Source organism: Arvicanthis niloticus, chromosome 4 (assembly GCF_011762505.2).
Source record: "Arvicanthis niloticus isolate mArvNil1 chromosome 4, mArvNil1.pat.X, whole genome shotgun sequence".
NCBI lineage: Eukaryota > Metazoa > Chordata > Mammalia > Rodentia > Muridae > Arvicanthis > Arvicanthis niloticus.
Genome location: NC_047661.1, coordinates 117,060,888 through 117,132,976, shown reverse-complemented (window position 1 = coordinate 117,132,976; position 72,089 = coordinate 117,060,888).

Here is a 72,089-nt window from a genome sequence, read left to right as displayed (position 1 = left end):
CCTGAGTTTTTGATCTTAGCCGTTGTGACTGGTGTGAGGTGGAATCTCAGGGTTGTTTTGATTTCATTTCCCTGATGACAAAGGATGTTGAACATTTTTTTAGGTGCTTTTCAAACATTCCAGTTTCCTCAGTTGAGAATTTTTTGTTTAGCTCTGTACCCCATTTTAAAATAGGGTTCTTTGATTGTAGGAGTCTAATTTCTTGAGTTCTTTGTATATATTGGATATTGGCTCTCTATCAGATGTAGGATTAGTAACATTATTTTTCAAATATGTTAGTTGCCATTTTGTCCTATTGACAGTTGCCTTTGCCTTACAGAGCTTTGCAATTTTATGAGGTCCCATTTGTCAATTCTTGATCTTAGAGCATCAGCCACTGTTCTGTTTAGGAACATTTCCCCTGTACTCATGTGTTCAATACTCTTCCTAACTTTCACTTCTGTTAGTTTCAGTGTATCTGGTTTTATGTGGAGGTCCTTAATCCACTTGGACTTGAGCTGTGTACAAGGAGATAAGAATGGATCAATTTGCATTCTTCTGCATGCTGACCTCTAGTTGAACCAGCATCATTTGCTGAAAATTTTGTCTTTTTTTCCCACTGAATGGTTTTAGCTCCTTTGTCAAAGATCAAGTGGCCATAGGTTTGTGGGTTCATTTCTAGGTCTTCAATTCTGTTCCATTGATCTACCTGCCTATTTCTGTACCAATACCATGTAGTTTTTTATCACTGTTGCTCTGTAGTACAGCTTGAGGTCAGGACTGGTGATTCCTCCAGAAGTTCTTTTATTGTTGAGAATAGTTTTTGCTATCCTGGGTTTTTGTTATTCAAAAAAAATTGACAATTGCTCTTTCTAACTCTATGAAGAATTGAGTTGGAATTTTGATGGAGATTGCATTGAATCTGTAGATTGCTTTTGGCAACATGGCCATTTTTACAATATTAATCCTGCCTATCCAGGAGCAATTTGTTTGGGTTAATTTTATATCCAGCCACTTTGCTGAAGTTGTTTATCAGGTTTAGGAGTTCTTTGGTGGAAGTTTTGGAGTCACTTTATTATACTATCATATCACTTGAAAATAGTGATATTTTGACTTCTTCCTTTCCAATTACCCTTTGACATCCTTTTGTTGTCTAATCGCTCTGTCTAGGACTATATTGAATAGGTAGGGAGAGAGTGGTCAGTCTTGTCTAGTCACTGATTTTAGTGGGATTGCTTCAAGTTTCTCTCCATTTATTTTGATATTAGCTACTTGTTTGTTGTATACTGCTTTTACTATGTTTTGGTATGGGCCTCAAATTCTTGATCTTTCCAGGAGTTTTACCATGAATGGGCATTGAATTTTGTCAAATGCTTTCTTAGCATCTAGTGAGATGTTCATGTGGTTTTTTTCTTTGAGTTTGCTTATATAGTGAATTACTTTGATGAATTTCCATATATTGAACCATCCCAGCATTTCTGGGATAAAGCCTACTAGATCATGAAGGATGATTGTTTTGATGTGTTCTTGGATTCATTTTGTGAGAATTTTATTGTATATTTTTGCATCGATATTCATAAGGGAGATTGGTTTGAAGTTCTCTTTTTTTGTTGGGTCTTTGTGTGGTTTAGGTATAAGCATAATTGTAGCTTCATAGAACAAATTGGGTAGTGCTACTTTTGTTACTATTTTGTGGGATAGTTTTAAGAGAATTGGTATTAGGTCTTCTCTGAAGGTCTGATAGAATTCTGTACTAAAACCAACTGGTCAGGGGCTTTTTTTGTTGTTGTTGTTGAGAAGACTTTTAATGACTGTTGATATATTTTTAGGAGTTATGGGACTGTTAAATGATTTATCTTCTCCCGATTTAACTTTGGTACCTGGTATCTGTCTAGAAAATTGTCGATTTCATCCAGATTTTGCAGTTTTGTTGAGTATAGGCTTTTGTAATAGGAACTAATGATTTTTTGAATTTCCTCAGTTTCTGCTGTTATGTCTCCCTTTTCAGTTCTGATTTTATTAATTTGCATACTGTCTCTGTGCCTTGGTTAGTCTGGCTAAGGGTTTACCTTGTTGATTTTCTCAAAGAACCAGCTCCTGGTTTTGTTGATTCTTTGTATAGTTCTTTTTGTTTCTACTTAGTTGATTTCAGCCCTGAGTCTGATTATTTCATGCAGTTTACTCCTCTTGGGTATATTTGCTTCTTTTTGTTCTAGAGCTTTCCAGTATGTTGTCAAGTTTCTAGTGTATGCTCTCTCCAGTTTCTTTTTGTAGACACTTAGAGCTATGAGTTTTCGTCTTAGCACTGCTTTCATGGAGTCCCACAAGTTTTGATATGATATACCTTCCTTTTTATTAAATTCTAAAAAGTCTTTAATTTCTTTATTTCTTCCCTGACCAAGTTATCTTTGAGTAGAGCATTGCTCAGCTTCCATGTGTATGTGGGATTTCCATTTATTTCATCATTATTCAAGACCAGCCTTAGTCTGTGGTGATCTTATAGGATGCATGGGATCATTTCAATTTTCTTGTATTTGTTGACGCCTATTTTGTGACCAATTATATGGTTGATTTTAAAGAAGGTACCATGAGGTGCTGAGAAGAAGGTATACTCTTATTTGGGGGGGATAAAATGCTTTATAGGTATCTGCTAAGTCAATTTTGTTTACAACATCTTAGTTTCACTGTGTCTCTGTTTAGTTTCTGTTTCCATAATCTTTCAATTGCTGAGAGTGGGGTGTTGAAGTCTCCCACTATTATTGTGTGAGGTATAATGTGTGCTTTGAGCTTTAGTAAAGTTTCTTTTATGAATGTGGGTGCCCTTGCATTAAAGCATAGATGTTTAGAATTGAGAGTTCATCCTTGTAGATTGTTCCATTGATGAGTATGAAGTGTCCTTAATTATCTATTTTAATAACTTTTGATTGCAATCATTTTTTTTTTTTTTTTTGATATTAGAATGGCTACTCCAGCTTGTTTCTCGGGACCATGAGCTTGGGAAATAGTTTTCCAGCCTTTTTCTCTGTGGTAGTTTCTGTGATTGTCACTGATGTGCATTTCCTGTATGCAGCAAAATTCTGGGTCCTGTTTACATATCCAGTCCATTAGTGTTAAAAAAAAATTAGGGAATTGAGTCCACTGATATTAAGAGATATTAAGAAAAAGTGATTGTTCCTTCCTGTTATTTTTGTTATTAGAGCTGTAATTATGTTTGTGTAGCTCTCGTCTTTGGGGTTTGTTGGAAGAGGATTACTTTCTTGCTCTTTCTAGGGTATAATTTCCCTCTGTATGTTGGAGGTTCCCATCTGTTATCCTTTGTAATGCTGGGTTTGTGGAAAGATATTGCGTAATTTTGGTTTTGTCATGGAATATCGTGGTTTCTCCATCTATGGTAATTGGGAGTTTTGCTGGGTAGAGTAGCCTGGGCTGACATTTGTGTTCTCTTAGGGTCTGTATGACATCTGTCCGGGATCTTCTGGCTTTTATAGTCTCTAGTGAGAAGTCTGAAGTAATTCTGATAGGTTTGACTTCATAATTTACTTGACCTTTTTCCTTTACTGCTTTTAACATTCTTTCTTTGTTTTGTGCATTGGGTGTTTTGATTATTATGTGACAGGAGGAATTTCTTTACTGGTCTAGTCTATTTGGCGTTCTGTAGGCTTCTTGTATGTTCATGGGCATCTCCTTCTTTAGGTTACGGAAGTTTTCTTCTATAATTTTGTTATAGATATTTACTGGCCCTTTAAGTTGGGAATCTTCACTCTTTTCTATACTTAACATCCTTAGGTTTGGTCTTCTCATTGTGTCCTGGATTTCCTGGATGTTCTGGGTTAGGAGCTTTTTGCATTTTGCATTTTCATTGACAGTTGTGTCAATGTTTTCTATGGTATCTTCTGCACCTGAGATTCTCTCTTCTATCTTTTGTTTTCTGTTGATGATGCTTACATCTATGACTCCTGATTTCTTTCCTAGGTTTTCTATCTCCAGGGTAGTCTTCCTTTGTGAGTTCTTTGATCCCGGATGGTTTTTTTCAATTCCTTTACATTTTTGGTTCTGTTTTCTTTTAATTTTTTAATTTTTTATGTTTTGCTTTAAGGGTTTCTACCTGTTTACCTGTGTTCTCCTGTATTTCTTTAAGGGAGTTATTTATGTCCTTCTTAAGATCCTTTATCATCATCATGAGAAGTGATTTTAAATTAGAATCTTGCCTTTATGGTTTGATGGAGTATCCAGGACTCACTATGTTGACAGAACTGGGTTCTGGTGTTGCCAAGTAACCTTGGTTTCTGTTGTTTATGGCCATGTGCTTGCCTTTTGCCATTTGGTTATTTCTAGTGTTACCTGCATTCACTGTCTCTGACTAGAGCCTGTCTCTCTTTTTATTTTGGTTGTATCAGAACTCTCCAAAGTCCAGATGTCTCTGTGGTTCTGTGATCCTGAGATCCTGAGATCCTGAGATCCTGAGATCCTGAGATCCTGAGTGTAAGAGCTCCTGAGAATTAAGCAGCCTCTGGGATCCTAAAATCCTGGTGTGACTCAACTCCTGCTATCCTTGTGTTCCTATGACCCTATGTTCCTGGGCATGTTAGAGCTCCTTGAAGTCCAGCTTCCTATGGGTGTTTGGGGATTGGGTGAATAGTTATGATCCTGGGTGTGTTAGAGCTCCTGGGATTCCAGCCTCCTCTGGGTATTGTGGGATTGGGTGCAGAGCTGGCACCCAAGGTCTGCTCAGGGGACTGGTGCAGACTGGAAAAAACCTGTGCCACTGGCCCGGAAGGGTTTCCTACATCCCTGGGTCCTAGGGGTTCCCAGTTACTCCCTGTTTGGGGAAGGTGTTTGTGACTAAGATGATCAACTCAGTGTGAATTTCCATAGCCTGACCTCCTGTGTGTGACATCCTCAGCAAAAGCCCCCTGATACCTTACAAGACAAAACAGTTTATGTTTAAACGCACACACACCATATGTACTATGTAATGAGTTTTCTTCAAAAATGTTTTTATATACTCCATCCCCTTTTAAAAACTTTTTTCTAGTTTGGAAATACATACTCAGAAAAAATGTGTGGACTATACTATTACTCTATAGAAAGAAAAACCAACATTCATACCCAAGTGAAGATACTTATAGTTTTAGAAGCTCTGTGAGGTTCTTCCTCTTAAGCTTATCCTTCACAAAACACCCACTACTGTAGTAATAATTTCACTTCAGTAATAATAAACACTAACACATAAAGTATTCTGACATGACTGTTTTGTCCTACCCTTTTACTCCTTATATTAAAACCAACTTGTCCTCAAAAAAATAAGTAAAAATAAATAAAATTTAGGGTATATGGTGGTATAAATAAGAATAGCACTATTAGGCTCATGTATTTGAGTGTTTAATCACCAATTCTGGCACTGTTTGAATGGATTGGAAGGATGATGGGGTGTGGTTTTGTTATAATAGATGTTACGTATTGGAGAAAGTAGATGTTGAGATTTCAAAAACCCAAGCCAGGCTCTCTCTCTCTCTCTCTCTCTCTCTCTCTCGTCCACTTGTCTCTATCTTTCTACAGATCATGATATAGTTCTTAGCTACTGCTCCAGCCCTAGCCTGCATACTAACATGCTCCCTACCCAGATGATAAACTGTAAGCAAGCCTCCAATTAATTGCTTTTTAAAATAATAGCTGCCTTCACAACACTAGAACAATGGCTAAGACAGTGTATACTCATTATACTGTATTTCCTTAATTTTTAATATACTTTTAATTATTTTAATTTTGAGATTATAACATAATTACATTATTTTCTTATTTGTTTCCTCCCTTCAAACTCTCCCATATACCTGTCTTTGACTGCTTTCAAATTATTGACCTCTATTTTTTCATTGTCAATGAATGCATATATGCTTGTGTATATACATATATATTTAAATATAACTTATTCAGTCTCTGCAATGCTACTAATATGCATATGATTTCCGGGATACCCTTTAGTATTCATGATAATTGTTGTGCTCTTCCTGGGGAAAGACTATTTCTCCTGCTCTCATAGTTGCATAGTTTTCTGTGTAGGGAAGAGGCCTTGTGGTCTTCCTCCTGTCCACTTCAGCAAGTCTATCTTTGTCCTTGTTCAGCCCATGTTTATATAGCTATGAGAATTTATACTTGTATTTCTGACATTGCTAGGAGATATATCCACACAGAAAAGTTCCTGATCCTCTGACCATTGCAAACTTTCTACCTCCTCTTCTTCAGACTTCCTAGAGTCTTAGATATAGGGTTTGATATGAGGGACTCATATATTGCTGTAATATTGCTGTTTGGAAGGATGTGGATTTATGTACTGTAATTTGGAAAGCAGTGGAATGCTTTAAATGAGGCTTAATAGGGCATGCTAACAGAAATATGGAAGACATTGGTGCTGAGGGTGATTTGAACTCTGGGATCATGGCTCAAGAGGTTTCAGAGAATAACGTTAATATGTGGCCTAGAGATGATTATGTCGTATTTTGGTGAAGACTGTGGCTGTCTTTTGTCCTTGTGCAAAAAATCTGCTGAGGTTAAGATGAAGAGCTTTAGATAAATTACATTGGCAAAAGAAATCTCAAAACCTAATTTAGGCTTTGTCCTGTGGTTCACTATTTCAAGTATCATTTTGATCAAGTATACAAATAGACAAAGAAAAATGCAAAATTATGGTTCAAGTAATAAAGGTATCAGGAAGTAGACTGGAGCTAAATCCTGTGTTAAAGGAGACAAACACACTAAGACATTGGTGACTTTGGGGCAAGATCCCACCTAGCTAAACTTTTATGCATTTGCAATCAAACAAGGGATAATTACATCATGTCACACATTATTAGAACCATTTGGACATAAGGAGATATGATTTTGTGTTCAGTTGACAAGGGGTGGGTTATGATGGCTATTCTCACTTGTCAATTTAACTATATTTGGAGTAAACTACGATCCAGAAATGGAGGGTACATTTTTGACTCAGATCCTGAGGCTGGAAGACATACTGGCCTTTAATCCAGATTTTGAGCTACACCTTTAATCTTGGCCATACTTTCTGCTGTAGGCTTTTAAGAGGATAATGGAAGGAGAAAGGTTCATTTTTCTTTGCCTGTTTGTACTTACTTGCCAGAACATCTACTGGAGCCTACTTCTTCAGGATTCTATCTTATGTAGAAAATCAGCTGAAACATCCACCATCATGGGTCTGAGCAACTACTAGATTCTTGATCTACCAAGTCACAGCTAGCCATTGAGTTTAGTCGGATTGCAGCCTTTAAGTCATTTCCATAAATTCCCTTTATACATATGTGTCTGTATGTATAAATGTGAATGAATATAGATATTTATCATAATTAATTATTCATATAATTATTAAATTTTATTATATATTTTATTATACATAATTTATGTTGTATTAGAATTATTACATAGTTATATAAATATTTATTGTTTTAAACAATATTTATATTTATATGCTATTTATTTCAAATAAAATATTCATCCATATATAATTCATATACATGTTATTATATACAGTAATAAATTATGTGATTAAACATACATATTTTCATTCCATAAGTTCTATGATTATAGAGAACCCTGACTAGTACAGGCTACTTATATAGTAATAGTTTTTATTCTTACATTTTAAAAATTATTACAATTACTTCTCCATTTCCTTCAATCTCTCCATCCCTTCCCATGTTCCCTTCTAACTACTCCCACTCAAAATAGCGGCTTCATTTTCTGTATAAAAAAGACAACCTGATGCAGGGTGAGATCTACACTTAGCTGTGCATATAAAAATACATTTGAGAATGTAGTTAGGAATTATGCTGGTATAGTAAAGTGGTTTTCCTAGGTTCTATAACCTCATAAGCTCTAGGAAGTTGTATTGGTTTCCAGTACTTGGTATGGTTTCTTTGCTATTGTGTAGGTTAACTCTAATTAGACAGTTGTGTGCTATCAGGGAATTGCAGGATACAGGTTACAGATGATATGAATGGATAAATATTTAAAATGGGGAGGGGTCTGTAATTGCAAAGGGGGCAGATAAGAAAATTCAGAATTAAAGAAGGGCACACCTAACACCAAGGATATATGGAAAAGCTTCAAGGCAATATATTATTTTATATTTACCTAAAATTATACATATATATTAATATAAATAACTTAAATATACATTAAATATTATTCCACTCTGATTGACAATACTTCCCAAAAGAGAAAGTAATGTCCTAATACATATATGCTTACTTGAACATATCGGAAAATTCCACTTTCCAAAAGTTTATCAAAGATCACCTGGTTTGGTTTACTCCTTAAAGGGAGAAGGTGGAATCTTATTATTTCAAGAGCAGGGTTTAAAAGGCAATACTTACATTTCACTATGCATGTTTTATTTCATAATATCATTTTAAGATATATTGATGATAGCTACATTATCCCAAGCTAACAACCACTATCTAGGGTTTATTATTCACCAAATTTAATTAGTCTCAATTATTCTTCATATCTAGAGGCGATGTCTTCACTTTCCTAGTAAAAAAAAGCTAAACACAGTCAATAGATAGTAGAAGAAGTGGTACTTGGATTCAGGCAGTCCACTTGTCTAGAACCTTCTCTTGGCATATATTAGAATAGCTTAAGTAATCTTGTGTACTTACGGGGCTACCAGAACTATGCTCATTGTAAAAAAAAAAAAATGGAATAATGTTCAATAACAATCTCTGCTACAGACTGAATATTCATTTCTTCCTAAATTGTATTCTGAAATTCTTTTTGTTCAATACAAATTGTTAATACCATTACAATATTAACAATAAATTGTTAATAACAATGGCAATTACATTATTACATTACAATGGCAATTACAATACAATGTTAATAACAATACAATATTAACAATACATTGTTAATAACAATGGCAATTAGGAAAAGATTATGGCTGAAGGATCATAATGGAATTTGTACCCGTACAAAAGACACAGCAGAGAGCCCATTATCTTCTCTGCCCTATGAGGATGTAGTAAGTAGATGGTCTTTTGTGGGATCGGTCTAACATTGATATTGAACTTTCTGCCTTCAGAAGACTGGGCAATACAATTCTTCTCCTTTTGTTTGGAGTATTGTATTGTTTTTCTGATTTCGTTTCCACTTCATTTTGGCTTATGACAAGTCTTACTATGTAGCTCAAACTGCCTGGTATATGGTATGGCATTGCTTGCAGTACTCTTAACTCAATCTGGTATCCACTAGGGTTACAGCTGTGTGCTGCCAAGCCCAGCCAGCTGCTGATCCTTGTAAGTTACTCTATCTATGATATTTTGTTTTATCAGCCTTAACATACTGGAATCAGATATTCTATCTCTCAGATACGGAATATGAATTTAATTTAAACATCATTTTAATGAAATTTGAAATATTATATATAAACATACATACTATTTTATACACAGGTTGTTATAACAAAGTCTTAGGAATCAGGTAGTGTTTTCTCTGGGAAGTGATGTTGCTTGAGATAGACAGTCTGTACTCAGACTCCATCTCCTTGGGACCACGTTTTCACATCTCAAGTGTAAGGTCTCCAAGGTTTAAATTTTGAAGGATCATAATTCAACCATGCACCATTGTATGATATTTTGTTTACTGATTTACTATCATTGTAATCATCATCAGTGTATCTGTATACAGATACATTGTACCTGTGGTATAGTGTGTATCATACCACACAACGAAACACACCACAGACACACATGCATACAAATAGATGATAGATAGATAGATAGATAGATAGATAGATAGATAGATAGATAGATTTTGCTTGTTCAATAAAGAACAATTTTGTGTGATTTTGTTTTATAGTTAGCAAAATAGAAAACCCTGACAACTAAAGAGAATTATAAGAATAATATTCTAGATGTACTTTACTAAGTAATAAAAATGTATTTAAACAGTCCACAGAAAGTATCAAAATGGATGACTAAAATGAAGTTAAGCCCAAATCTACAATAAATTGCTGTACTTTAAGCAAGTTGAACATTATAAAAATGAAGAAATAAAACAGTAGGAAAATTTTGTATGCATGTTGGGATTTTCTTAAAACATTAAAAAGGCAAATTTCTCACTGAAACTAAAATTTTAATGAGGCTCAATCTCCTGGTTATTCATTGCTCAGCTGGAAACGTGGTTCTTATAATTACCATTCTGAAGGAAAATTTAAGACATCAGTTTTAATGTTCTTCTCTTTTTGATGATTAGATGTATTAACATGAATTTGTTATGTTTATACTTCATTAAAAATAAATCTAAATCTAAGTAAAAATGTTCCTTTCCTTTTTGAAGTTTCTTAGGTTTGGTGATATCAGGGCTTTGAAGTTCTTTTCTTCTTGGTAATCTTTTGAGACAGAGCTTCTGTAGCTCAGGCTTCTGCAACTTTTACATAGTCCATAATGGCCTCACACTTGAGACTATCGTGTTTCTAGTCCCTTGCTGCCAGAGGTGGGAGCTACCATGTCTGTCTCTGAAATTTGATTAGTAGCAATGCCATCTCATGGGTACTTACACATCATAAGTCCTGCTAAATAACATGTTTTTCTAATTTTTACTAATATATATATATATATATATATATATATATAATCTTTCATCAGACTTTTAATTCATTAATTCAATAATATTTATTCAATATCTAATGTTTTCTAGGTAACTTTTTAGATAGTAGATGTGCATTCTGTATTCTGGGAAGCTGAATACACAAAAAAGGTTAATATTTTTGCCTTTGTCATTTTTAAACTATAACAGAGAAGACAAGAATTAAACAAACAGCTGAGTAAATTTAGTGATTGGAAGCAATGGATAAACTGGAATAAGGCAGAGGGAGGAATGGATTATAAATGTCTTTTCTGGTAGTTCTTGGGAAAATCCATGTTGAAGTATTTTAACAGAAACTTAAAAAAATAAAGTATGAGGAAAGTATAAAAAACAGAGTTGCTACAAAATACTGAGCCATGGAAGAACACTGAAGGCACTGTCATTTGACTAGAATACACAGAAACAAAAAGTACATAGTTAATGAGAATGAAGGGCTAGTGGGATGAATTAGAATAGTCATAAAAATGTAGATGTGTGAGGATGAAGGAATCTCTGATTGACACTAAGAAAATGTGTGTGGAGGTTCAATGCCCCAGAGTAGGGGAATGCTTGGGTGGTGAGGCGGGAGTTGGGGAATAAGTGGGGAATCATCCTCATAGAAACAGGTAGTGGGGGAATGGGATAGGGAGTTGGTGGAGGGGAAACTGGTAAGGGGGTAACATTTGAAATGTAAATAAAATAAAAATTAAAAAAAAAACTCTACTTCCCCCAAATATCAGCAAAGATTTCAGCATCCTTTATCTTCCACACAGGGCTAACGCTTTTGAAATATTTTCTATATTAGTTGGAGAGTTAGAAACTTTTACTTCTCAGAGCCTGAGCCACTGATGTTCAGGAAATTCTCTTTTACCAACGCATTCAAGGCTATTTCCTTAGTGTATCCAGATTATGTTGAAGTCCTTGATCCACCTGGACTCTAGTTTTGTGCAGGGCAATAACTATCTATCTCATTGCATTCTTCTACAGACATCCAGGTACCAGCTACACTGGCACCATTTGTTAAAGATGTCTTCTTTCTTCCATTGTATGGTTTTGGCTTCGTTGTCAAAAACTCAAGTGTCCATAGATATATGGGTCTATTTCTGGGTCTCCAATTCGATTCCATTGATAAACCTGTCTGTTTCTAGACTAATACTTGGAAGTTTTTGTTTCTATTTCTCTGTAGTACATCTTGAGTTTAGGGATGGTGGTTCCTCTAGAAGATCTTTTAATGTACAGTAGTCTTTTAGCTTTTCTGGGTATTTTTATTTTCATATAAAATTGTAAATTGCTCTTTTAAGGACTGTAAAAAATTGTGTTGAAATTTTGATGGGCATTTCATTAATCTGTAGATTGCTTTTGTTAAGATGGACATTTTTATTATGTTAATCCTACTTATCCATGAGCATGGGAAATCTTTCCATCTTCTGAGGTCTTCCTCAATTTCTTTCTTCATGGACTTGAAGTTCTTGACATATACGACTTTCAGTTGCTTAGTTACAGTCACATCAAGATACTTTGTATTATTTATGGTTATTGTAAGGGTGTTGTTTCCCTAATTTCTTTCTTAGTCCATTTATCATTCGTATAAAGGAGGGCTACTGATTTTTTAGTTGATTTTGTGTATATCTAGACACTTTTCTGAAGTTGTTTATCAGCTGTAGAAGTTTTCTGTAGAATTTTTTTGGGGTCACTTATGTGTACTATCATATCATATGTGAATACACAGGAGCTGACTGAACCAAATCCATATACCCACAGCCAAACATTGGATGGAGGTCAGGAACTCTTATGGAAGAGTTAGGGATGGATTGAAAACCCTGAAGGAGTTAGAAACTAAACAGGAAGACTAGCAGAATTAACTAACCTGGATCCCTAGGAGCTCTCAGAGACTGGGCTACAACCAAAGAGCCTATGTGAGCTGGACCAAGGTCTGAGGACGTATGCATCCAGGTCTCCATGTGGGTTCTCAATAAAAGGAGTGGGGTTATCCTTAAACCTGTTGTCTGACAGTGGAAACTTTTCCTTACAGTGGCTGATTTGTCTGCCCTCAGTGGGAGAGGATGTACCTAACTCTGCAGAGACTTGATGTGCCAGAGTGGGAATCCTCTCAGAGGAGAAGGTGAGGACTGTTGAGAAGGGGATTTTGGAGGGGCAATTGGTGGGGGTAGTGTTTTGAATGGAAGAAAAGAAAAAAGGAAAGGAAAGGAAAGGAAAGGAAAGGAAAGGAAAGGAAAGGAAAGGAAAGGAAAAAAAAGACGGAATCTTGACTGCCTCTTAGGTTTTATCATGGAATTGATCATCTCAGTGTAAGTAATCAATTTGTCTTTACCACCATGACCACCAGGAGGGAAAAAAATGTGTCTGAATTCTGAGATTTGAATCTTTGGGCAAATGCAAACTGTCATGTAGCAGATTGTGGTACACTGAAGTGCTCAGAAGCACATTTAAGAAAAAATGAAGCCTAGAAAATTGTTATGATAGATTATCCTTGTTATATACAAATGAGAGTGCCCCCTTGAAAATTGTAATATATTACATCATGTGTATGTGGAGTGGGTGAGTTTGTGTGTGTGTTTATGAAGTGTGGTGCCTGATAATCAAATATGCAGTTTTGTATTTCCAAGGTTTATCACCAAACTGTACCCTAGTGATTGTAATTGTTGATACTATATAGAAGTCAACTAGCCAGGCAGTAGTGGTGCATGCCTTTAATCCCAGCACTTGGGAGGCAGAGGCAGGTGGATTTCTGAGTTCGAGGCCAGCCTGGTCTGCAGAGTGAATTCCAGGACAGCCAGGGCTACACAGAGAAACCCTGTCTTGAAAAACAAAACAAAACAACCCCACCCCCCAAAAAGAAACCCCCACTACTTACAGATTTATTAAGCTTAATTGTTATCTATATTACCTATAGTTTATTTCACAGAATTGATGTTTTATATTTAAATATGTATTCTCTCCAGATCTCTTGTAAAATTTTAGAGTCAGGATAAAACTTTCAGCTACTGTTTAGGAATATCTCCACAGTTTTTGCCTATCTGATGATTTCCATCAAAGGGCAGAGTCTGCATCAATTTTGTAATATTGCTGCTACATCAGAGCAGCTACATGTTTACCTGTTGGGAAGTACCAAGACAAAACAAACAAAAAAACAAACAAAGGGAAAAACTCTCACAATAGAATAGGTAAAATATTAGAAAATTATGTTTCCTATTTCAAAAACTTCTGAGCATGAAAATTCAAAGCTATAAAGCTTGAGATAATTTTCATCATCCGAAGTCATCTTCTTTGGGGAAGTTATTAATTTCGAAGGTTTTGAATTATAAAGAGCCTTTCTCCTTTTTGCAGTACTTGGTGAAGCAATAAATCGACGTAGGATGGTTTTTATTGCGTGGGTATTATGCTAGTAATGAGAGCAAATTACATTCCCCAAATTGAGAAATAGGTCTGTATTGAGTGCTTGAGCCAATTAAAATAGATAGGATAGACCATGTGTAATACCTTATTATATTGCATATGTACCACTTACTAAAAGCAGTTTCTTCTAATCTTGTAAGTGGAAAAGATCCTGCCATTAGGCAAATTATCTGCTGTATCTAGTCAACATTTTTTTTTATTGAAACACAAGTAAATGCAAAGATATTGCCTATACAGCAAAGTTTTGATATATACTTGCTAAAGAGGAATAAAAACCACACATTTTATTGTCTGTTTAATACAATTAAAGTATAATTATAACCTAATGGATTTGCTAAGGCCTTTATTGAAGAATAACACTGTGTTCTGTATACAGTGAAAGGTATCAGACTTACACTTGATTTGAGTGGTCAAATGAATAAAGTTATAGATATCATTTCAAGATCATCATGAAAGCCAAAATGCAATTTGAGAGTCTCAAGACTGGTATCTACACAATCTATTTTCTTATTCTTCTGCCCTTTAGAATTCAATCCCTATTCCTAGAATAAAACTATAGTATCATCTTTCAGAGTATTCCTCTAGTTTTATTGCAAAAGCCTTCCTAATGCTGGAGTGAAATGTTTATTAAAATCATTTAACATCTTCTTTACAGGGAGCCTAAAGTTATTAACAATTTTCATTATATTTTTAGCTAGATATGTGAAAGTCATTAAATTACTACAGCTAACTGAAACTACATACAGAATGCACATAAACTAGACTCTGAAGAGTCTTAACTTCATAATGTATGATATTAAAATACCAAGACTTTTATGGATATGTTCCACCTGGTAATAAATTGAAAGGGCTAACGTTTAATGTGAATGAGCATGGACTGTGCAACAGAGTGGAGGGATCAAATTATCAGGGTGTGTATGCCTTCAATTTGATTCTTTAGTTATGTTGTAAGCTCTCTCTCTCTCTCTCTCTCTCTCTCTCTCTCTCTCTCTCTCTCTCTCTCTCGTGTATGAAGTGACTTAGGTGGAAATTAGTTCCATATGAGGGAATCTACTTTGATTAATATTTAGAGAAGAAATGGATCAAGTTAATAAAAGTATGAAAATTGTGGTAAACAAGAACTATAGTCTTTACAAGGTCTGAAAAAAAAACCTCAGGAAGGGTGAAACTAGGTGATGAGAGAGAGAAAGAGAGAGAAAGAGGGGGGGGCATGGAGGCATATGTTCACATGTCTCCACCAGTCAAAGATAGTTGATATATCTAGGTTGGGTATTGGGTTACACTTCTGAATAAGCATTACCAAACTTCTAAAGCCTTTGATTAACATTTTTAAAAAAATGTATAAAAGCAAAAAGGAAAAGGGGGCATGGGATAGGGGTTTTCTAGGGAGGGGAAATGGGGAAAGGGGATGGCATCTGAAATGTAAATAAAATATAAAAAAAAAGAAAGAAAAAAATAGCCAGGGAAGTTGAGCTTAGTGTATTTTTAATTTATAAGCATAGCGATTATCATAACCCCCATTATCCATGGAGAGCAAATTCTAAGACCAACATTGATGCCTGAAATAAAAAATAACATAGAATATTTTATTGTACAATATTTTCCTATACCTGAATACATATAAATTTGATGTATTTTTTAACTTAACCAAGCACTTAAAACAGAGCATGACTCTCACATTGTGTTCTAAAGCATGACAGCCAAACTCATGTAAGCTTTAGAATTTTTCTGATAACAGCTCTATTCCTCTATTCTGACAGTAGGTTTTAGCATCAGCGTACAGTCTCTTTATCAAGTCAGGAACTTTCAATACTACACAGAAAGGGAGGTCTTTATGGCCTTTTAATGGCACAATCTATTTATCAGCATTACTTAGCTCGCTCTTTACCCGCTACTATTAGGTAAAATAAGGGTTACTTAAATGAGAACAGTGGGATGCTCTGACAGTTGATTCAGTAATTGAGACAGCTTCTAACTGACTAATAAGTATATAGCATAAACATCCTGTTGAATGGAACTGTGGCAAGCCAAACTGGCTAAGCAGGAACTCCTGTAGCAAAACAAACGTTGACAATCTTTAGAAGCTCTTAAGGCATGTTTACAGTTCAGCATCCACAAGTTACTGTGGGTTTATGTATTTGTTTGCATCCTGCTAAGTGTTGGGTTTTATTGTGCACAGGTGTTATGGTCGTTTCCAAAACTAGGCTAGAGGTTTGACTCAGCAGATGTGCCCTAAATAGGATTTCCTCTGCCCCTTCTCATGAAATAGAAACATAAGCATTAGGAACAATGTAAGCCTGAACCAAATGAGATTTTTGAGAGGGACAAAAAAGAAAGAAGGTATGCCTGGGGAGCCTGGATGCGAATGAGGACAAAGTTGCAAGTGCCTCTCAATGCAGTGAGGACAGTACTCTAGACAAGACTTTATTTCAATCAACAAAGACAAGGCAACACAGATCAGCCTCACCCTAGCTTAGATCTAATCAGTGTACTGTCAATCATACTATGTGAGCCTGGCAAGGAGCATTGCCTGGGAGAGCTGCTGATTGTAGCAATCAGGGAAAGAACTGTCTTCTCTTGCCACAACTGGTAATTATTTTTCAAAGGCAGGTACCCAGGCTACACTAGGCAGAGGAATTTTTAGCATGAGGAGCCCATTTGAAGAATTCATTAAACAAACTAACAAGTATAAAACAAACAAAAACATTCCAAGAGCAACATTATGATTGAACTTCTAAAAAAGGAAAGACAAGGAAAAATCATCTAGACATGAAAAAGATGAAAATAAACAATGTCTTTTAGACTGTCATAGATGGTGACTGAAAAATAATAGTATAATACATGCCCTCTTTGTCTCTGTCTCTGTCTCTGTCTCTCTCTCTCTCTCTCTCTCTCTCTCTCTCTCTCTCTCTCTCTCTCTCTCTCTCTCTGTGTGTGTGTGTGTGTGTGTGTGTGTGTGTATTTGTAAAGGTGTGTACTTGTTTCCTGCAGAAATCAGAAGTGGCATCAACAAATCCCCTGGTACTGGAGATATTGGGTACAGGGAACATAACACGGGTTATTTGCCAGAGCTACAAGTGTTCTTAACTGCAAATCCATCTTTCCTGTCCGTTTTAAAATTTTTTGTAGTGGAAGTACAAAATACGTTCCTAATAATAAACTATCTAATAAGCACCACTGACCACAGTTAAGCTTTTAAAAATAAAAATATAACTCAATTAAAACATTATTAAGTAAAATTAATGTTTTGAATTATGTTAAAGTGAGTACTCGTATTTAAAAACAAATCCTACATTTGTGAACATGTTTTAAAGAGGAAAAGAAACCAAACTTCGCTCTTAGCTCATAGGGCCCTGTTAGTCTATGGAGCCATAGCCTTCATGCTTAGAGATGGTTTCCGTGTCAAGGCTGTTTCAGATTAAAAGCTCCCTTTAGAATTGTGTGCTTTTAATTAGTGTATCTCTCCCAGCTCTTAGGAGTCATAAAATACAGAGATCTTGAACATTATTTACAGATGATATCTATCTCTTTACATGCAACTCCAAGATTCTGAAGCACGGGGCTTTCTTTTTAATAAATCCTGGAATCCATTGTTGTTCATGTTGTTTCTCATCACATATAAATATATTGTCCTTTGTGGGCACTACACCGTTAGTCAATGCTAGTAAATGTCACTAATGATTCATTCAGTATGCCCTAAACATTTACTGAGTGTGCTTACAATTTTGTGTTTGCCTATTTTACTTCTATTTCTTCAGGACACCTTGATGTTTATCATTGGAGAAGTTATCATGACTTATTCACAAATAATATACCACTCCACAGAAAAGCTCATGGTAAAATTTCATTCAGTCATAAATGAACATATTAATAGCTGCTATTGGGTATCATAAACTGCCTCGAGTTCACTAAACAAAGAATGTCTATAAATGATATTTTCCAGTAGATTAGATTATAAACGTTAAGTAATCTTTTATATAAGGCTAGCAGCATTCAATGGTAGTACATTATTAAATTATTTTTGAACTGCAACAAAGTGTGTGTGTGTGTGTGTGTGTGTGTGTGTGTGTGTGTTAATGGCAGTTGAAATGTTTTATTGAGTTTGTATGTTCTTGAATTGAACCCTCAAAAAATTGTTCAGTTAACCTTAGCTGATATTATCATTATCATTACCACGATTATCAATGTAACTTATGTTGCTAACTACTGACAGTACATCAAATCTTACTGGTAGAAGTGGAATATTTTATGTAATAGCTCTGTGTGTGTGTGTGTGTGTGTGTGTGTGTGTGTGTGTGTGTGTGTGACTGTATGCACACACACATCTGTGTCTATGTTACTCTATGTATATTTTGACATGTGTTTGGTACATATTATGTGTTTGTATGTGGAAGTTAGGAAATAATCTTGGTTTCCATTATCGGGTTCCATCTTCCTCTCTTTTGTTTATTTACTTTTGCCTGTCTGGATGACTCCGAAAGGAGACTAGATTGGATGGTCAGGGCCTTAAGGCCCTGCTTCTGCTTCACACCCAAAGGACTAGGAGTAAAGGTAAACAACACATTTAGTCTAACTTGTTTTTCTCACATGGGTTTTGAACTTAGACCTCATGGTCCAGGCAAGAGCGTTTATAACTAAGCTATCTTCCAAGCCCTGCAGCATATTTAAAACTCCAGCCACTCAAAAGTAAAGAAAAAATGATATCAATTCTATAGACTGACTTCAACTTTCCAATCTACAAGAATATGATCCCCGCCACGCATTTCACTGCAAAAGCACAAACATCATCTCAGGCACATTGATACCTAAACATAAAGTTAGTTTAAAATGCTCTATTTTGTCATTTACTGAAGTACTGAGAGATTCGTGGTGAAGATGTTCATTTAGGCAACACAAGTAAACTATTCAGTGGTAAAAGTAGGGAAATTAAGAAACTCATTACCACATAATGTAGACATCAGCATGTCTGTTGTTTCAGAGTTCCTGATCTACAGCACCTGGAAATTATGGGGCCTACCTATTTTTATAGTCCCGGCTTCAGGCTCTGTCAGAACTGCATTTTGACTTTTGCAGCTTTCATATTACTTTATTTGCAGCTTCATATTTATATCTATAAACACATATTTCAAGCAGTGGGTGGGAATTAAGGCAGCCAGATGGCAACATGAACTATGTGACAGGAAAGAATCTCAGATACAACTTCCCTGCTTTGCCTCACTTCTTTACATGCAGGGAGCTAGAAGACAGTTCACATGTGTTGGCTAGGCAATGTTCAAGTTCAGGGTTTATCCTTGACACAATTCTAATTACTTAAGAGGAACTTTAAGATGGATTCTATCTAGTCACATCATAATGAAGAAGGCATTATTCCCATAGGTCTACATGTAGGTGGGCAAGCATCATCATCACCATCATTTTAATATCTCTAGCAATGTTTCTAATGTGCAACTGTATTCAGGAAAAAAATTATGTAAACAGGCACAGGTGCAAAAACAGTGGGTAGCACAACACTGACAAATTAGCAGGCAGAAGAAGGTAGGACTAAAAATGTGTAAGCATGACTTTCTTGAAAGCAATAATCATCAGAAATTAATGAAAGCAGTAAAGAAAGATGCAGCCTTTATATGTGAGTTCATGGGAAGCTGAGAAGGTCTCTCATTACCCTTGAGACACATGGAAGGTCTTACCCAGAAGAGCTAGGACTCTAACTGCACTTCAGTGCAGGGTCACGGGCAAGTTGTACATTTTCTGGGCTTCTGCTTTCTCTTCTCCAAAGCAGTTGGAAGACTGCATGAGTCAGAGGATCAGCATGAGGCGTGGAATGAGATAACATGCTTGATGGAGCTGGGACACAAATCAACAGAGTTTCAACTCAATAGAAGCATTTGCATCTTAACATAATATGCAAAAATAGTAGAAAACAACACTGAATGTTTCTTCTTACTTATTTGCAGGGTTTTATAAGAGTTTAAAGTCTTCAGTAACAAAGTTATTTCTCAATTTCTGATGTAGTCAGACATGGTCTTGTGACTAATTTTTGGTAAAAAGATACTAGTGAAGACAATGTAGATTATTTTCAATTATTTTCTTAAAAGTATATTGATAACTTTCCCTCCTTCTCTTCCTACTGTCTGGTGTCTATATATGAAAGCTGGTGCTAAAGCATTAATTGTGGGACATTAAATATATTTATGCTCAACATGACAAAAAAATAAGGTAAAGACTTGGTCTCTGCAAAAATGTAAAGACTCTTGAGCAGACAAAGACCTATAACTTGCAATGCAAAATGAAATAGAGCATCCCATAGCTTTTGCCAATTCTGCATTAACTTGGCTCCTTAAAGCTACTTAGTCTCATACTGTGAACCACAGACATGCCTGCCCTGTTCTCCCAGGGATTAGCTTCTGCTGCAATAGAGAATAGACCAAGGCTCAGCAGACCTAAGTATTGGCTGTATTCTATTGGAAACTAGCTATGCCCATGTTCCATGCCATCAAGCCACCAATTTTGGAAACTGCTGGTAAATAATTAGGAAAACATTTTCAAAAATCTGATTTAAAATTCATTGAGTCCAAATTGTTACAATAGGCTAAGAAATCCCTTTTTCACAATAAGGCTGTTTACAACTCCCTTGTTTCCCCCATTGGATCTCTGAATGAATAAATATTTTTATACTTCCCTGTACAAATTCATGAATACTGTTTCTTCAGTGGGATATCTATGTAATATATGTAAGTATTGGGGAATTTGAAGCTGTGAAGACTAGTCTAATGTCAAATTATAAAGTGCTGAACAATCTATTAAGACTTTTAAGGTAGAAACTATTGTTTCGACAATATACCTTGAAAATTTTCTTAACAGTTTTTTATTAGTTATTTGTGTTTTTAAAATCTGTTTGGTCATATTCATGACTTCCCCCAACTTTAGATTTATTCCCCTTTTCCTAACCATCTAATGTTATGTCATTTTTTAAAAAAATGATCAGCAATATTTATTGATGAAATATTAATCTAGGAGTGACACTATAAATTGAGAAAGGGAGTGGCTGCAGAAAGGAAATAAAGAGGTAGTTATAGGGTGTTTTGTGACTCAAGTTCAGTGTGATTTTTCCTTTTAAATAAAATCAACTTCAATATATATATATATATATATATATATATATATATATATATATTGAGATTGATTCCATAGCCTAGCTAGCATAGATAATTGTGACATTATTTAGAAAAACACAAACTAGTGGCAACAACTTTCTGAACCCTGATTTTGTGTTGGGGCCTGTCTCAAGTACAAGTGCCTACTACCTAATCTCCAAGTTCTTCCTCCAAGTGCCAAGTGCCTAATACCTAATAATCATTTCTTCTGTCTGCCTCTCGCCTTTTATATGTCTCACTTCTAAGCCATGCCTCTAAGTCACACCCTTAGGTCTTATCTCTAAATCACACCTTTAAGTCTCACGCACCCAAGAGAAGATCCTGGGTATCTAAAACACGATGTTATCTGAGTGTGCTCAGCTGTTGTAGGCTGTTGTAATCAATTCTCTTGTCAGGGTATATGTCTCAAGATGGCTGCACGGATGACAGCCACCTTCTGTCGGCTCCCCACAATTTTGTCCTCTGGGCACCTAAAATAAACCTTCTAATTGAGTAATTTTAGAAAATGATACTGTTACATTGGAAGTGTCCACACAAGTATATTTTTTTTTAATCACTGTGTGTGTCTCTCTGTGTGTATATGTATCTTTGTGTGTGCACATATGTCCTTTTGTGTATATTCAAATTTTCTCTTTTTAAAAAATATTTTATTTTGTACTTATTTGCTTTATATGTACCTCACTCCCCCCAATTATACACTCTCTTATATCCTTCTATAATTCTTCCCCTATAACCTTTTTCCTTCTCCTCTGTGCTAGTCTGAGGCTGGAGAGATGGCTCAGTTAAGAGTACTGACTGTTCTTCCAGAGGTCTTGAGTTCAATTCCCAGCAACCATATGGTGGCTCACATTCATCTGTAATGGGATCCAATGTTCTCTTAAAGGATGTGTCCCGGCTTTCCGAGTTCAAATTCCATCCCTGTCTCCCCATGTGACTCTCAGTGAGTCTCATGGGGAAAAAAAAATCCACACAGGTATTAAGTCTGTAGGAATGACTCCCACTGCAATTGTCTCTTCAACTTGATCCTGGGCTCCTTTCCATTGCCCTTCATCATTTCCATCTGAGATCCTCAGGTCAGTTCAGAACATCTTCCAGTGGCAGGTCTTTTGTATTTTAGAGCTTTACAAGTTCCATCCATCTAGCACTTCTTCTGACACTTTGGCTTCTTGATTCATCTCTTTGAAACACAAATTCGCCTTAGAACATCAGCACAATTTTTCTCCATTCTATTTTTTTCTTATTCACTTTTACTGCACCTGTCTGACTATTCTCCAACCTTAGAGAAAATTGCAGTTTGATCATCTGGTTTTCTCTACACTACATTCCCAGCGCCTGGAGCAATGACTCCAAATGATGTTGGTTGAATAAGTGGGCAAATAAAAGGCCTTGTACCATTCCTTGGTTGAACTTTTAAGAAATCAATGTTTTAAATTCAACTCCCTTTTTACAAGTTGATAGAATAAATATATTTTATGCACAGTCATTAATTTTGTTAGACAAAATATTAATTGCATTTAATCAGTAGCAAAACATTTCATCATTGTTAATATACAGGCTTAGTTGCTCTTTGGTATTTGTGATGGTTAGTGTCACTTGTGAAAGGGCCTGTGTTGTGATCTTACATATATATGTACATATATATGGCAGGGGATACTATCTTTACTATAATCTTATGTGACCCACTTCTTCAAGCCACTGCTGCTGTGATCCTTCCCTCATAATGTTCTAGAGCTATAACTATGAAAATGCATAAGCCTTTTCCCTATTGAGGTGTTTAAATCAGGACATTTTGACATAACAACAGGAAAGAACTGAAAATAGTTTCTATGGAGAATTGATCACCAAGATACTGAAAAATACCAATATGCAACTTCTTTCTAACAAGTGGACTACTCTAAATCTCTTATATCTAACCTATCATATCCTCCTGGAACTTTAAATCACCTCTATATCATTTATAACACATTGTAAAATAGAAATTTTTGCAAATAGTTGTTAAACTTTATCAGTCATAAAAATGGTAATTGAAACGTAAATGCAATGGTTGAATTTTTATTCAAAATCTCTAGTTTGTGGTTGATTGATTTCCTGCACACAAAGGGAAATGACAGTATAAAAACAACTGAGCACATCCAATCTGTCTACCCAGACAAATCCTATGCATCCTTCTCCACCTTATAGCCTGGTAAGTCTGTTTGACCTCCACTCTATACACTCTCCCTAAACTCTAGATCTGCTCAAGATCCCACATTCAGTGCCGGAGCCAATTTTGATCAACCATGTCTACATACCAGTTAAATTCTAGGCTTTTGTCTACCCTCCCTGCCTGCCCCTTTGATCCATAGGTCCTTCTCAAGCCAGAACCAACCCTCCATCTAGCCAGATCTACACAGACAGACAGACAGACACACACACACACACACACACAGAGAGAGAGAGAGAGAGAGAGAGAGAGAGAGAGAGAGAGAGAGAGAGAGAGACCAGGACTGAATCATAATGGACATGTGGAACAACAACCCCTCTCTCCATCTGAATTCATTCTAACCCATAAGTGTAACACACTGATGTACTTACTCTCTTCTGCCTCAACCTTCTCTGTCTATATTAGATATAGAACAGTCAAAAGATGCCCATATACCGAAATTTCATCTGAAGACATGCAAACAAAATGGTAGACAAGCCAACATTTTTTCTCTGTTACCTACTGTTCCTGTAGAAATTACCTACTGCTCCAATGAGAATTACTGAAATGAAACCCAGAACACAGAATTTAAATGAATATTCATAAGCTTAAACAAAGAATGTAACTAGATTAAAGAACACAGAGAGAAACAGCGCAAAAAATTAGAAGACTTCAGGAGAATAAATGCCTGAGAGACATCCAAGAAAACACAGACTCGGGCTGATGGAAATAGCAAGCACAGTGCAAGACTTGAAAACAAAATCTAAGCAAAATACTCATGGGAGGAAATATGAAGTCAAACTGTGCAACAGAAACTGAAAGATGTGCCATCTGAAGACTGTTCCACCTGGGTATCCATTCCATGTGCAGTCACCAAAGGCAGATGCTGATGTGGATGCCAAGAAGTGCATGCTGACAGGAGCCTGATATAGCTGTCTCCTTAGAGGTCTGCCAGAGCCTGACATATACAAAGGCATATGCTCACAGCTAACCAATGAACTGATCATGGGGTTCCCAATGAAGGAGTTAGAGAGAAGACTGAAGGAGCTGAAAGGGTTTGAGGCCCTATGGGGAGAGCAACAATACCAACCAACCTGAGTTCCCATGGTCTAAACCACAAACCTGGGAGCACATAGAGAGGGATCCATGGCTCCAGCTGTATATGTAAGGGAGGATAACCTTGTAGGACATAGGTGAAAGAGAAGGTCCTTGGTCTGGTGAAGACTGGATGCCACAGTATGGGGAAATTGGTGGGCGGAGACGTAGGAGTGGGTGGGTGGTTGGGGGTACATCCTCATAGAAGCAGGAGGAGGGGAGATGGTATAGGGGGTTCTTAGTTGGGGAAAATGTGTAAAGGGGATAACATCTGAAATGTAAATAAAATATACAATAAATAATTTAAGGAATAAGTAGAAATATTGAAAAATACTGAAACTAAATTGAAGATGAGATTACCAATCCCCAGATCACAACCAGAAAATAAAAAAAGAAAGTCTTACAAATAGAATGAATGAAGCAGAAGACAGCATATCAGGACTCAAAGATAAAATATAAGGTCTAGAAGAATTAAACAAAAGATATAATAAAAACAAAAACTATAGGAAGAAACATATGGGAAATATGGAACACCCAGAAAAATAAACACTAGGCTAGGGAGAAGAATACAATATCAATGGCATCTAAAAGATCGTCAACAAGATCATAGAAGAAAACTTTCCCAAATTAAAGGATTCCTGCACATAAAATACAAGCAACACATAGACCACAAAATAAATACAGGACCAGAAACAAAAAATTTTGACAGCATGTCATAGATAAAATAGTAAGTATACAGAACAAAGAAAGTGTATTGAGAACTACAAGTGAAACAAGACAAGCCATGTAGAAAGGAAACACTAAGGATAACAGCTGATTTCTCTATGGAAACTTTCTAAGCCAGAAGATTGTGGAGCAATATATTCAAGTCCTAAAAGAAAATGAGGGACAACCTAGATGTGTATACATAAGACTATATACCATAGTTGAAAGAGGAAGAAATCCTTTCTAGAATATAAACAATCTAAAACAATTTTAAACACAAACTCATCACAGAGGAAATAACAAAACAAACAAACAAGAAAGAACAGTTTAGGCAGAAGAAAGGAATCACTAAATCCAAGAGACTGTAGAAGGAACTGTGAAGACTGAAGCTAAAATTACTAAAACATAAAGTTCCCCTAAGAACACAAACAATATGGAATGTGAACAACAGAGTGGCTGCAATTAACACACACATTTCAATAGCTGCATGCATATAGTTCTTTGTGTAGGGTTGAAGTCTTGTGGGAATTCCCCTGTCCACGTAATGATGCTTGTTCTGCTCAGTTTTAGGATGTCATGCTGGTGACATTTCATGGGTGTGGTTCCTAACATTAAGATACAATCTCTTGGCAAACTCCCTGTTTTTGTCTCACAACTTAAGCCATTCTCCAAAATGATCCCTGAGATTAGGAGCAGAAGTTGAAGTGTTTATGTATCCACTGAGACTGCACTTTCACACGTCTGTATTTTGATTATTTTGGTTCTTTTTAATGGTCTCCATCTGTTGCAAAGACAGTGTAGTTGATGACGTCTGAGAACCACTCTTATCTTTTGTTATAAGGATACATTTTTACATTGTTATTAGGGATTATGAAGGTATAGTAAAGTTGTAGTAGTGGGTTCTCATCTGAGATCCATGGCTTCACCCTCTCTAGGTAGCTGATGGGGTTTCTAGTACCAAGCGTGCTATCCTTCTTGTGGAGTGGTCCTAAAGTCCAATTACAGAGCTATTGATTAGCACCGAGGCATTTGTGATGCTATGGAATCATTAGTGTCTTCAAGCAATGGTGATGCTTTTTGTGGTTCACAGTCTACACACACGAGTAAAACTGATGATCGCATCCTTCCTTTGGAATCACCCTCAGGAACTATGATAGCTAGTTTTTGGAGAAGAGGCTTTCAGGTCAGTTCCTGCTCAGGAACATGTGGGTTAGGTGTCTGAAGTTTATATTCAGAATCAATTCTGAGTGGGATATTCAGCAGGAGAAACTTATGTTTTACCTGCGAATAACCAAAGGCTATAGCAAGAGCATGTAATGTTTTGAGAGTCTCTTGGAAACACTAACACCTAAAAAAGAGGTTTTCACATGACTTTTATGTTTTTGATAAGTAGTCTTTGGCTCTGTGGAGAACATTGTCACTCCAGAAAACTTCATTTAAACTATATATGAATACTGACACACTGATTTATGTGTATTGTAGGTATTTTGGATTCATAGTTATTAGAATAATTCCTTGTGACTTTTTCAGACACCGTTGCTATATTTTAACTCTCCTTTTGTATTTATCTCCCTCCTGCCTCCCCCTTTAGAGTCTCTCATTTCTCATATTTCCCCTCAAATCACTTGTACCTCACATTCTCATCTCTACTCCTGCTTTATCCCACACCCTGGACACTGACCTATTTACTTTTCTGGTTTCAACAGTTATTCCAGAACATGTAATCACAACGGAAGATTTGGAGCTAGTAACAACTGATGAGAGAGACATATAACATTTGTCTTTTTGGATCTGGGTTATCTGAGTCAATATAATTTTTTATAGTTGTGTTCATTTATCTGCAAAGTTCATGATTTCATTTTTTATCATAGCTGAATAGTATTCCATAGTGTATAAATACCACATTATCATGATCCATTTGTCAGCTGAAGGATACTTGTGGGGAGGGTAAGAATTATTGACCTAAGGGGCTATGAATTTTAAAGAATGTAGGAATGGGTATATGAGGGGGATCTGAGGGAGAAATTGAGAAAATATGTAATAATAATATAATCTCAAGAAATAAAAGAAATACTTAAAGCAGCAATACTTTTTTTGAGGTACTCAGTAATACAGCAGATATTTTACATAAAACTGTGTCAATGTTAACATCTATTTCCAAAAAGATAGTAGTGTTTTTTAACAAACACCCACAAGGCAGCCTGTTTACAGTTTGACACTCACACTGTTTCTTTCCAAAATTTTAAAATGTATAATTTCCCCTTCTTCTTTGGCTTAGAATAAACAGGTAGACAGATGTGTGAAATACTATTCTGAAAATGAGTTTTCCACAAAGATTGTATTTAAATGTCCAGTCTCTATAAATTAAATGGCTATCAGATTTGAGTGACTGAAATGTGAATCACAGCTATTAAATAAAAAATAGTAAGTATGTGATATATTTTTTTTGTTCAACAACCATGGCTTAAAATTAACAAATAAATACAACAATAATTTTACAATTATTAACAACTGCTATTTGATAAATCATTGCATATAACAGATGTTCCTGAGATTCATAAATGTAACTTGTTTTTGAATATTTTGAAATCTATATTATAAACAGACATCTCCCAATCAAGACAAGTGCTGTGAGTCATGTAGTACAGAAATAGAAGTTCAAACTTGAACCTACACAAAACTTAAAACGAATATTAATGAATATATTCTTTAATCTGTGTTTTAAGCTGAGTAAATATACTGTGAATAATTATAAAAATCTCTGAACTATAAGTATGTACAAGGTAATTATTAAAGTATTTATAAAATTACCAAAAGGGGGCTAGGGAGATGGCTGAGTGGCTAAAGCACTTACCATACAAGTATGTGGGTTAGATTTAAAATTCCAAGAACTCACAGCCATGGCAGATGAGTGTAGAGGTCTGACTATAATCACTAATGCACCCATTAGTTGAAAATGGCGATAACCATAGCAAGAGGGATGGGAAAACCTGCCTTACTGATGAGCCCTTGGATTGATTGAGCGATCCTGTCTCAATGAAAAAAGTAGGATAAGTATTGAACATGATTTCAGAAATCAGTCTTAGGCTTCCACATACTCATGCACACAATTATGCCCAGACACATTCAGTACATGTTTTCATACATACAGAAAAATGGGGAAAATATTATATATATATATATATATATATATATATATATATATATATATATATACATATATATATATATATATGTGTATATATATATATATATATATATATATATATGCTTATATATATATATATGCCTATGTCATTTTTTTCCAAAACATTTGTCTACAGTAAAGACATCAAGACACCTAGGTTACCTCGATGCATTAAACGCTGCCTACATTTCTAGTACATAGTTGAATGTAATGTTTAACCATCTAGGACGAGCACTGAGAAAATGAAAACAATATGTTATGACTTGAACATGGAATGCCCTTTATTTACTGATAGGTTTGAATACATTTCCTGTGCACTTACGTCACTGTTTGAGGTGGGTATTAAGCTTTGGAGTAGTGGCTTAGTGAGCAGACTGGGAGGCTTCTGTTCTTATCTAAGTCTTTTGCTTTTATATCCCCCCAAATGTGAATAAACCACTAAAGCTTGCCATCAGCACAGACCAAAGTATCCTGGCAATAATTCCTTGTCATTATGGGGAACACCATGAGAAACTAGAAGGCAAAACTAATGTCTCTGGGCTTTAGTTGTTTTGTCTGGTGATTTGTTATAACATAAGAAAGCTAACCAATATCCAGCATCATTGGGACCTGATGTGAAGTTACAGACTGAATTTAGGGCTATTTGGAATTTACTTTGAAAAAAAAAATCACCCAACACAGATTGATCAATTTAACCACTATAATCAAGCAGGAAAATATTCTAAGACTTATTTCTTAGAAAGGGCTCCCTGTAATTATATCATCTAGCATTCTATACACTTTCTAAAACCAGTCTAATGGAGACATTGGGTGAATTAGCTGTTCCAAGAAATTGCTGCATAACCAGAAAAGTTTGAGTAATGCCTTTCAAGTTTCTTTCTCTTTAAAGATGGTGACTCACACTAAATGCATGATTGAAGAGGGAAAATTTCAGCATAATGTCTTCAGAAAGCAGTGAGTCCTTTGGCATACTTAACAACATGCTTTATTTTGAAGATAATGGGAACATTATAAGTAGTTTGAGTCTTTTGTCTGTGAACTCCCACCAGTGGCTCTTTTAAGTCACTCTGGTTTTCAGCTCCTGATTCCTGCAGAGCACACAGCCTGGTTTGATGATCCATCAGCTGCGGTACAAGCTTGTTGGGATCTGTTTGCTCTCCATGGGAACATTCTCAGAGAGAAACCTGCTCACATTAGATGATCTCCCTTGGGGACACAGCTTTGATTAGCTTTTTCAAACTAAGGCTCCTCGTTTTTGAAATTCTGAACACATTAATATCTGCTAATTTCTCTGCCTCAGTTGATATACTGAGTTAAATTTTATCTGTTAAAACTCTATTGCCTCGAGTAAATAAAAAACAACACAATGCAATCTCAAACTCTTCAACATTACCACCATATGTCAGTCATTAGCTTCTGTTAAAGTCAGTGTTGACGATTTAACAGATGTCCCTGAAGGAGATCATCTAAAGTAACATATAGTATGGAGGGGGGTGGAGGGAGCGAGAGGAGAGAGGAGAGAGAGAGAGAGAGAAAGAGAGAGAGAGAGAGAGAGAGAGAGAGAGAGAGAGAGAGAGAGAGAGAGAGAGGAGAGAGGGAGAGAGAAAGAGAGAGTGGGGAGACAGAGACAGACAGAAACAGAGAGAACTTCTTTCTCCACACATGTCATTGTCTTGGATCAGTAGATTGTTCAGTTGCTGAGTTTTCAGCTGAGGAGCATCCCAGCACCTTTTCTACTGTAAATGTGTCTAGCAAGCATTGTGACTTGTTCAGCCATGTAGGAGCCAAGAACATTCTGTAGAGTTGCCGAAAAACAGAGAAGAAAGTTCCTTGTATTTGGAGCTTAATGTGCATAGAATAATCGAAAGTTTTCTATCTGAATCTACAGCAACAAATGCTACATGTCAGTGTAAGAAGATGGAGTGGCCAGCTGCAGACATGGAGGAGGACAGCAAAGATGACAGCATTATTTCTATTTATGAGTTCACAAAACAGCAGTTAAAATGAAAGAGCCTAAGAATCTACAGACATCATCTGAAGGCTGAGATTCATACACCATACATGGGAGAAATGACTGAGGACCATTTCTTACAATATAAAGGGGGTGTTTTGGGGGGAGGGTGGTTGAAGATGATGAAGATGAATCTCCTATCCCAGTATGTTCTCACCACACTCACAAGTCTTTCTGCTTTGGTTTTGCTTTATGATGTACTGGGTTTAAATAAAATTCTCTTCCTCTGTAGTCAGGCGTGTGGAGCTATCCACTGAACAAGTGACTCAATGATTGTTATGTCACTGTTAATTACAGAAATGTTTCTCTGTATACACAGTCAGATGCAATGTTAACAGAAACTTTCTTGTACCTATCTAGGTTCACAAAGTAACATTTAGCAAATCTTGGTTTTAATATACTCATAGATACAGTCTTATTTCTTGGTCATTACTAAGTACATTTTATATCATTTTATATAATATATACATATATATTCATAATCAGAATAATTCATTTGAAAAGGCTGTCAAAAAGATAAACAATGATAATAGGAAACAACAAACCATATGCATAAGTGTGCATATGTTACTTATGTAGGCCTCTTAGAAATGATACAGCATTGAGAAAACATCAGTATGTTGAACATGTTATGCCTTTTAGATAACTTGAGATAAAGATCAATTGACAACTGCATAATTATATTCTTAATAGTGTATCACTCTCTCTGTGGAGTTTGGGAACTTTTTGATTCTGATTTAAAGCTTGAATTTTGGATCGTCTTATTCTTCAAGGTTTGCGAAGCATCCTTAATGGGATTATTCAGGTGTATTTAAAGTCAAAGGATAAAAAATGACCTAATTTCAAATCCCTGCTTTGCAACTTTAAGCCTCAAATTGCATGTTGTGCCCCAGAAACTCAAAACTCTGAGTTTGATGTTTTGCCATGTTTAATGCTTTGAACTAAGTAAAACCAAGGTCTCTCTGACCTCTGGCACCATTCTTCTCATATTCCTCCTGCCCTTCCCCCAATCAACTTCGGGGAAAGGACTTTTCCCATGGCACTGCTTCTACCAGTACTTTTAGAAGATTAATTCATAGGAAGAATGAATATAGTGGTAGCAGAGCAAGAGCCAGATGAACTCTATCTTTGACTAGTGTATATCATAGAACCAAATCAGAACTTCCTAAAATCACTTACTCTATGAAGTTCAAAGTTAGCTACAGACCTTTCTAAATCTCTTTTGAATCCTTGATTTTTGGTAACTTTCATATATTTACATATAATTAAATTTCGATTCCTTTTTCCTGGCAATCTCTCCATTCTCAGATTGTTTTATAAACTCAAATTAACAAATATTCAGAGTGCAGAACAAGGAATTTAATTTTCCTCTAGATGGGCAAAACAATTGTAATAATTATATTGATTAATATGTTGGAGAAAATGTAAAGGGAAATTCAAACTATGAAGATGATTAACTACAGAAGTGCTTCTTGACTACCCTGTTGAGGTCTTTGAACTGCAGTGCTCCCTAGCAATCTACATTTTGAATGATACCCATGCTTGCTGCCAATTATAGCAAAAGAGAGAATAGCATACACGGATAGCATTCAAGATACTTACTTTTGGTTTAGTTTTTTTAGTGCAAGAATTGGACTAGAACAGGAGTAAATTGAAGCCAAATATTTATTCAAGACATTATTTGGTTTTCTGAGGGAAGAATGAAAAATTTCTGCCGACGCAGTACGTTTTAGAAATACACTTGGAGACGTATGCCAACAAGGATTGTTATGGAAAGAAAGCACAAAATGTTGGCCTGAGTTCTAATGTGAAGATTCATTTGCTTTATTTATGTAGAAAACTTGATTAACATTTATTTCCAAGAGCAAACATTCTCCCAGTCATGTATTTCTTTTCAGTAACATAAGTGTAAACCTTGGCCATGTTCAAGTGACAACTGACATTTTACAGTATTGAATATTTGCATATGTAAGTATCATTTTCAACTTTCTACTTCCTTTGCAGAACATTGGAACCTTGCTGTTTTACAAAAAAAAAAAAAAAAAAAAAACAAAAAAAAAAAAAAACAAAACAAAAAACAAAACAAAAAAAAACTTTAAAAGTACATGAAAATACTTTAATTTCTAATACCATTCTATGAATTTAATGATCAAAAGTTTGTAATATTTACACCATTGATAGTAGAATAAAAATCATAATTGTACTTAGTTCCTGTAGGAGTCATGAAGAAATAAGAGGGCTTGGAAAAGAAAAATGCCCTGGAAGAACATTACCAGTGGAGGATGTGTGTTTGGAAAACACTGCAGAGACAGATGGCCACTGTGCAAGGCATCTCTGAAGGCTTTGGAAAGCTTTTCCTACCCTGTGTACCAGGCTACATCACCTGGAGTCCTGAAATTTTAGAGAAGAATGTGATTCATATAATTTTCAGCAGGAGACAGAGGAGTAATTAACAGGATAGATTAAAATATATAAAATAGAGAGGGTTGAGGCTATAGGAGCAAGAAGAGAAAGAAATGGTTGAGTACTGAAAAAGACAACAGAGAAAGTATTATGAGAAGAGACTTCTGCTATAAGCTGGCCATGAAATTTTGGGTGCATTATAATGATGTTGTGTTATCTATGTATTCCAAAATGAGGCGCTCACTAGCTACCTCCCAATAGTTTGCAATAAAAGAGAAAATTGGGACAAAGCTACTTATATAACAGGTGCCCAGTCTATACACATATTCCAAAGTGCAATATTTTTTCTATGCTTCAAAACAAGAAATTTAGAATTAGAGTTAAATTGTTTTAAAAGTTGTCTAATTCGTTAATATTTATAATTCATGTTTTTGTAAATTTCTGTGGCTATAACAGAGGAAAAAATGTTCATGATTTTGAATTTTAGTTTCTGCAAAATTTAAACACAGTTCTTGAACAAAATTCCTTAAGTATGGAATGTCTCTTTTACAGACATGTAAGTATTGACATAAAATAGATTTACACCTTCATGTTGTGGCTTTATCTATACATACCATGATCTCTACCTAGCCATCATCATTTTATCCTTATAAAATCCTGAAATGATGAGGAGGGGAATATTCTCCTCCTGAGGAAGTCCACATTTAGATATCATAATTGGAGAGTTCTGTTGCTATGGTGAGTATCACTCTAGAAACACTTTTATTTTATAAGATCGCATAGCCTTTCATCAGTATCATGAAAATTTGTCTGATCCAGCCATCACAGTGGTGATCAAGCACTGAAAAAAAAAAAAACCCACCATTATAAATGTCTGCCTTCTGCCCTGTCAGTCTCTGAATTCATCACAGTTCCAAGTTTCTAAAGGAGAGAGCAGGTTTCAGTACTAGTGCTACTCCTGTAAAGGAGCCTTGGGTGTTTCTTGACTTTCTTCTGTGCTTTGGATGTTTATTTGAGCAAATATTGAAGAACACAGAGAGGAACACTTTTGAAGCCAGCTTAGTTTTAATAGTTTTGTTCCCTCAAGTGGCTAAGCCATTCCAATCTGCTCTTACAAGTTCCTTGGCAAGGCTTTAGTTTACTGTGTGACTCTTGGACACCAACGAAGCCTACAAACAGGACTTTGCTGCTGGTATGGATTGTTTCACTTGAAAGTCTAGTCCTCGAAACAAAGAGGAGATGCTAATGTGATCCAGAGCTACCTGCTCTGCCTGTACTTATCTGGACATATTTTTAGAAAAGAGAGTTACTCATATCTAGACCGTGTGAAATAAGGCAAGGTATGTTTATACGTGCATAGGAAATCAGGAAGTAGAATGTTAATTACCTTCAGATATCCATCCAGTTCTCATTTTACCCTGGAAGATATTCCCTGCTATGTTGGTCTGTTTATTAGAATATTCATGCTAAGGCATACATACATACATATATATACATACATATATTCATATATATTTCACATATTATACACATATACATATATAATATAATGTGTGTATGTATGTATATGTGTATATATGTATATATGTGTATATATGATCAAAAAAGAACTCTCCTGGGAATTATCAAGCAGATTATCTGAGGATCTAGAAAGGTTATACAATAAAAGCTGGAAAAGTAGAGACCATATCCAGAGGTTAAGCAAGGCCTGGTAGAGGAATGGGGCCACCCAGTCATCTCCAATGTTTTAACCCAGAATTGTTCCTGTCTTAAAAAAAAATATGGGGACAAAGTGTGGAGCAGAGACTGAAGGAAAGGCCATCCAGAGACTGCCTCACCTGGGGATACCATCCCATATACAGATACCAAACCCAGACACTATTGTGGATGCCAAGAAGTGCTTGCTGACAGGAACCTGACATAGCTGTTTCCTGAGAGGCTCTGCCAGAGCCTGACAAATACAGGTGTGGATGCTCACAGGCAACCATTGGACTGAGCATGGGGACCCCAGTGGAGGAGTTAGGGAAAGGACTGAAGGAGCTGAAGGAGTGTGCAACCCTATAGGAAGAACAATATTGTCAACCAGCCAGACCCCTCAGAACTCCTAGGGACTAAACCACCAACCAAAGAATACACATGGAGGGACCCATGGCTCCAGCTGCATGTGTAGCAGAGGATGGCCTTATCTGGCATCAATGGGAAGAGAGGCCCTTGGTCCTGTGAAAGCTGGATGCCCCAGTGTAGGGTGATGCCAAGGCGGGGAGGCTGGAGTGGCTGGGTGGGTGGGGGAGCACTCTCATAGAAGCAGGTAGTGATGGGATATGGGGTTTCTGTAGGGGAAACCAGAAGAGGGGATAACATTTGAAATATAAATAAATAAAATATCCAATTTTTTAAAAAGCTGGGAAAGTGTTCTAGTTGGGGCCATAATGACTCTAAGCATTCATCCTCTCTTTTCCTTTCTTGTTGCAGTTAATGCTCATTTTATGTAAAAACCTCAACTGGAACTAACTAGGACATCTTTAGGGTAATGTTAGTTCCTAGGCAATAGTAATTTTCAATTAGAATTGCACAGTGGGGCAAGGAATTGAAAGTCAGATATAAGAATGTTATAGTATGCACTTTGGGGTTTTGCAAATCAGCCGCACATCCCATATATTCATCAAAATTGGCAACAAGTTTCTGGTTTGTTGTCAGCTTCCTGCTACAGTGCTTATCTGTTCCCTGTTCTTCTCTGTGGAGAGGAGACAAAAATCTCTCCCAGCCTGAGGTTCGGCTTTCCTCAGGCTGTAGTTAGGTCTGCATGGCTAAAGATAAGAGAAGAAAGCACTTCAAACAGCTAGGAATTAATCAGCCGGTCTGGCTCCAAGCTCAATGTTATAACTGAGCAATTCCATCTCAGAAGCTACACTTACATTAACCGAAATTAAACGAGACAGCCTCATTTAATTCTTGTGTGTAAAAGACTCTTGAAGTACAATTGAAACTAGTTTCTTTGTGATGTCATGGAGCAAAGGGGCTAATTGAGCTCACTGGAAAAGGAAGGGCCTCTGGGTTCCCATCAAGGAGGAACGAGGCTGACCTTTGATGCCAGTCTCTGGCTCTTACATATACCTTCAGAATTTTGCAGTTTTTATCTTCCGTAATCATTTACCCAGAATGTTCCACCCTTCCTTTTATACTGGGTGATTCTTCTGGAATGAATGAATATATATATATATATATATATATATATATATATATATATATATTCCATTTTTCTCTGCACCTGTTATAATTGTGTCCTGGAAAGATATTTCAAGCAAGTAACAGGACTTATTACTATGTGAAAATAATAAAAGAAAACAGACCTTTTTTTACATTGGTAGATTTTTCTAACGGATCAGATACCGGATAAACACACTCACAAAATAAATATTCATTAGATGTTTGAAGTCAGATGTTATTGTATGAATACAAAAAGTGTATGCATTCATTTTCTTCACTTATTTCTATTGACATTGGTTATTTTAATAACTTTTATATATGTTAAATTTCAAGGGAATACTTTTGTAAACTAGAATTACTAACTGTGACCCAAAGTTTATAAACTAGGCCCTGACTCAGTTTTAATCATAAAGTTTATCTATTTTCTAATTAACTGTTTAGCTATTCAGAGCAATCAATCTATATCAGTGATGAGGCTTGGGTAAAGCCAACATAGGCTTAAATCGGCGGCTCTAAGGTTAGCCCCAGCTGTTGATCGAATCACTTGTTCTTCATCAGAGAACTGGTCATTACCAGGCTCAAAGGTATGGAAAGCCTTCCATTTGAGGCTATTAGTACAGCAAATAAAACATTTTTCAGTGTTATTGACAAATGCCTAATGCATTTATTAATTAGAGTTCGCCTTTAAATAAACTTCAGCCATCCAGAGACACAATTTAGATGCATTTGAATTACTCTGGTGTTAAGATATGGTCCTTCATAAAGATTATGTTTGTTCAATACATTTGAAATACATTTTGTGGTTGCCTAGATCAATAGCAACACGTTAATTGTGAATTATTTTGTCACTTTTATGAATGTTAAGAAGGTTTTGATCAAAAGGAAACTGAAATCCATAACTCTTTGCAAAGTGGTTTACAGTTTTTTAAAAATACTGGTATATATGAAGAAAGGATTCTAAATATGTAATTTATTTATATATGTTTTACAATATGGGATCTGTGAATCTCTAACATACTTTTCACCTTAATTAAAATGACATTGATAGATGATACTCACCAAGTCATATTAGACACACACACACATAAACACAATGTATAATATACATATGCACACACATATTTCCTGCCAAGACTTTGATATGAAATGACCTGAATGCTATTGTTTTTATGTTAAAAAATGTTGAAATATTTCTTATATTTATGAATAGAAGAAATAACAATTATGGACAATATGCTAAAATATTTTGGCAGTAAATAATTAACAAAGCATATTATCACAAGTTGCAGTAGAAAAAATCCATAAATTTATATATATTAAACATTAAAGCAAATTATACTTAATATACATTATGATCTTTTGTGTATACATGTCAAGACAAATAAGAATTTAAGAGTATATTTTATAGAGACAGAATATATTAAGCTAAGTAGAAAAGTACAATGATAATAGAAAATTATTTACTGTAGTTAGTATTTGCTAGGGTCTTGCATAAAATAGAGTATATGTTCTTATCATTTTATGGTTACCATTTAAAAATAAGAATGGAATATTGGTATCTCTTTTCTCCCAAGGTTACAGCTTTAGAGTAGAAAATCCAGATTGCTATATCTATCTGGTCCATGAAGTTCTTATCACTGACAGTTCTCTGTCTCTGGGAACTGGAAAGTATCCAAAACAATCAAACAAATGAATAAACAAACAAAAATTAAAAATAAACAAAAAACAAACTCTTTTTAGAATTTATGTGCTTGATGGTCAAGTAGATATCCAGATTCTTCATTTCTCTAGCGAAGTACTCAGAAGGTCAGACATAGACAGCATCTCTTTTGGAGGGTGAGTATACCTACATGCATGCATATCTCTATATTCTAGTTTGTTTTTCTTTCATTTCTCTGCTTTTCTTTTTGAAGCATGGTCTCTCTCTCACCGCATTCTCTTTTGGAACAAACTAAGTAGACAAGGCTGGCCTCAAGCACAGAGAAATCCCTCTGTCTCTGCTTCTCAAATGCTGAAATCAAACCATGGTTCACGATGGCTAACTCAATACTTCTATTTCTTTAATTGTTGACCTATATGTATATTTCCATGAAAATTCAAATACAATTTTGTCAGTGCACATAGTCCATATAAAGTTATTTTAGGGTTGATGACTTGGCACTGGATGACCAAATCGGGGGCTCTTTCCCGGACAAGACTCTTTTATTTTTCCTGTTCTTAATATACCTTGGTTGCCTGTATTTGACTAGGGGTGAGACTCTCTAAAACTTCCCACTTCCTGGTCAGAATACCTATTGTTGGCATAACTCTAGGTTTTGATTAGGGAGTGATGTTGATGACACTTCATGGGGGTAACTTGTATGATATTTCTGAGAGAGAAAAATTTCCCAGGATATTTCTCTTGCTCTGGCTCTTACCACCTTTCTGTCTCTTCCACAAGGATCCCTGAGCCTGAGGTGCAGGAGTTGTACTGTTGAAGTGTCAGTATATTGTACCATACTCTTTGTAGAAAATTTGTTTTGCTATATGTCTTGAGAATTATATATTCTATTAGAATTGTCACAAAACATTTTCAATTATATTATTTATCAGTTTTTCTAATGCTAGAAAGCTGAATCATTTCTCTTATTTGACTATCATGTAGATAGTTACTATAAAAATTATTAATAATTTCACAGATTTTTAAAAAATTTTTTAGGTAGTAATATAGAATCAAAATGTCTGTATCATAATCTATGAGATGTTTGATGTTGTAGTCCTACCAAGAAGTTGAAAACCCCCAGCTGCTGTACACTTTTTCTCTCATATATTGGCATCAATCTTTTTTAATTTCAGCCACTCAGGTAAATGTGTGTGATATGTCATTAGAGGTCTAATTTAAGTTTCCTAAAGATAATTATGTTAAGCACTTTCTGATGTGTATATTAGCCATCCTGTAGCTCTTTTATTATGAGCTGTCCATTAAAATTTTTGTCAATTTTTAAAATTGAATAATCTTTTCATTTTAAGCAGGAATACTTTCTTATCTATCTGGAACAGCTGTGGGTTATTATATATATATATATATATATATATATATATATATATATATGTGTGTGTGTGTGTGTGTGTATCATATATTTTTCTGTCTAAAGGTTTCCTAATCATCTTATTATTTCTAACATATTTTAACAAACAGAAATTAAATTTTGCCTTTTATGATGTTTTCCAAAATATATGTGTATGTGTACACATGCCTGTGTGTGTGTGCAATGCCTCTGTGTGTGAGAGAAAAAGACAGAGACAGAGAACGAAACTGAGGGAGAGGGAGAGGGAGAGAGGGAAGCAGGGAGAGAGAGAGAGAGAGAGAGAGAGAGAGAGAGAGAGAGAGAGAGAGAGAGAGAGAGAAACATGTACTTGTATGTGTGTATATGCCTGTAGAAGTCAGATCTCTTAAATCTGCAGTTATAGGCAATTTTGAGTTGCCTAATGTAGGTGTCGGGAATTGAACTCTAGATCTTTTTTTTCTTTTATGGGAGTATTATATATTCTCAACTACAGCATACACATTTTGAATTTGGGTGTAAAAATATTTATTGAAAAATTGTTGTGCTTTCTGTATCTGCTCTATGAAAGTCACTTGGTGACTTCTAAGTCATTAAGGTAGTTTCCTAGTTTCTTCTCAATAGCATAGGTGCTGTCCTTTCTGCTTAGCTTTGGTCAGTCAGTGGTGATGGACTTTTTGTATATCATGTGAAACAGGTGAGGGATAGTTATTGAGCTAGTGAAGTTAAAATGAATCAAAAGGGTAAATAGAAGTCAGATTTGTGGTCAGAAAGATAGATAGGCATTGAATGTAAGGAATTTCTCCCTGTAATTCTGAGATTTGAGAAATACAGAGATCTACAAATAACAATATGAAGACATAGGAGAGGCTTTAATGATGTCCTGGGTTCTGTTGGCAGCCAAACACTATAAAGAACTAAGGGTATGCTTTCTAGCCTGGAGGCTCATAAGTAAGTTTAGTCTATCTACACTTTTCTGTTCAGACCTTCAGTGTAATGAATAAATCATCTCCACTTTAGAAAGGGTGATTTTCGTTCTTCAGCCTATGCATGCTGGGGTAAATCTCAAGACAAATATCCACAGATACATTTTAAAATTTGATAATGTGTCTGGGTCTACCATAGCCCAGTCAAATTCATATAGAAAATCAGCCACATAATCATTTGTTTTAGCTTTTTTTCCCCTTCAAGCTGTGGGTCAACTCCAACATCTTATCTATGCTAGTTATTGCTCTACAACAAGGTGCCCTCGGCTTTCTGGCTCCATTATATTTTGTTTCTTATTATGAAATACTTTGGCATTTCTGTTGAAAATCAAATAGCTATGTGAGTGGATTGAGTTCTGGGAAAATACAATAATTATTAGGCTTATGCACACATGAGATGGTGCTGACCCAAATTGTTGCCTTCAAAAAGTTTAATTGGAATATAAATATGGCAGCACAAAGGGTCAGCTGTCAAGTCAGACACCCAGCTTCCAAAATCTTGCCCTAAGACCAAATGACACAATTTAATGCATAGGGTAGAAAAGCTTTTCTATAAATAGCTAGGTGTTGAATATTTTAGCTTGGCCAGCCATACAAGGTTTACTTCGCACATTTGTCTTCATTATAATTTTGTACTTTTTTTTAAAATTCTAAAGCTGTTATTTGCTGACCTTTTATTTAAGGGATACAGATCATCGCAAGGCACAGGAAAAGAATGAAGGTTTTCAACCTGGTATTTTCTGTACATCCAAATCAAATTGTTGTAAGAGCTACCAAGTTGTAAATGAATGGCATCTTCCTACCAAGTGGTACTCTTCTGACTGTAAAACATGTTTATTTTACACCTTAATAATATCATTCTCTGATAATTATCTAGAAGACAACTGTGAATTCCAACACAGAAAAACTGAATAAATTCCAATCTAGATAGAAGAGATCTTTTCTTATGAATGAACTTGCAAGGGAATGTGAAGGTTTGCCAAGGACATTTCATTCTTTAACTAGAAGCCCTCCACAGGTCCAAGGAGCATGAGTTACAGACTACCTGAGCTCCATCTGCTCCGTGTAAGGTAAATGAATGGTTGTTAGGATTTAGACATCTCCATGATTTCAATAACAGATGGTAAAGTGTCAATCAAGAATCACAAAAGTGACAGATCAAAGTCACTGAGGATCTATTAGTGTTTCTGAGACATGCCCAGTATTTAGAGACACTTAAATGACTGGTTATATTCCTTAGACAGGCCTTTGAAGTTAACACCAAATCCAAGCCAAGTAAAAGCAACTAAAGTGTTAGAAGAACTTATGCACTTTAGACAAGTTTCAATACAAAGAGTGTCAATAGAAAAGGAGTACTAGCTAAAAAATAAAGAGAGAAATAAGACAGGTTTTCAAGGAATAAAAGGGAGTAAGTTTGGAAGACTCAGAGTAAAGAATGGATAAGACTTCAGGAAGTTCAAAGGCTTAGCAGTGTTATCACAAAATTTATTATTATAATAAGGATGTAAATAATAATCATGTAATATGGTTGTTGACTCCGTAAGACGTTTACACATAAAGCTTTAAAATAAGATACTATCATATTGGGACATATGTGTTACACTCAGTAAGGGGACTACTGAGTGTGTTCAAACTTCCTCATTGACTACTTATTAAACTGTACATAGCCAGGTTTGCATTCAGTACACTGCTAGTTATGTGTGAACCTGGCAGCTTCAATTTTAGGGTTATCCTGCATAAAGTATGATCTTTGACTAAGAGATCAATGCATTTGCATTTTTCCTTCTTCTTCCTGTGATGAGACAAGGCTATTGGGTGGAACCCTGATGTGTTCATGCAGTCCACTAACATTTTTCTCTTTTGACCATGAACATATTTTATTCTGAAGAAACACTAATGTGCTACGGTCCTACTATTATCTGATATTCTAACAATAAAAATTCCATTAATGTTCTTGCTTTGGATATTTTGTTTATTTACATTTCATTCCTTTCCCCATACCCCCCACCCCCAGAAATCCCCATCTTATCCTCCCGCCTCCTTTTTCCTTTTATATCATTTTAATTATATGCTAGTATTCAGGTCAGTTCTAGGTTGAGTGAATAGCAATACAATATATGCAAATAGTCAAGGAACAAGCAAGGCATTAAACACAAATAGTCAAAGAACGAGCAAGGCAATAAACAAAATTTCGTGAAAACTCTTGTGATCACTGTTTCTAAGGGCTTATCAGGATAACCAAAATACCTGAGCCTACTGCCCTGTCCTAGCCTAAAGTCATTTTCATGTCTGAAGCCTACTTCCTTGTTCTAGCCTAAGATTTATATTCCTGTCTGAAATTACTTCTTTATGCTAGCCTAATGTTAGATTCCTGCCTAAAGCCCACTTCCTTGTTCTTGACCCATGTCAGATTCCTGTTAAGCAGCCCAAAAGCTCTCTGCCTCTCACCCTTTTTTATTTCACCAACAAGAGTAAACCTGTCTATACCACCCTGAATGTGCCTGATCTTATCCATTAATGTTCTACAGATGAGAAGACTGAGGCTAAGATTTTCTTTTCATCAGCTGCTGTTGTTTAACAAATACAGGTGAGCACTCTAGCAACAAGACCCTGGATATGCCTTCACTGTAGAATGGAAAGTGGAGACTGAAATGTGTTTGCAGTTAAAGCTGGGTGGAGTGTACAAAAAGTTGGAGGTGGGAGGAGAGGGGCAACGCGGTTGGAAAAAAATGTCAGGAGCAGAGTCAAGGGCTATCTATCTATACTGGATTCTTGGCCCCATGTCCTAAGCCCTTAGAACTCTCCTGGCTCCTGACAAGGGCTGGGGATTCTCTAGGATAACACTTTCTACAGAAAGAAAACACACAGAGATGTTGCTGCCCTTTTCTAATAAACTCAGAGGGTTTCCAAGCTTGTATTTCCCCTCAATCCCTGGCTTATGTAGGGCCACATGATGGACCTCTATGCTCTATTCAATGATATTGAGACATTAATTTTCCCCAGTGTCCCAGGCCATCAGTGCTATATTATGGCCTAGAGTAGAGGCCCAGATATTTTAAGTACAGTAATGATGCCAACTCGTTCAAGAGAATTGAAACTAAGAACAGAGTCCACTGTTCTCTGTGTACAATATATATGCCTCTCCTCTGCGAATTTAGAGTGAAAGATGTAAAATGGACAAGGCTGAATTTGGTTAAAGATCTATGACCTTGCAGTAGTTCCAAAGCAAATTAGATTTTATTATATTTAATATATTGATGAAATGAAAAGGGACAAACAAAACTGAACATGTATTGGGACAAACAGAAAGTATTACTAGGGCTCAATCTTATTCAGTTCCTATAAGCTGAGCTTTAGGTATGAATGGGAAGCTACCAAGGCTAAAGTGTAATTTATCATGGGATTGAAGGTCAAGTTTAATGGGACAATGAGAGGGTAGTGCATCATTGAAGAGATAGTTTTATCCATTGAAACAGTAGGAAATGGTAAATATTGGATGCTATGGGAGAATAAGTATCAGTTGGTAGCCAAGAACAGAAATCCTTAAAAACAAAATTATGAAGACTATAATTTTCCTGTTGGGTTTACGAGGGAACATGTGGTCCCTACCACAGTAATTATATCTCAAGAGTACACAGGAACTAACACTTTTGCTGTGTTCTTCAACAATCTTTCCTCAGAAGGTTTTTATATCTTACTTCCTGTATGTATATTGTCCCCACAGTGTTATCAGAGTTCATAGTCTCACATTTCCTTTCTTTCAGATAGGATGAAGTTTCTAAATGATGGGGGTTTTCAAGTTGATTAAACTCACAAAGCTTTAGAGCAACCCATCACTCACATAAAGGATTAAACAATGTCTTCAAAGTATTCATTCCTGCCAGTATGTGGTGAAGGGTATGATGGTTAAATATTTAGCAACAGTTTCAAATTAACGAAAGAATCAGAGAGGATTAGTGATCCCAATTCAGAATGTGTGGTAAACCAAAGTAATACACTGCAGGTCACATGTTCTCAAAAGGACCTCAAGCTACTGAATTGGGAGACAGATGAAAAAGGAGGCCTGGGTGGATACATTTAATATCACTAATCTGCTGCTTTGCATTATTTCAGAATGGCTGTGAAACAGAGTGGAAAACATAGATACAGACAAGAGTGAGGCTGACATGTCATTTTCGGTCCATCTCAGCCTCAGATCTGCTCCCAGGGAACAAAAAATATTTCAAGTCACTGTTGAGTATGAGGAATTTTTTTTAATGCTTTTCAAAACTTGAAAGTAACTTCAAAGGGATGTAAATATCACACTGTGCTGCCTCCAGTCCCCTAAGGTCAGCTTCTTGGCAGTGTTCTTGTCAGTGAAGACACTTGTCTTAGCCAAAACCAGTCTACTGGGATAACATGGTGTGCTGGGCAGCTGCCTTTGCAGAGAGAGATGTGCCTCTTCTGAAACCCTTTTTCTTCTGCCTCCACAGGTCTGAGAAGCCAGTTATTCAAGTTTTCTTTCCATATGTCAGGGCCATATGCTAATTTGACATGAATCCATGTCAGACAAGCTTACTTCTCATGAACATCACTCCAAAAGAGAGCTAGGACAGAGAGACAATGGCAACAGAGTAGCTAGTGTGCCCTAGGAAAGGGTCCCACTGTTGTTCATACTGTCAGTGGAAGGAGAGAAATGAGTTGAGGGGCTTAATTAGAGTGTCAGGTATGATCCTTGGCTTAGTATTTGCTCTCATGACAATTCTCCGAAGATTTTATGATTTTGAATGACAATTTCCTCAGTGAAGACGTGGTAAGCACTTTAGAGTACTTAGAAGCTATAAGTTGGTACTGATTTTATTCCAAATTCACCTGTTTGGTACTTTCAAGATCTCACTGTAAAAGAGTGAAATATAAAGCTTTTAGAAAATGAAAACAAATATTTCAGAAATGCTTTGAAGAATTGTGTGTCTTTGAGTACTTGTGGAGATACCTCCTTGAGAATGATAATGAATATTGCAGAGTGTGGTGTCAGATATCACACGGCATGCTCACAGACTAGAAAATGATTGTCTACAGGGAAAGGGAACAATCCCACTTATTTGAACTCCATGGGAAAGGTTTGGCATTAGCTGGCTGATAATAGAAATGAGTTAAACATAGTATTTAGCCTTTCCCCTTTACTGTAGACATCTTGGAGGGTGGAGATTATTTATTTTCAGGGAATGTTAAAGGATTCGTTAGGCTGTGGTCATTCCTTCTATCCCATACCCTGGTACTGAGTTTTCATTATGCAGTTTGCCTGAAACCTGGCCCCAGACACATTAGCATCAGCTGACTCTGACAGTATGACAATTTGTTCCATGGCATTGTCTCTGTGGAACAAGTACATGTTATATATACACATTAGAACTCATGCAAGAGCTTGATAAAGGCAGGATGCTGAGAAGTCTCACAGTGCTCTGTATGTTTGTCCTAAGTTGGATGACAATAAAAGCAAAGGGTGCCACAGGTTTTGTGGAACTTGTTTCTACTTCTGGAATGTCTCAGTCTTATAGATACTGAATTCAATTTCTTCTGAGCTCTACCAGGGCTTACTGGCTTTGCAGATTCCATGCTGACTAAACTCTCAAGGGATTGGTGATAAACGGCTCTGTCAATTTATTTACTGTAGAATATCTGTCTGGCCTTCAGTGCCTCTTCTACTGTGTCCACTAGAAATGTTCCCAATCTGCACTGGGAAAAAATGGTTACCAGAATTAAACTAGACTGCTCACAAATTTCACCATAGAACAGGTAGAAATCACAAGAAAAGAATTCTCTCAGTCCATTCACATGTGAGTGCAAACCATGTGCAAACCACAGCTCTACCTATTGAAAAGATAATTCTTTGGGTATACAGGCTTGGTCACCTTGCTCACAGCTGTGTTTTCAGCTTGTTCCATGTATTTGTTTACAGATGACTTTGTAATACTTTCTTCTTTAAAAGCTTATCTTCCACTGTGTGAATGGCACATGCTTGCAACCATAACATGTAGGAACTTGGAAAATTTTAGCAGGAGATATGCCATTCAATAAGTCTGAGTGTATAATAACCCAACACATATAACTAACCAATGAACCAACCAACCAACCAATAAACAAACAAACAAATAAGTAATTTCATGTCCTGTCCTCTAGCAGGTCACGAAGGCACACACGCTTCTTATGCTCTGTTTCTCAGAGTATATTTCTAGATATCCACACAATTCAAGAAACCCTGGCATTCTGGTCTTACTTATACTTAGTACAAAATATTATAGTATATTTCCATATATTAGAATAATACATGTAATACATAATAATACATACATTATAATAATAGATTATAATAATACATAATAATAAGTATAACTCATGTTGTATAGACACAGTACAAAATGTCATAAATATCTCGAAAAACAACACACAGTAAGATAAGCAAGCACTTGCTTCAGTTATGATTTTCTAGTAAGCATGGCTATGGAGAAGGCTCAGTCCGGAAAGAAACTGATTGTCAAGATTTAAGTTCAGGTATTCAGTAAATAGGTAAAATTCAGGTACAATGGCATGTATTTATAGCCCCAACCCTGAGGGAGTGAAAAGAAGCTAACTCTAGAACTGATTGGCCAACAAGTGTCTATTAATCAATGAGTTCATAGTTCAGTTCATGGTTTCAAAAAATAAGATATTGATCAAAGAAAAAAACTAGACAGCAAAATTTAGCCTGCACATATACACACATCTACATAGTATGTGTGTGTGTATATATATATATGTATATATTTACATATCTATATCTATATCTACATCTACATCTACATCTACACCTACACCTACACCTACATCTACATCTACATCTACATCTACATCTACATCTACATCTACATCTACATCTATATCTATATCTATATCTATATCTATATAATCACAGAACTGAGTATAGACCTGTATAGAGAAGTATACACACCTTATACATATATGCATACAGTTTGTCTTATAGAAGTCTAATTTATGTGTTATCACTTAAACTATATTCAAAAATTATCATTTGCTAGTTTTGTTCTCTTCTATAAACTTCTTCATTTATTCATTCAAGTATCAAGCATGCTATATATCATATTTAAAGCCTTTCCTTAGAATAATATTTAAATAAACATTTGCATAGCACCAGATAAACATGGAATTGACTCAACACGAAAGATCTTACATATTTAGAATCTTCCACTTATTGGTGACAGCTTCTTTAAACTAGGACTTGTCTTTAATATTTCTGCAACTCATTTGAGACTCGTGTCTCTTTAGTAAATTCTATTATCTCCACTTCTCAATCAAATATGTTAAATAAGTTGCCTAAGACCACACAGTTCAATGACAAAGCTTAAATGTTAATTCCGTTTTGACTACTTGATGTTTATGCCCTTAATCACTAAGTTAGAACTGTAGAAATAATTATAATACTGCATAAGAAGTACGAAAAATGCTTTTCAAGAAAAATGGGAGGCATTAAGTGTTTCTGTTCAGGGAATTGTTCAAACGAGAATCAGGACAAAGACTCAAAGCTTTGAAAAGCCTTCTTGAGTCTAAGATGAGACAGAGCAAAGAACAGGGGAGAGAGCTTGGCCCTTCAAGAGAACCTCAAACAGTTCTTTCTTACTGAACTTTAAGGAAAAGTAAAATACAAAAATGGGAGAGTTAGGTAAAAAGCCAGCTTTTGGAGGCCCCGCATATTCTCATAAAAGGCTGACCCCTGACCTATGAACAGTGAGGTAGACCTGAAGAATTTTGAAGCAGGTAGGACATACACTATGTGCTGAAATATAAATCAAAACTAAAGCTAGCCTCTACTTTCCCACTTGTCAGAACCATAGATATAAAATATATGCTTTTCACAAATTATATAATATAATTCAAACTTACATTAACTTTTCAAACGTAGAAAAGTATAAAGTCACAAATTAACATATATTTTCTGCCTCGATGTTCCTTCTCAGTTAATTTCACAGCATCAGTGGACTGATATCTCTGGGTTCACTGCTGATGCTTTTTAGCTGACTAACTCTTTTATAGGACATGTCACTTTGCTCCTATGAAAACTGTTGGGGACCTAACATGTTGTGAACCCACATTTCACACTGTCACTGAACATTATATTCCAAACTGCAAGGACTGTATTTCTTAAAGTAGTCTTTTCCATGGAGAGGCTACAAAGCTGACCTGTGTATCTCTGTTCTACACTTTCCTATCGCCCTGATGTTATAATCATTCACTTATTTGTACACCTGCATGAAGCACTAGGTATCGCTAGTTCAATCCTCATGGAAGCACCATTAAATATACTCTTTTCTGAATGCTTACACAGGAATTCCCCTATATACACTTTCTCCTTATGGAAGTCTGCTTGCCTTATGCCTAGTTAGCATCTAACATGAATTATTTCACAAATATGCACGCATTGAATCTTTTCTGCTTGTGGAGGTAATTGTAAAAGATGCAGTTACTAGTAGAAGTGATTTGTAAAAATAGTAATTCATTATTATATACCTTCATCTTCACTTGTCATTTTATATGATTGTGAGCTATCATTATACAGTATATGAGGAATTCCTAGTGTAGCTCTAGCTAACTTAAGCCTAATCAAGCCATATAAGGGTTTAGTTAGACCTTAGACAACTGAATGAGATGACTTTTCTTTATGGCTTTAATACATAACTCATTGCTTCTACTAATGGTAATATGTTTCTAGTTTATGTACAATATGGATTTATTTTTGTCATTTTTTTTGAATTACTGTAGAGTCATTTGATTATTGGAGTTTTTTAGTCAACATTTTTAGATGTTGGGTTTTGATTTTTTTGCCTGCTATGCTTAAAATACCCTAGCCCAGGTATATGCCTTTTCCTTCAGCTTTTTATTTCTTACACTTCAGGATAGCCAAACTTGTAGAATGTTTTTCTCTGTACATTCCAAAATATTTCAGTGAGCTCCCAGTCACCATAATTCCTTCATTTGTTCTCATCTGTACCCATTTATAGAAAGGATTGTAAGGTTGGTCCTTGTCTTTAAGAGACTGAATGATGAAGAACTTCAGATAGAGGTGGAGAAAGGGAATTGTAAACTTAATTTTAAAGTCATATGGTAATGTTATCAGATAAATCATTTTGACAAAATGAACTTTAAGAATTCAAGTTCATATTGAAAAGAATAGATACTCATTAACCCCTTGTTTTATATATTGGGTTTTGAGGTTCTTGGTAGTATAAATATCACATACCTTCTTTGGTGTTCCTTGAGATTTTCAACAAATATCGGGTCTGTTTAATTTTTAAATAGAACATGCCTGGATTCTGAAATGTCACTCACTATTACTTTCTTAAAATAGATGGCTAAACAGGGGACATCCCTCTGTAGTACAGAGAATTACAGCAGATATATGTAAACTATCTTGCTTCAAGAGATTAACATGCTTCCTTGTACCTGTATAAATGCAGTGGCATTTTACATTTTTCATTTCTAATAAAAATAAAATGAAAGAGCAAAAACTGCGCAGAGCCAGAAGCTTAAAAACAAATCCTATATCAGTGAAGGCAGATGCAGGGTATCTGGGCCAAATGTAAAGCATGCTGTTTTTACAGTACTAGCCTTACAGTGGTGCTTCCTTCTGTTGTACAGCATACTATGATGGCTTTGACAAGTTACCTCTTCCAGCTTTCAGATTTTCATGATATTACTCTACAATAATCATCATCCTTTTAGAAGTAAGAAACTATGGCTTCAAATTAACGAACTTGCTTATGATTAAAGCCCAGTTAGCTTGAGTTGAGTGTAGACAAGGTTTTGGTGTTCTGGTCAAGATTCTTTTTTTGTTTTATTTTCTAATTTACCCCATGGGATTCTGTGTCTATACTCTATATCACTGATATTTTTGATGAGCTCATGACGATACTTGACTTATCATTCTGATGTGGATGCAGGAACTGATGGATAGCTACAAAGAAGGCATAAAATCTGTATGGAAATTATTTGACATCACTTTACCTACAGGGTGAAGATTAATGCCTTCTGTTTGACAATGAGTCAGACTTTTTTTATCAGTTCTGACTGATTCTGATATGAATGGCTTCCAGACTAGATAATAAAGTCACAGAGCTTCCCTTTATGGTCTTAGAACCTATTCATCATGCTGTGAAGACCCCAAACCAGTTGTATAAGCTGTGCCTTTGGGTTTTGGGATTAAACTTAGGAGAATTTAGCTACAATGAATAGAAAAAGAAACAACAGCAAAATGGTTCCCTTCAAGCACATTTGCTACCACTCAATGGTGCTGTCGCTGTGATTGGTGTTGGGAATAATAGGGAGAAGAACTAAGAGGAAAGGGAGTCTATATTTTGTGGCTTCATAGGATAATCTGGGTGTACCTTATATACATCATCAGAATTACACAAATAAGAGTAAGAATCATGTGAATCCCTCCTCTTCTCAGAGTTGAACTGGAGAGCAGAAAGTTCACCCTTTGGTTTTAATCACACTACTAGTAAAAGAGCAGGGGGATAAATCTAGATTAGTATTTGGAGGACTAATATTAGAAACGGGAAAGAATGATGTAGTTGGGAGACTGTGGGTTTCTAGAGCTCAAGGAAAAGGAGCTGAAACTGTCATGGGACAAACTCATTACAAAATGTCTCTTTCACTTGGCATTTAGGAAGGAATATGGGAGTGGGGTAGAATGTGAGAAGTTTGAAGAGAGTGAATAATATAGACCCAGTACTGAAAAGGGACAAAGGCTAAAGCAATATTTTGAGAGCAGAGGGTAATTTTTGCTAAATTAAGTTAACACCACCAGGACCTAACCTGTCCTCCTCATCACTCATTACTAATATTAACATTTGAGACTGAGGTGGGTAAGAAGGAGAATTAACAGAGAGTATCCAAACATCTACTCAATCTGAACTTAACCAAGGATGAAAATCAAATTCTTAAAACTGTGTACAGATATTTCTTAAATACTTTGTTTTAGGAAATAGGATGATAAATAAGAAAGTGGCTCATTGAGACAAGAGGATAAGCCAATTTTGAAATAAAAAAAATTAGTTAAATAAAATTATATTATTTCCTACTTCCCTCTCCTCATCCCATCTTTGTCATATACTCTAACTCCAATCCTTCCCATTCTTGACTTTTTCTTTTATTGTTATTGTTACACACATAGACACACATGTGCTGACCCCTTAGTATTGGATAACTTCTCTCTCTCTCTCTCTCTCTCTCTCTCTCTCTCTCTCTCTCTTTCTCTGTCTCTTTTTCCACTCATTTTTTACCTATGTGAACAACTGTGCCTTTCTGAAATTATCTCCATTTGCTGTAAAGAAAAGTTTCATTGATCAGGAATGCCAGGTACACTTAATCATGGGAATAAATAGTTTTAGGATGCAGTTCTTGATTATTCTAGTCCAGCATAGTGATGGTAGTATAGTCTCCTCTAAAATCAAGTATTTCATTAGCTCCTCTTGAAGAGTTAACCCAGTTGAGTCAGCCAATCATCTACTAAAAGGAGGTGTTTTGTTGGACTTTCTAAGTGCTAGCTCAAAAAGGTGTTTTTCCTTCTCCCATACTTTACTGCAATGTTATTTTGTCATGTGGTTTATATTTATGCCAGATTAAGTGTAAATGTCATTTCTTTTCATGGTTTATTCTTTATCTTTCTCTTCCTAGTGGCTTTTAGAGTTTGCAGCTAACCTTGCTCTAAAGATTTCTTTTAGGTCTATGCATAAATTATTTTATTAATGATAATAAGTATCTCAAGAAGGTGCTCCAGTTGCCACCAGAAAAGTGGTGACTCCACCAGGAATCCCCAATATTATGTGTAACAACATTGCTAGTTTCCTATACAACATTGAAAGTTCCTGTCTCCCCAAATTTTCTTTTCTGATTATAACTTCTCAAGGAATGTGAGTCTTCCACATTTCCTGTGGGTTTCGTGGACCCTGGGAGCTGTTCTGTCCCTTACAAGAAGGACTTTAGGTCTCCAGAGGGAGTGGCAGCACAGAACAGTAAAAGTCCTGGTAGAACTGCTGGCAAAAATGTGAAGGAGCTGTCTCCCACTTGCTCTGTTCCTATTAGAATAGAAGCCAGTGTAATAGGTGGGAAAGAAGTGTGATGATTAGCAAGAAGAGTTTGAAAAAAGGTAAAGTTCAAAAATTTTGAGCGTGACTGTGAAGAGCTGCAAAAATATGGAGAGGGATTATTTGCTGTGCCTTCTAGATCAGGAATAAGCTGGTTTAATTAGATAAGAAAGTTGAAGGGAACCACTGAAGGGAAAGATGTTAGTCCAGGCTTCCAAATAACCAGGTGTGCATTTACAGATTTTAAAAAACACAACAAAACAAAACCAGTTACTCAGAAGATGGAGAAATCATTTAGAAGGACAAGCTGATGCTGAAGAATGATCTAAAATTGAGAAATTACTTTTGGTGTCTGAATGAAAGAGAAAAGGGAAGCCAAGACTCAAGACACATGCATCCTGCCCACTGCTGTGTAAATCTGGGAGCAGATTGGGAGGGAATAGTATTTCTAGAGGTAATAGAGAACTGGATTACTTCCTGCTGATGCTGTTATTAGTAGCTGGGTACAGATTGACTCAATCCTCAGTCCTAAGTAAAAGGTTTCTGAGAATTTTCCAACATAATCCCTGTAGGACTAACTTGTAATTGTATAAAATAACATAAAATAAATTTATATAATTGGTGTCATGGAAATAGCTCATCAAACAATAGGTCATAAATGTGAGTTGTATTCTTTCTTTCTTTCTTTCTTTCTTTCTTTCTTTCTTTCTTTCTTTCCTTCTTTCTAGTCTTGCAGCATCCAGATTCACATGTCAGAATTAAAGGAATATAATACTCTTTATAATCTCCTGGTTTAATTCACTTCCATACTATGCAACATACTAGCAAATGCGAAACAATGTTGTAAATTAAATAACATAGAAACAATACAGAAGAAATATAATTTACCACTGATCTCAGAAGTAATTAGAACCAATTACCACCAACTGTAATATAAATTCAGCAGAGATCTAAGCAAAAGAAAAGACTATACAGAAGAGATGAGAGAAGAGGCATTTCTCATGTAAGACTGGTACATTGCTTTTGCCCTGTGAATGCTTCCTACATTGACGAACTAACATTCTGTCATTGGTTATATACTAGAAAAAACAACTGATGTGAATGGAAGTGATTGCCTTTGGGTAATAAGGGTAGAAGAAACAGAATTGTGGGGTATGCGTTAATTAATTTATCCCTATTATCCTCTTTGAATTTGCCCTACTTTGATCTTCAGTATTTCCCAGAAGTCCATTTGTTAAAGGCCCAGAACATGAGTGGTGCTGTTAGAATATAGTTAAACTTTTAGGAAGAGCTAAGGCAGCATGCTCTTAATGGGGATAGTGTGTCCATTCCTCTTGTTCTTATTCTGTAATCCTGATCACCTGTAGGTGAACACTTCTACTCTGATTGACATTCATTCTTTTGTGAACTGTACCAATACAAGTGACTAGGAACTGAAGTTCTAAATTCACAAGCAGAATAAACATTTTTAAGTTACTTATTGAAGGTATTTTCATGTAGCCAAAGAGATCTAACACTGTAACCTGAATTAAACAACAACAAAATACCATAACTATGCTGTATGTACATTTATGACAAAACTAAAATACACATTATGTCTCTTATTACTGTATATACCTGTATTATACTTAAACAAATCCAAAATGTGTTTTTAATCAAGTTGTCACATTGAAAATGATGCCCACTATATAAAAGTACATAACAGTAAGTGGAAAAAGAAAAGAAAAATGATTATTTTGAAGCAAGAAAATAAAGAAAAAAACTAGAGGAGATCAATTAAAACTGCATTAACCTGGGTGGTTTTATATGTAGCATTTCACAATTCTTATTTTTTCTTAAATGTATTCCTAAATTTGTTGTTTACTTAATGTCTGTCTGTATTTTTACATACACAAATAGGTGAAATGATTTCTGTAGTTGGTGCAGTGCTTTTATGTGTTTGTTGAGTTCTCATTAAATGCTTATAATTCTCAGCACTTTTCTATTTATTTCTGGCTTCTTCATCTTACAGAGTGTTTCTACAATGTAGAAGGGAGTCCATTTTTTTACTGTATCAGAATGCAAATACCAGCATTCCCTATTACCAGCATTGTCTATCTTTGATACAGCTATCACCAATTGTAGTTCTGTAAAAAATATGAATCCTACCCATTAAGCCCATTTCACTTTCTCTATTTTTTAGCCACTTAATATCTTCCAGGCTTTAATATCCTATTCTTCTATAACAGTTCTTTCCAATTATTGTCAAATAATTATATATGTGGGAAAATATTTCACACTAATCAAGAGAGAAGACTGAAGTGTTAATGCCCTCTTAGACTAATTAATGAACTTAGTTTAAAAATACATAATGATGCTTTTAATACTTTAGATGCTTCAAATTATCTGTAATGCAGAATTATTGTTAGTTTCAGCTGATCTACAAAGAACATCCTCAAATCTCCAAGGAAAGCACAAAGAATGAGTTTCATTTCTGTCTTTGTCCATTGTCCTCCCCACTTCTCTCCCTCTCTGTTTCCTTCTCACCCTTCCTTTTCTCCTTTTACTTCCTTGTATATTTTGGAGATTAGTAGATATATACATATATAGTACTTTTAAACACATATCAGGAACATCAGTATGCACTAGAAACAAATGCCGTTGTGTAGTTGTGTACTTATCCTAAAAGAAACAGCATAAAAGAAAAGGATGCCTTGTATACATTATAGCTTTGATTATTATAAATAAGCACTATTATAGAAGTTAGTAATGTTCAGAAAATGAATGTTTTCCAACTTTATTTCTTTTATAGAGTAATTCTCTCACTTTTTTTCTAAGATTCTTTGCTGTAGCACATCAGTCAGTTAAAGTATATAATTGAGTGTTACTAAACATCTACAACACTGTGCAGTCATCTTTATCGTATGATTCTAGAACTTCATCATCTCAAGCATGATTTCTGTGTCTATAAATAATGATTATGTTTTAGTCTTCTGAATTCTTAAAAATCCAGTGGAAATATATGGGATTTGTAAATTTAAAAAATATTTATACAATGAATCACAAAGTACATTCTAAACTGAAACAGATACATTCTGGTTATTTATTAAACCTGTTTAAAGATCTTACTTCTATTATCAATTATTGTATTGTGTATTCTTCTTAATAGAACATTGGTATCATTGATAAGCTATTAATTTTCATTCTTGGCACCAGTTACTATTGCATTGGTAACATGGGCAGGCTAGGCAGTCCCAATAAATGTAGTTTTTATGCCTGTCAAGTGGATCTATTTTATTCAACTGCCCTTTCGACAGTAGCCTGTAAGAGAGAGATCAGAGCAATGTGTTGACTAACTCAAAAGGCACAGATGTGGAATTACAAAGATGTTTAATTTATTTTCTAATTAGGAAAAAATGTTGTTCTTCAGTCAAGATGTGATTTAGAAAATGCTTTTCCTTGTCCATTCATGTTGAATGACATGTGTGATGATGCCAGTATCCTCTCTGTTGTTGTACAAGGCCATTACATACTTAAGACACAGCCCTGAGTGTCTGCTTTCCCAAATAGAACAAAATGTTTGCATATTTACTTGAGGTTAGACACATTTTTAAAGTGCTTTTGGAAGAAAAGGTTCTTCACCTTTTCATTAAAAATTTAAGTGTGTGTGTGTGTGTGTGTGTGTGTGTGTGTGTGTGTGTGTGTGATTCCTGCATTTGTTTCATTTGTAAATTCTCAGTGGCTATAGTTAGCCTGCTCTTCATTAGCTAAAGGAGAATTGATGTTAGTGTATCCTGTGATGGACAATGTCAGGAAAGCTACTGAGAAGCTAGACTTCTTCACCATACTAAGTATCCATTTGCATAAAAATGTTTAATATTCTATCTTTATTTCATAATTTTTCTTAAGTGACCATCAGAAATTTTTATTTCTACTATTAAAAGTGTCAAATAATATTGAATATAAATGACAAAAGTGACTTAATGAGAAATACTTTCCCATAAACCTGAATATCAGATTTAATTTTCAGAACATTTTTAATGATCTACATGTCCATTATATATATAATTATTCAGCTATAAATAGTTTTGTAATTAGTAAACTATAGTTTTGAAACAAACACAAATTTCACACAGTAATCAGAAAGGGAACCTTTTGGGATTCTGAGAATTTTTTATTTGGTGTTCCAGACAGGGTGCTGCAATATATTCTTTTATATACTTAAAATTTTGTGTCCTTTTTAGGATCAGTAATATAATGGCAATTCCAGACACTTGGAAATCAAAGTTGCAAGGTGTCATCTGAACCTTTTATTATGTGGTGTGTTACAATATGTGTTGAGTACATTTTATGGATTCTTTATAATTTATGATGTAACTTGATCTATTTTGGTAATACTAACCATTTTGAATACGGATGTGATTAATTGAAGATAAAATACAGTAGAATTCTTTCAGTTTTGCACTTTGGAAAGCATAAAACAGCTCTTGACTTTTGTATTTCACTACATTAGTACCTTTTATGGTTGAATGAATATATTTTCAATAAGCAACCAGTAAATTATGTAGTCTTTTCAATGGTGACTTATAATAAACTATAATTCCTGAAGTTTATATTACTTATACTCTGTTTCTCTTCTGTACAAATGCAGGTTGGTTGACATCTCTTCCAACCTTTTTAATCCTTTGAGATATTTGCAAGTCCCAATCATTGGTATGGATTTTGATGCCAGTCAAAGGCAAGGGAGGAGGATACATCAAATAAGAGAAAGAAGACATTCAAATGATAAAAAAAAATGGAATATAAAAAGGTAACAGTGATTACAGGCCCATTCTGTCTTTATATTAAAGCTAATGCCTTGAAATTGGTATTATATAGTTTACTTGAATAATCCTGTTGATACCAAATGAGATTGCAAGTATACGCATGCACACCCATCAGCAATTTTTGCAAATTAGGCAATGTTTGATGTTACACGTTTTGATGATCATTTCTTCAGTGAGCCTTGGTAAAGTTATTTTGATTTAGTATTTGAGAAAATTGGTTTATCACTTGAAAAGAATCAAATTTGGTTCGTTTAAAGTACTTATTTTCCAAAACGAAAAAATTTTGTTGCTTCCCTTATGAAACAATGTAATAATGTATACTATCATCACTATTTCACATCCTGCATTTTCTACTAATAAGTCCTTGAATAAATAGACTGTGCTCACTATTTTATATAATATCTATTTTCCTTTATCTTAGCTTATCACAAATTTGCTGGAAGGATTTCCTAGTTCCAATCCTTGTTCCTCCTTCAGTTGCTAGAAAAGGTAGAATGTATTGGCTACAACAATATTCTTTGGCTCTAACAGCCTTCAAACTTGTCTCTTTTTTTTTAAGTCACAGTCACAGATTATAATATGACTGAAAGTGACAAGAGCAAAACAGACCCAAAACACTCCTTATATCTGAGAAAGTGTTCATGTGATCTCATTGATACACTATCTGCTAACTCATTCAGTTTGGCCAACTATACTTGACTGAGGCTCCTCCACTAATAATCTCAGTATCTCAGTGACTTTGTATAGAGAGCATCCTTCTCTCAGAATGCTCTTTTCTAAGCCATACTGATGGTGACTTCTACTGGTTGAGACATGGGATTGTAATAGTAGACATCCTCCTCTTCTGACCACTCCTCTGTTGTCACCCCTTTCCCATTTAGCCTGTGCCGTTTTTTTCTCATAATGCTTTCTATACTTTTTTCTATGTAATTGACTTCTGCTTATTGTTTACATATGTCTTTTCTACTAAGACTCAACTGCATCATTAATGGGGCTCAATACAATCTCAGTGTCAGAATTTCCTTTATTTCCTTGATATATATTGTGTTCTGATGTACCAATAAGTCTGGGGTATGCTGCAGTTTTCACAAGCATGTATTCCCTATCTGACTAAATGAACAAACAAATGTAAGAATGGATTTTAATAACATTCTAATATGACTGAATAAAATACAAATGTAAAGAGTGAAGAATTCTTAGAAAGCTTGTCTACTCTAAAGACCCATAGTGATGAAATTTTACGTAATAGAAATCTTAATATTCACTTAATAATTACATTTATTCATTCCTGTTATTTATTCAAGATCTGGAGGGCAGGTATTTGGCATAACGTGAATTGCACCTCAGAGGACAATGTGTGGTAGCCAGTTCTCTCCTTAATCCATGTGAATTGAATGTAGGTGGTGGAGCCTGAAGGCAAGTTCCTCCACCTGCTGAGCCATTTCTCTGGTCTCTGTTAATATGTATGAATCTTGGCTAACAGCTCTTAAGTTTAGTTTGTAATTTTTACTTTCATCAACAACAAATATTCTGCCATATGTGGTGTTTTGTATCAAGGACAGCATAACCTCTTAGAAGAAAACTCAGGCCCCCAAGGTAACACTGTTTGCAGCACATCAGACAATGGTGGGGAAATAAATAACTCTGGTTCCATTGCTGTGAGAGCTAATGGCGTTCAGGATGACCCTCGAGCAGACAATATGGTCCAAATGCCATCTCCATCTGTGTCTTTGCTGTCAAGGGAAATTGGTTTATATCATTTCTTATTTCTTTCTTTGCACAAATGACAAGCACCCCATGCAGTGTGCATCCTGGAACTTCAGAGACTTGTGAAAGATGATGGGATGTGAATTGATGAGGGAGGCCAATGCTCATTTAGACTGGAAAACAGCAGAGCCATTTGGCTGCCATGAATTGCACTGTGTGTGCTTGTGTGTACAAAATACACATGTGCTTTTATCGGAAAATCTGTCAGAATAACACAAAGTGTTGTTTTCTTCATCATACATAAATGATTTGGAAAACAGGAAGATAGTACAGAGGGACAAGGATGGATTAATGGGTTGTTTTGAAATTATTGTATCATAAAAAGGTTTTCACCAAGCCAATGATCGTCGCCCCCTAAATTAGAGACAAATTTATGCTGTAAACAATTTATATGTCACTTTTCCTTTACTGTAAAGCTTTAGAAAATTTTCTTTCTTCAGTTTTGCAGTTACTGAGTTATCTGAACTAATTCTACATAAAATCATCTACCTTACTACAATCATTGGGAATGAGAAAAGCCATTTAAATCCTCAGACATGAATACTATTGAAAGCTGCAGAGAAATTACAGCTCTGGCTGATTATTAAACTACAATAAGACTAATGGCTAAATATGTACCTGCACATGTTAAAATCATAATACAAACCCTTGTATATAGTTTTTGTAGAAGAAAACGGTAAGATGATTTTCAAACCCTCCTTATTTTGTTTGGATATTTTTGTACAGAACTGATTGTGAGTGGAATGCTAATAAAGTCAAAACATCTAATAAAACCAAATGCTTTGAATAGCATCTATTTGTTCATACCAGTTGATATATAATACCAATTTGACTTGACTTTTATAGAAAGCACAACCACCATGATAAAAAGGGAGAAAATGACAATAAGTGAATTTTTCCTGATTAATTATATTTGTAGAACTAATAGTCTTCATTTGCATATGCAAAAAATTTTTGAAGCTAAAAACACATTTAGAACATAAATGACTTGACAGAACTTGAACAATTACACAGAATAACATTATTAACTGACTTGGTAGGGTTTTCTGCCTGCATGTAAAGTTGAGAAGGAGAACAGGTTTCACAGAATTCCTAGGAATGTCTTGGCTCCATATTAGTGATCACATCACCACATGAATTGTAAGGGAAAGAGTAAAACAATAATAGCATGAGCACTCTGGAGAAACCTCCATGGGCAGAGCTTATCCTGTGAGCCCTGTCTGTTAGGTTGGCCGTGAGCTATGGCAATGTGGCTTAGGAGCCCTCTGCATGTAATAGGGTGAGCACACAGATAGGCCTATCATGATAGGAAGTCTTTGAGCTGCATGACAATCCTCACTTTAGTGGGAAATGCAAGCATAAAATATTAAAGTGGCATATCCCAGAGACAATTCTAGTCAGTATCAGAGTACTAAAACCAGAGCATATATTAAATCTCGCAGTCGGTGGCAGAAGGGATTTTAAACATGAGGTGTTGAAATTCTTCAATTTTTACTAAATTAGATTTAATACAGATGTAGTAAAAAAAAAAAAAAAGTCCTTCTGTTCAAGTTTATACATTCAATTTGTGTTTCCCCTCCCAGCTTAAATTTGGATTCACTATACGCTCGGGCATGATGTTCTTTAAAAGACTTGTCACAGGTATTATTTATAATGAATTTGTTTCAATATGAACCTTATAATCTATGAATTTATTTAGCAAGCTCTAAGTCATGCATGTGTGAATACATATATTATTTTTCATAGAATTAATGGTATGAGACCTTTAGACTAATTTTAGAGCCCGCCTCATATACAGATATAGTGATAGTGTATTGTTATTTTTCTTTTTTAACTATGAAAATAAATCAGACAATATTAATATTGAAATAGGAGATGCAATTACTTTCCCACTCTAAATTAATACCACCACTGTATATGAATTATGTACATTAGATTATATTTTATAATGTTATTTCTGCTGAATAAACAAATAGAGTAAGTTTGGTACTTCAGATCTATAGAAATGGCACAAATTGTAATATATGGGTTTCATTAACTGTGTATCCTATCTCTCTTTATGCTGAAAAACATGCACTATGGTACTCACTAAGAACAGACAAGTTCTGACCTATTTAACAGGGATATACAGTTTTATGGTCATAATACGATTATAATTGGGTTACTTGGATTATTGTAAAAGTGACTTGTGATTTAATATGACAAGAACATTGACAATGTTACTTTTAATACCATGATACTGATTCTTGCAGTACTAATAAAGGAATTGTATGAATGTAATAAAGGCAGAATGAATGACCCATATACCTGCCTTTTGAAGCTTCTGCTAATACTCAGATAAATACAAACACAAGTCCTGTAACAAAATATAAAAGCGTCAGGTTAGCTCTTATGTGCAGGGAACAATAGAGATTATTTTCTATGTAATTGGACTTAAGCTTTGATCATAGACAATGTGGAGAAACAATCTCAAGTACAAGAAATCTTCAAACATATTTCAAAGATTGTCTTTGTCTATCAGGGAAAGAAATGGTGCTGTCACAAGTTTGTCAAAATAAGACTAGACGTGCCATTATTCTCCTTGTCTTCCCAAGAACATTTCAACTGCCCATGAGTGAAAATGATCTTCCTATTTCAAGACATTTAATGCTCCAGGTATGTTTGTCTTATAGGTGTTGTTTGGCTTATAGTATCTTGGTAGAAATAGACTTGTCGCTATGTACTGATCTGTAGAAGTAGAAAAATTGATGAACTGTTGCTTTGTAATTCTTTCTGGCTTCTCTTACAAAAATAATATTAAAACATAAGAACATAATAACAATTCTGCATCATGAATAATTTTAAATTTTATTCATATATATGTGTGCATATGCATGTGTTTGTATGTATAGTTTTCCAATAGAACAATGTAATAGATATCTGATGAGTTACATTAATGATTTAAAGAAACATTTATGTTCTGACTTTCACAATAGAGAACATGCTTTCTGTTTAATTTGGGGTAAATTATCACAAATTTATATTTCTCTCTGCATTATGTTTATATTTGTAACAGAGAGTGCAGGGGTGTTCGTACATGTTTGTGTGTGTGTGGAGGGGGTGTGGTTTCCATGGACATTTATGTGTGGACACATTATCTATTGAACTACACTTTAACTCTTCTTATTCTTTTGAGAATAGAGTCTCTCAAGGAATTGGAGATAAGCTGGTGACTGTCAAGCTTCAGTGATATTATCTCCAGTCCCCATAGTACTGGGATTGCAGGTACAACCTTGACTACAGATTGCTTTCACACGAGTATTAAATCTGAATACAGATCTTCTGATTAGCACACAAAATTATCTTCCCCACTAGGCTATCACTCCACCATCTTGTTAGTTTAAAATAAGATTGAATATATATTTTGAAAATTAGAAATATCTTTTTCATACATGCATTTGAGTTTTCCATTTATTCTACCATACATGGAGAAAATTTCTTCTCTTACGTGGGACCGTGAAACGATAGCATAGTTTCTGGTGGAGCACTGGCTAGAGATGGCCAGAGACCCAACAGGTATCTCTGCAAGAGACAGCATACATTTCACCATACTCCCAGACTCCAGGCTCCTGACACCAAGCCAAAGACCTCCATTGATCAATGCCTTTCAGTCACGTAGGGCAATGACCCTACCAGCCCTTCTATGGATAGAGCACGTGACTACAGGTTGCAGATTCTCAAGAGATCTCCTTATTAATGAGATACCTAAAGGCCAGAGGGCATAGCCAATTAAACATTCCTTCCCAGACCCTCCTCCTCACAAACAGTATTTAACCTCAGGCCCATCCTGAGGACACGGGGTACAGCTATATCCACTTTTCGCCATGACGATAAACCCTTTAAACCATGGAATCCTTGTAACATGGGGGCCGTTGTGGAAAACCGTGGAGGGGGCCTTCAATTATTGAGCCGCCATCTAATCTCTGGTGGACCTCTCTGCATTCCTGCTACTGAGGCCGCCAACTCAAGTAAGCTAGCTGAGCCAGCCTTGAACCAGCAAAGCAAGTCACAATGACCAAGAGTTTCTACCCAACAGGGCACCACTCTCCCTCTCCCCTCTTGGCTGCCATCTGGTTCAGCCCATATGCCCCCAGTCTCAGTTCTTCCACGGCTCCCAGTGGCATCTGGGAGCCCAACGACAGAGACCACCGGTCAGCTGCTTCAGCCCGAAGACCCCAAACCCAGGAGGTCTGTCCCTGTGGGACTTCAGGTTGAGACCTGTCCATGCCCAGGCGGAGCCCCGCAGCTTCTCATAGCCCAGCTTCTGCCTGGAGCTGCGTGAAGTAATCTCAGTCAAATTCCAGTGCTTCTGCTCCCCAATCAGTGGTTCTAGTTGCCTGGGGTGGCAGACACGCAGGATCTACAACTCAGCCCAACAAGACCCATGCCCACGTGAGAGCTGCAGCCCCAGCTGCATTATTTTTGCATACTTATATTTAAATATAAATAATATTATCTTTATATTTTAAATATTTTATTATTTTAAAATTTCATACAATATTTTGATTATATTTGCTCCCCTTCCCCAACTTCTCCCAGGTGCTTCCCAGATTCTCTACTACCTAACTTTCTGGTATCACTCTTTTAAAAGATTGTGTGGACTGATGTTATGCTCCCTGTTCCTGTTCCCAGAGCTCCACTGAAGCTCTGCCTACATTCCCAGAGACCTGATGGCAGCATGGACATCCAGCTCTGTGTGCATTCCTTGAGTTCTGCCAGCACCAAGGACTACAAGATAAAATGGCAGACACCATGCAGGAAGAGCTGTAGTGGGCAAGTGAGCTCCCTGGTGACAGCCAGCTATCTTGTTCAGCTGTTATGGAAGTGTTCTGCTGAGACACAGCCCCAGGGTTGCTCCATGTTACTGATGTGCTTTCTCATGTTTGTCATGCCATACTCCTCATTTATTAGGCTTCGTTTGAGTGGACACTGGGAGACCCTCACTGCATATAGCCTGGTGTAATTACTCCCTGGGTGATAGCCCATCATATTGAGCAAAATTACCTGCAGATCAACAAGAAAATGGGCTTACATTAATTAATACTGTTTAGATACATTAAGAAATTTATAGAATCCCTGGTTTGATTCAAATCATCATAGGAAGAAGTTTAAGGGGATGGTTTTAGTTTTGCCAAAAAGTTGTAATAAAGTTAGAATCAAGAACAGAATGTGTCCCTCCTCATAGACTAGTAAGTAAAGGCTGCATAATAAACAAAGTAAACTGATCTATGGGTATAGCCTATGTCCTCTTACATCATCATCATCATCATCATCATCATCATTATTATTATTTTCATTAATTCTCTTTACATCCCACTCACTGCTCTTCTCCCATTCACCTCTTCCGACAATCCTTCCCTCCTCCCCTTCCCCTTGTCCTCTGAGGAGGTGGCCAGCCCCTGGGTATCCCCTATCCTGGAACATCAAGTTTCTGCAGGACGAGGCACATCCTTTCCCACTGAGGCTAGACAAGGCAGCCCATCTAGAAGAACACATTCCACAGACAGGCATCAGCTTTTTGGATAGTCGCAGTTCCAGTTTGGGATTCACATAAAGACTGAGCTATATATCTGTTACTTATCTGCAAAGGGCCTAGGTCCAGCCTGTGTAATGCTCTTTGGTTGCTGGTTACATTTCTGAAAGCCCCAAGGGTCCAGGTTAGATTCAGAGATATTTGGCCATCTATAACAAAGCCAAAGATTGCATGTCATATTTAATATGTGCATTTTATATTTTATCATTTAGATATGCGTATGTTTCACTTAGAATACCCACAGTATTCGGGTAGGTAGGACTTCCAAAGAGAGGGAAATCAAACATAATATTATAAAACAAAATATTACAAAAAGAAAATTAGAATAGGAGATTTAAATTAAATAGAGGATAGGAAGGCATGGGCATAGCAGGGTACTATTTTGGTTTCTGCTGTTATGATAAAACATTATTGTCTAAGTAACTTGGGGAGTGAAAGATTTATTTCACTTTATATCCTAATCTACATAATGGGGTAATTTAAAGCAGAAACCTGGAAGCAGGAACTGAAGCAGAGACCCTGAGGAATACTGCTTACAAGCTTGCCCTTTAAGGCTTGCTCAGCCTGACTTCATATAAATATACCTATCCCTGCCCATCTGTCCAAGGCTGGCCACTCCAAAATGCATTAGCCTTCCCACATCAATTAATCAAGAAAATACCCTCACAGAGTTGCCTACTGGCAAATATGATAGAGACCTTTTCTCAGTTGAAATTCTCTCTTCCCTGATTACCCTGGTGTGTATGAAGATGAAAAAGCAAGAAAACAAACAAACAAAAACCAAGCACAGAAATACATTATCATTAAGTCATACAATTTTTCTTTCTTGTTTATCTTTCGGGTCTCATATCAATATCCCAATATACAACACAGTATAACTTTCAAAGTTTGATAGTCTAACAAGTTTCAGTCTCTTTAAATATAGACATTTTCTCAAAACATTTAGTCTCTTAATGAAGAGAAGTTACTGGTGAAGGTGCAGTGTAGTTACAGTGGAGACCCCAGCATATTTGACATGCCAGGAACATGAGAAGATCTCCGAGGACAGAAGACACTGTGGAGTGGAGCTTGCCTGAGTCTACAAAACTGGCTCAGATGATTGTGAGAAGTTACCAGACACCACACAATCAATTTATATAGTACTGAACATTGATTTTGCTTTAATTTCATTGTAACTATGCCTTGATTTTTCTCTTAGAATAGATATCTTCAGAGATGATGGAGAGAAACAGGCTTGACACCAATGCTGGTGTAATCTTTCAGGGTCACTCAGTGAAGGTAGTGATCGCAGCAAAGAAGAACTTGGAATTGGTTTGCAGAGAAAACAAGCTAGACATAGGTGAAGACAGAAGGATTCAGAGAATGAGAAAGAGTCAGAAGATTAGAACATGTTGCCAAACTTAGGATGAGGCTAGGCAGAGCAATTCAGTCAGAAGACAAGAGATGCCAGAATGAATCAGATAGCTTGGAAGATTAGATTTTATAGAGGCTAGAAGCTTCCAGGCCAAGGACTAGTGATAGTATAGAGAAAGCAACAGTTTGAGATCAGCCTGAGCTATGTATTTTCATATCCTGGGCATGGCTCTCACCTCATCACTTCAACTGAGGAATAAAAACAACATTTACACCTTTAAATGGCATTTCATGCTTTCTGAAAATTGTCCCATTAGAAATGAATGCAAAATACACATCATAAAAATAGTGAACTTCAGTACATACCAATGTAGTCTATCAAGTCTAACCATGAAGTGAAAGAGCATAATTAAAGGTTTGTTGTCAGCAGACTCTAAGTTTTATATTCAGGAGAAGGATGTAAGAGTGGGTAGACTAGGAGGAGCAATTACATGAATAAATACTGACTGACTAGCTTTAAAATTTGGTAACAACTATGACCCTACATATTTAAGAAACACAGCAGATAAAGCAACAATAGTAAGATACAGTCACAGAAAAATAAGTCAATGAAAGAAATAAAAAGAGAGTAAATTTAGGGAAAAAATGTGTGCAGACTGGGAGGTATATTCATTGCTTTTGTGTAAAGAATTATTTTGTCCCTAATTATTTCAAAATGCATTACATTTATACCTTTATTTTGTGTTGATCATTTTATGTGGAGCTCAATAAACCTATATAAATTAGTTCCCTTCCCCAATCATTAATACTTTTGTTACAAAAGCATAATGATTCAAATTATTTCAAATTTACAATTATTCAAAAATTAAAAATAGTGTTTTCAAATATTTAATGTTAAATCTCATGAAGATAAGCTGATTGACGTGCCTATTGTGTTTAAATGACACAATAGAATGACTTGAAGATGTGTCCATGGCAGATGAATGGCATCACTAAAGCTGCATTTATTGAGCCGTTTTATTGTGCACAGTCATGACTAAAAAAATCTGGAGTGCAGAAACGTGAAAGGATGTGCTTTTCCCCCTTAGTTTCTAAAAATTACTTAGAAGTCCTTTGTTTGATGTCATTTTGAATTTTGATGTTCACAAAAATGTGTTAAAGAAATAACATCTGAATTTATGTGTATTTTTTAAAACAGTTTCTGAGGCTGGAGACTTAGCTTAACAGTTAACAGCAATACTTACTTTTGTGGAAGACCACAATTTAGTTCCTAACACCCACAGTCAGCTCACAACTGCCCATAACTGGAGTTTCAGAAACTGCAATAAGCTCTTCTGGCCCCCATGTGCACCAGGCACATACATGATGCACTTATGCACATGCAGGCAAATAGACATATACAATGCAATGCAAAGTAAAGCAATACAATACAATACAATACAATACGACAGTACAATACAATACAAAAACAAAAAAAAAATGTTTTAAGGTTCAGTGTCCTAGAATAAAACCCTTCCTTGGATTATTTTGAGACTTTATTGTTTAATGTTTTTCTCCCCCAAAGTACTAATTTATTACCAAATGCATAATAGCATGTGCGTTTAAATATGAAGGTTTTATTTTACTTATGAGAAACTAGTGACCTTAAATCTTTTATGTCTATAAAACACATTAATTGTTTGAATTCATTATCTGAAGAGTTGATAATTTTATTGTCTGAATTTAAAACAATGGAGAAATATTTTACATACTTATAATAATTAGTTTATTTTAACAAACTTAATTATAAAAAAATAGTTTGATTCATATTGACAGACACTCAGCTTACCATTAACTTCTCCAGAATAATAATCTATATTTTTCTTCTGTGACATATGCAATTTTCTTTTTTTATTTGAACAATCTTTTACTCATACATATTAGTTTCACTTATTTCATCAAAATATGTTCACCTTATGGACAATATTATTTACTATTAAGTATGCCATCTTTTCTAAGAGAAAGACATCAAGTATAAATAAAAGCCATTTAATCAGGAAAGACATGAATAAATGCAGATCTTAAAATGAGTCACTGCCTAGAAGATACAGAGAATATCAGAATGGTTCTAGCTGTAGTGTGGAGAGTGCTATTGTATTTGCCAATTTTTTTTTTTAACATAGATGCCCTTCATTAATTTCTACACCTTTCTGAATGCGATTTTGTGAAAGATCAAGTTGATATTCAGAAAATGAAGCAATTTCCCTTCTTTCATTTACTATTGGTACCGTGTTTTATTCCATGAAGGAATTCAAGTGGCAAGCTTTCCTGAAACCTTGCTAGAATGCAGTACACCTGGGATATCAGCTCATGTTTTCTCCTGCAGGTCATGCTTTGAGGTTGGCAAAGTGTATTGAAATGTTTGCTTTAAATAAATATCTTACCAGTAGTGGATTCTGGCAGCTTAGACTTCGAATTTGACAGCCAATGGGCACTAGAAGGAGGTGTGGAGGGAACAGCTAAGTCTCATTTGGCTGATCTGGAACCAGGATGGAAAGGGAAGAGAGTGTGACTGCAAGGCCGTAGTAATCACAGGGGTGGTCATACACTGCGATGGGCAGTGAACCACTCTCCCTGAGGATTCGGCTGTCAAACACTATTATTTCCTAGTTTTATAATTGTATTTATGACTGCACCAAATATAAATTTCTTCTCTGTTTAAAAAGACATTCAGAGACTGTCCCACCTAGGGCTCCATCCCATCTGCAGACACCAAACCTAGACATTATTGCTGATACCAAGAAGCACTTACTGACAGGAGTCCGGTATAGCTGTCCCCTGTGAGGCTCTGCCAGAGCCTGACCAAAACTGATGAGGATACTCGCTTGAAGCCAACCATCTAACTGAGCACGGGAACCCCAATGGAAGAGTTAGGGGAAGGACTGAAGGAGCTGAAGGGGATTGCAACCCCATAGGAAGAAAAACATCAACTAACAGGATCCCCCAGGGCTCCTAGGGACTAAACCACAAACCAAAGAATATACATGGAGGGACCCATGGCTCCCCTGCATATGTAGTAGAGGCTGGTCTTATCTGGCATCAATGGAAAGGGAGGCCGTTGGTCCTGTGGAGGCTTGATGCCTCAGCATGGGGGAATCTTGGGCGATGAGACTGGAGTGGGTGGGTGGGTGTGGGAGCACTTTCATAGAAGCAGGAAGTATGATAGAGGGGGTGAGTATTTCAGAGAGGAAACTGGGAAGGGGGACAACATTTGAAATATAAATAAATAAAATAACCAATAAAAAATAAAATGTGAGGTGGGCAGTGGTGGCACATGCCTTTGATCCCAGCACTTGGGAGGCAGAGACAGGTGGATTTCTGAGTTCAAGGCCAGCCTGGTCTACAGAGTGAGTTCCAGGACAGCCAGGGTTACACAGAGAAACCTTGTCTCAAGAAACAAAAATAAATAAATAAATAAATAAATAAATTTAAAAAAATGTGGTATTAAGGGAAATCTGACACCTTCTTCTGGCCACCTAGAGAGCAAGTACATCCTTGGTATTTGCCATAATGTACCATGATGGTAGATGATGATTCTATCATTAAGATAAAAAATAAATTAAAAAAAGGAAAAGCCACTTAAAATTGGGATTTGTGGTATACTTGATAAACACTATGAAATACATCCTTTAGACAGGACATTACGTCACTCAGTAAAAGAACTACTCTTTATTGGTCATTGCTAACATTTAGTGTATTTATGCTTTTATTTCATTTGTTAGAGTAATGACAATATTCTAACATATATTTAGGCTTTTATTTGATTTGTTAGAATGGTATACTTTTTCCATGAATACTTACTTGAAAATATGAAATTTTCAGGTAGAATAATTAGATGCAATATAATTGCTTTATGAAATCACTAAGTATTGCATGTGATTTACAAATGACATGATGAAGTGAGAAAAGAAGTAAAGTGTTATTGATAAATCATAGTGTAAGCTGATTGCTTGTCAATGTTAACAAATGACAGTTAATAAACATTTTTACTATGTTTTCCTTATATACCATTTTACAGTTTGCCGCTGGGGGTGGGGGGGCGGTGAGGCTGGCATATTGACATACATGCAATAGCCTATGGAGGCTAGAGGTGGGTGTCAGATGTCTCAGAGTTAGAGTTATGGGCAATTAGGAGCTGTCAGACATGGTAGCTGGGAGTTGAACTGTTTCTCTGCAAGTAAAGTATGTGCACTTGACTGAGCCATTCATCCTGCCCCAGATGTGTGCTGTTTCTTGAAGGCATCATAAAATTTAAAACTTGATCTCTTCTAATAAAAGATATTTTACAACAAGACAATGCAATGTTAAGTTCACATGGATCCTGAAAACATTCATTAATTGATCATTTATGTAAAATAAACTTCATGAAACAACCATTAATACAGAAAACATGCAGCTATTTAATGCAAAACTTTCTGGGTGTTTGTAATCGTTTTGTAAGGAATTCCATGCCATTCTTTGAAAATGAAGCTATAATGGTATCGCTACATGAATACTAATCATAAACTGTGTTTTCTTCATATATATACTATGTATTAAAGTCATTCAAAATTAGTGTATTTCTCACCTATAACAGTGATTATACTAGAGAGAACAACTTTACTGAAAAATGCTCTTTGGATTCACATGTGTAGCATCCATGAAATGTTATGAAAATAAAACTCTATGGACACCAATGCCACCTTCCTAGTTGTCTCATTGCATCTGAAACCATTCCTTGTTCCCAACCAGCATTCAGTGGCCAAAATGCAAGGTTTCACAGTGACTGACAGGACTCCTCCCTGGAAATATTGCTTGAGACTTCATTGTCTGTCCAACTGTATTTTAGTCTGAGATTGTTGGTACTCAGTCCTTGTTTTTTCCCTCTCTGCCTTTGGTGGCACTGGCCTATCTCTGAGCTATGAGTTCTCCCTTTGTCTTCTTCTGTTTAGTAGCCAATAATTACATACACACCTAAATGTTCTTGATATTTTCTTCTCACCACTCTTTAGCCACTGTGTACCCCAGAAATACTGCTAAATAAAAGCACAGAGAAAAGATGCTAGGATGGTGTCTATACAGTAGTACTCTGTTAAGACAATGTCGTATTTTCACATTCTTATTAGGTGTTATATTCATTCATTTATCTCTTAATTATAATTTACAAAATTCAGGAAACCTGAGATCATATTTAAAAATCCTATATTTCACTCAATTTTTTTTCTGTTTTAGTCCAACATTTTGACAACATTCAGTAACACTGAGCTTCCTTTGCCTTTCACAATTGCAGCCCTACATTTCTGCATGCCTAGTTCCTACCACCTGCTCATTAGATCTTTCTCTTTCTCCAGATGACTACGTGGTTCACCTTTGGCAATTCATCTACTTTACAAACTTTCCCTGTAATTTGTAGGTTTTATCTCCAGTCTCACATGCTTTGGGAACACATCTATGGTTCTTTCTAGCTGATTAGACTGAGAAGTAGTATTTAGGTTTGAATATAACTGTGCTAATAAAATTCCATATAATACATTTTGTGCACTTCATGGCTGTTTGAGAGCTGGTTTTATGAAGACTAGAGATATTCCTGTGATAGAGAGACTGTTTCATCTGCTCACTTTTGTCAATATCTTTTTATAATACAATGTGTGTTCTTGGTGCATAGCTGTCTTTAGTGAGACTCTAGGTCCTCAGATCACAGGGGCAGAGATTTACATTTGAATTCTCAGTGCCACAACTTCCACTAAATAATTATTTGTTTAATGAATGAAGAAAGACACAGCTAATTGAAGAGACAAATGCATGCTCAGATATGTATAATTCAGTTAGAGAATTATTTAATGGAATATAAATTACTTGCTGTTCTCTACAGCAAACAACTGCATCTAGCCACAGACATGAAGAGCGGCATTTTAATGTCCTGGATGGGAACCATCTTTGCCTTTCAAAGTAAGTATTAGTTTTTTTTTTCTCACTCTTTATTTTTTTATCATTTCAGTTTTATACAGTTTATAGGTTGGTAAGTCTCAAAATGCATATATTAAATTTGATGATTTATAAAAATAAATAATGCTTTTATCAAAAGCTGGCAATTCATTTTTTAGTAATTTCTAAAGTTTCACCTAAGTTCTAAAATATTTACTTTGCAAATGATAAAAGAAAGTTAGACCTTTAATATCGAAATCACTTTCTATAGTGTAAGATGTAAAATTAATAACTCTTACTTCTTATAACCAATTCATAATCCAATATTCCTTCATTAACTATTTCTTCTCAAGTGTTCAACAAATAGTTATTAAACACATCACATATCAGATATTCTTCCAAAGTCCGCAGTGTATTCTACAAGATTTCTGAAATGAATTCATGCTTTTACTTGAAATGTTCTATTTTGGTAAAGTTTTCACCAATATTAACTTAGTTGATTCCATATGCAATATGAATAAC